The following is a 72,089-nucleotide window of genomic DNA, read 5'->3' on the forward strand; positions in this document are numbered from 1 at the left end:
TAGTAGGCCAAATTGGGGTGAGCAGTATTTGGTTCAAATCGGAAAAATCGATCGAATCGAATTGATTTAAAATTTTGATTTTATTTTTTATACATTTCGGTTCGGTTTGATTTTTAATTTTAAAAATTTCAGTTATTTCGGTTCGATTTGGTTTTGATCAGAAAAAAATTGAAAAAATTAAATCGAACCGATTAGTGATAATAATATGTTTTTTCAATAATATAGAGAAATTAAATCATATTAAGATTAAAATATTTTAATTAAATTTAAAAATATTAAAAATAAAGTGTAAAAAATTAAAAAATTATTAAAAATCGAAACCGATCAAATCGAATCAAATCAAACCGAATCAGACCGGTTCGGTTCAATTCGGTTTCTGACCAAAATCGGTTCGGTTTGGTTTTTATAAACACTAAAATTTCAATTTTCGGTTTATTCGGTTCAATTCGATTTTAAATCAAACCGACCGAATGCTCACCCTGGCCAAACACAAAAATAAACTTTTAAAAGTTAACCAGTAAATCTTTAACAATGCTACTTTCCATATGTATAAAACTTGTACGAAAAAGTTAAAAAAAAAAAAAAAATTTCTAAGAATATATATAATGAGTTTTTATGCATTTGAAATTAAATTTTCTTAATGATTTAATTGTAGATTCCCTTATTCAATTTAGTAAAAAAATTCACTTCTAAAAAAGTAATCCATTTGAATTAAATAAGTATATAAAAGAATATTTTTTTTATTATAAGGTGAAAAATAATTTTTTTCGTAAGGTAAAAAATATTTTTTTTATAATTTTTAAATCTTCATAATTATCCATTATTTGGAGTAATGGAAAGAATTTTAAGGTTTTTCTTTTTTTTTTTCTAGAGGTTTTTAAATTTTAAAAAAATATCTAATTACTTTAAAAATCTCCTCTCAAATAAAGGGTTATTGGAATCCAACCTTCTTATAATAATATTAAAATAATAAATATTTAGTATAATTAAAATAATAAATTTTGTTTAACCTTTGACTCATATTGATTCATTATAAATTAAATAAGACATGCCGTGGAATTTATTATTGTTCTTCCATTAATAAATTTTTGGAAAAATTACTATGAGTTTTTTTTTTATTTTAATTAAACTTTTTAATTTTAATTCTCAAATTTCAAATAATCTTCCATTAATTATTAACTTAATTGGATGATTTAATTAACAAAAACAATTTAAATGCTTTCTTAAATTATGAATATTAGTCAATCCTTACTTCTCAATTTTAATAACTGTTCTTCCATTAATAAATATATTAGTTTTCTAAATCTCTCTGTATTTATTACAAATACTTGTCATCTTGCAAGTTATTACTTCATCTTCCATGTTAAAAAATTTGATTTTTTTTCTGAAAATGAGCTTTTTTTTTATTTCTAAATTTGTGAATTCGAAATAAAATAATAAAAATTATGTAGATTAAAAGTATAAGTAGGAAGAGAGAAAAAAAAAATTAAGGCTTCATCAATTTATTTTATGAAAAATATTTTACAGTTTTCTATATTTTATGGTGTTTAAATAATTTTAAAAAATTAATTAACAAAAAATATTTTTTTATTAAATAATTTTAAATAAAAATAATAACTTTCTCTTTTTAAAGTGAAAATTTTCTTATATTTTAAAAGTTTTATTAATACTTTTATATATATGAATTTGTAAATATATTTTATTTTTAAATTAAAATTAAATAATAAAAGATAAATTATTTTTTTATAAAATATTTTTTACATAAATTATTTTTTTATAAAAATATTTTTTTAAATAAAAATTCTTTTCTATAAATAAACAGAATTATATTATTTAGTCATTATATTGTATTGATGAAATTTGTTAAAATTATTAAAATATTAAAATTACTGAACAAGTTAAAAAAATTAAAAGATTAGTTAAAGTTGATAATAATTAAAAATATTTAATTTACTTTTGTTAATTGATGAGTGTAATTGTTTATTTAAATCAATGGAAATATTGATTGAATTCAAAGATCACTAAAAACCTAATTAAGGGTCAAAGGGTCATAGGCTTTTTGAAATTAATTTCCATTTACAGTCTAAATAGATAATAAGAAAATTATTACCAAATTCTTAAATTTTTAATGAATAAAATTAATTAATTTCCGTTTTAATTAAAATATCTTTATATTTTATAAATAAACTTTAAATTTTTTTATAAAGAGTTTTGTAAGTAATGTTTAGATTATTGAATAAATTTTATATCTATAAAATGTGATTTTAATAGGCAAATATTGTTTAAATTAATACATATATAAGAAATATGTCAAAATTAAATATTATTTATATGAGTAAATCCTAAAAAAAAATTATTTAATATTTAATATGGGCAAATTAATTCAATTTATAAAATTTTATTTATATAAAATTTTTTGAGAATTTTTTTATATAGGTATAAATATAAATTTTTAATGAAATTGGAAGGTTTTGTTGAAAAAATAGAATTAAACCCCTAATTTATTTTAATTATATTTTGAATTGACTTTCTCTACGTCACTCGACTGGAAATTTTGTGGAGCTTAACAGGAAGTCATCCAATCTTATTTATTTTTATATTTATTTTGTGGATGATGAGCTTCCAACCTACCTTCCTCTTTTCCGATCAAACTTCACTTTCTTTTCTTTAAGTAATTTTCCTACCAAAAGTAATATGAAATCTCCACTTATTTTTTGAATGAAAAATTATTCAAGTCTGTTTGGTGAGAGAGACTTTTTCATATTTATAAATAATTTTGATTGAGTTTTGAATTTGTAATTTTATAATTTTAATGATTAAACCTTATTAATAGAAAATATTTAATTCTAACTTTAATTGAGATTAAATTTATAAGTTTTAATGACAGTATTTTAATATAAATGACTTAAAAGAAACTTATAAGTTCTCAATTTTAAAGGCAATTTAATATATTTTTATAAATAGTGTAAATATTTATAAAAATATAATTATAATTCTATAAATATTAGCTTAACTCAGTAGTAAAGTGAACTTCATGTGTTGTTAGTTCGCGATGAGGGCTCACTTTAGTTTTATATAAGTGATGTGGAACTCAGGACCAACATGTGATAAAAAATCTCATCACACAACTTGATAAAAAACAAATCAAAAATATATTCCAGAAGGTTATTCCAGAAGGTTGCTCTACTATACCCTTAACCAACGAATGTGACTAGAAACATAGATAATGAAGTGAAGGTTGCTCTATTACACCCCTAATCAACCAATATAATTAGAAACATAGATAATGAAGCGAAATTTGCTCTACTACACCCTTAACCAAGCAATTTGATTAGAAATATAGATAATCAAGCGATTCCAGCTTTGAGAACACCATAAAAAATTATTGATAAGTTAACTAAGCATAGAGGAGATTAATATTAGAATGCCATAAGGTTAAAGGTTAAATCTTGATAAGTTGCTAAATAATGGAGAAGAACTGAATATTATTCATAATATCATCTTTTATTCATTAGCTAATTGTGGCTACCACCTTAAAGGTGTTTTTATAGCCTCCAAACCCTAATTCTAGTATAGAAGGTATAATTACAATATAGGAATGGTATCTAATCAAATAGTCAAACCTACATTACATTAAATATCATTTTCCTAAATTGTCTTGGAGAAATCTCCTTCCTAAATGAACTACACGAATTTGGCTTCTAATTTAGGCGAAATTAATTTAAAATAAATTTCACAAAATACTAAAATACAAAAAATAATAAAATTGGCCTAAGTGCAATTCGGCTATACATGCATTACGCGATCTGAAATTGTATTGTGCGTCCATATGTGCTGAAGAGTGCTTTGCTTATTTTTTTTATTCTCTCATACTTCCTAAATATAGTTCTTATCTAGTAAGCCTTAAATTAAGCCTTAAATTAAGCCATGGTAAATTGACTTGTTATGATTTGGAGCTTTCCATATTAAATTTTTGAAGAGTGTGAATATTTTAATCCACAACTTATTGTTGAAGAATCGTGCCATTCCTGTACTCGTATCAATAAGGAGAGTAACTCTTTCAATAAGATTCATGTTTTTCTCTCCCAAATAATTTCAGTCTCATATTCTCTGAAATATTTTACATAGTATCAGAGCTAGCGGTTATTGAGCCCTAGAACTTCACCTTTTTCTTTTCGATATTGCAAGATTCATCGATTTGATCAATTCTCATATTAATCCTCGTTAACCACAAGAATGGCAGAATCCTCAGTGTCTCAAATAGAAAGAGATAATTCTCCAAAAAACAACTAGAAACTACCAAAAGCAGATCCACGATGAATGAATATTTCCTTTTGCAGAATTCTGACCATTCAGGTAAGGTGTTGGTAAGTGCTTCTCTAACTAGAACTAATTGCCTCTCTTGAAGTAGGTTGATGAAAATAGCTCTTCGCGCTAAAGACAAATTAGGATTCATAAATGGCAAAATTGATGTGCTAGATATGGATTCTAATGAATATGAGTAATGGCTAAAGGTTGATAGCATGGTTTTCTCATGGCTATTGAATTCTATCTCGAAAGAATTAGTAGATGCATTCTTGTATGCTGCTACTGCTCAAGATTTATGATTCGAACTAGAACAAAGGTTTGGCGAATGTAATGGACTTCTCTTGTTTCAAGACCAAATGATGATAATTAGTTTCCTGCAAAATAAATGTGTCTTGCAAGACCACTTGACTAAGAAGGTAGTAGCCATTGGTAAAGTGCAAGCAAGACTCTAAGAATAGATGCATCCTCCTTTAATGTCAATGAATTGAAGAATAAAGAGTTGCATGGTATAGTTTGTAATGAAAATAATGCAGTAGTAATGTCAAGTGTGAACAATATTAGCCTTTGACATACTAGATTAGGACATGCACCATAAAATGTATTGTCAAAGATTGTAAATACTGAGATTTACAATGATGAAATAAAAGTTTGTGAAGTTTTCCCTTTGGCTAAACAAAAGAGAATGCCATTTCAAAAAAGCACCACAATGACTTCTCATGTCTTTGAACTGATACATATGGATTTGTAGGACCTTATCATGTCATTTCACAGTCTGGTGCAAGGTATTTTCTAACCTTGATAGATGATTTCAGTAAAACGACTTGGACTTATCTTATGGCAGATAAAACCCAAACTTCTTCAATGATTGCTTTATTCTTGAACCTTATATCAAACCACTTCAACAGATTAGTGAAGGTGGTTAGATCGAAAAATGGGTCTGAATTTATAAATTGAGTTTGCCATCAATTATTCATAGCAAAAGGAATCATACACTAAAGATCTTGCCCCTACACACCACAACAAAATGGTGTGGTTGAAAGAAAGCACCAACACCTCTTACAAATAGCCAGAAGTCTTATGTTCCAAGCTAACCTACCAAAAAGATTCTGGGGAGATTCAATCCTTATAGCCACTCACATCATAAACAAACTACCTACACCAAAATTAAACTGGAAATCATCTTTTGAGATCTTTTATGACAGAAAGCCAGACTATACCAATTTTAAGATCTTTGGATGCCTTTACTTTGCCACAAATATAATTTCAAACAAGACTAAGTTCAAATCTAGAGCAATAATGTGTATCTTTCTGAGATATGTACCTGGACAGAAGGCCCAGAAGTTGTATGCACTTGATTCAAAGACATTTTGTATATTTAGAGACGTGGTATTTCATGATGCTATCTTTCCCTTTTAGAAGTTAACACTAGAAACTTTGTTTGAACCTACACCTTTACTAATTCCCATTTACAGTGAGAATGAAGCTCCACCAACACAGCCTCCCAACAACCCATTAAGGTTAAACAACACAAACAACATAGACAATGTCAACTCTGTTGACACACCATCAATAGAATCATGTCCACAACCCTAATACTCAACTCCTGATAATGTACAAAACATCAGAAGGGGCTCAAGACAAATATCCAAACTTGCATGGTTGCAATATTTTGTGGCTTTTGTAAAAGATGATCAAGAATACCAGGCTACTACCCTCACTCAAGGAGACCTCTCAATTATACCAAATCCCTCTATTTTCATCTCTAACTCAAAATTTCATGAAGATTACCTTATTTTTCTAGCCAATGTGTCTGCATCTCATGCATCTACAACTTATCATCAAGCTAAGAAAGACCCATATTAGGTAGTGGCTATGCAAAAGGAACTATTAGCACTAGAAGATAATAATATATGGGAGATCATTTATTTACCTTCAAACAAAAAACTCATTGAATCAAAGTGGGTATATAGGATTAAACACAATCCTGATGTCTCCATCGAGAGATATAAGGCAAGATCGGTAGCCAAGGGCTACAACCAAGTGCTAGGAGTACATTACACATAAAGCTTTAGTCTTGTAGCAAAATTAGTCACTGTAAAGGTATTTTTTTAGTAATTGCAGCATCTAAGGGCTAGCCAATCCATCAATTGGATATCAATAATGCCTATCTCCATGGCTTTATTAATGAAGATTTGTACATGACTCCATCAGATGGATATTCAAAGGATAAACTAGGGCAAGTTTGTAAACTTGTCAAGTCCATTTATAACCTCAAATAAGCAGGGAGACAATAGAAAAGGGAATTCACTGAAAAAATAACGCACTTTGGATTCACGCAATCCAAATCAGATCACTGTTTATTCATAAAATCCACTAACTCTCATTCCAAGTGTTGCTTGTATATGTGGATGATATATTGTTTTCAGGAACAAATGAAGAGCAGATTGAAGAAACAAAGGCTTATTTGCACAAACAGTTCGGAATCAAAGACTTAGGTTATGCCAAGTATTTCTTAGGCATTGAATTGGCCAGGTCTTCCACTGGATTATATTTGCACCAAAGAAAATATGTTCTAGACATTATAGCAGATGTGGGATTACAAGATGCCAAACATACTCCCTTTCCAATGCAAAAGGGTCATCTCTCCAACGACGCAAGTGAACTTATGCCAGAACCTGACAAATATAGAAGACTTGTGGGAAGACTATTTTATCTTAGCCTCATAAGACCCGATATTATCTTTTCAGTTCAACAATTAAGTCAGAATCCCAAAAAATCTCACTGGATAACAGTAGTACATATCCTTAAATATTTAAAGAATTGTCCATCAAAGGGAGTCTTTTTTTTTCCTACAAATTTAGATTTCAAATTGGCTGCCTTCTGTGATGCTGATTAGGCTACTTGCTCAGATACAAGGAGATTGTCAGTGGTTATTGTGTGTTCCTTGGTCAGTCCCTAATCTCTTGGAAGACAAAGAAGCAAAATATTGTAAGTAGGTCATTCGCTGAAGCTGAATATAAGAGTATGGCAGCTGCTGTTTCTAAGTTAAAGTGGATTTCCTACTTACTAGAAGATTTTCAAATAGATCTGTCACTTTCCATTGCCCTTCACTGTGATAACTAGGCTACCATTTATGTAGCAGCAAACCCAGTATTTCACGAATAACCAAACACTTAGAGATTGATTGCTATCTGGTTAGGAATGAAGTTCTGAAAGAATTTATTGCTATTGTTAAAGTAATTCTCAGACACAACTAGCAGATCTTTTCACTAAACCCTTATGCAACAATCTCTTTCATTTCTCTTTTGTCCAAGCTGGGACTTGTGGATCTTCACCAGTCCTCAACTTGAGAGAGGGCTGTAAATAGTGTAAATATTTATAGGGGTACAATTGTAATTCTATAAATATTAGCTTAGCTTAGCAGTAAAGTGAACGTCACGTGTTAGTCAGTTCATGATGAGGGCTCACTCTAGTTTTGCCTATATAAGGGGAGTAACTCTTTCCATAAGATTCACGTTTCTTTTCTCTCAAATCATTTTAATCTTATATTCTCTGAAATCGTTTACAATTTTAATAAAGTTAAATCAAATATTATTTTTTTACTCCAAAAATGTTATTTTATGTTTTTAGTTTTCAAACAAAATAATTTCTTATTCTCTAAAAAATATTTAAAATAAGAAACTAAAGTGGTATTACGGCTACTAAATTTAAGTGAAAAAATTGTTATATTTAAAAGATTATAGCATATAACTTTCAAAAATCATGAGTTAATTGCTATTTTATTCATTAAAATAAAAATTAAATAATGGTGTGATTTTTTATTTTCACTTCATTTTTTGATCAATAGACAGAGTGAAATTTCTCCGGCGAATATGGCAATAAATAGTCTATAATGACATAACTCTAAATAGTCTATAATGACATAACAGAGTTATTAATAGATCAATTCAGAAAATAATTCTCCGAAACATATATATAGTTGTAACTTTCTCACTTATATAAGCAACTAGTTATCTTTTTAGATCATTTCTCTATCTCATTATTAATTTGACCATTAGACTAAGGTGTTATCCATTTGAACTTTTCTTTCTTTGCATATTAAATAATTTACAATACAATATATTTAGAATTACAGACAAAATTAAAATAAATATATATTTAATAATATGTAGTGACTGAGATTAATATTCAAGAGCCTACGGTGTCCTTTTTAATTTTATATAATCATCATAATGCTTTTTTCAATTAAAAAAGTAACAAAATGGAATACAACTAAACCAACAATTGACTGATGAAAAAAAGTTCCTCTTTTCCACTTTTTAGTTTACTTTTTCTTTTTCTTGCCTGAAATCTCAACTTCTTTCCACATGAAAATTATCAAAGTTTGTTTGGTGAGAGATGGACTTGTTCATATTTATTAAAATAAAAAATTAAAAATTTAATTTTATAGTTTTACCAACAAGTTTAATTTTGCTATGTTAAAATTTATGCATAATTCTAAAATTTGCAAGAAATTATTTTTTCTGTTTATTGTGAATTTAAATTAATAGAATAAATAGATTTTGAATACAAAATGATGTTTAAAAAAATTATGAATAAAATATATGTAACTTTAATTAAACTAATGCTAAAACTTTTAACCTATTTCGTTAAAATTATGTTTTGAATTGAGAAATTTTAAGTTTAAACTCATTTAAAATTAAATTAAATATATATGTATACATATATTTTTTACTTTAAAATGTTATTTTAAGTTTTTGAGCTTTCAAAAAAAAAAAATAATTTCTTAATTTCTAAAAATATTAAAAATAAGGAACTAATATGTTATTTTAACTATTAACGGTAGGGATAAAAAGTTATTTTATTAAAAAATGAGAGACAAAAATGCAAACAGATTATAATATATAAATTTTCAATAATCATTAATTAATTACTAGTTAATTGAATTTCACTTAATATATATAATGGACTTTTATTAAAAATTCAAACTTAAGAATTTTTTTTAAAAAAAAAAAAAATCAAACTCAAGATTTTACAACGGGTGATTTTATTTTCATGGTTAGAATAAAATCGTGATATTTCTCATTTCAATTGAAAATAATGATAAACAAATAAAATGGTAAAAGAAAATGAAATATAACTAAACCAATAAGTGAGTGACTTGCAGTTGGAAAATTGTGAGGAAAATGACCAGAAAAGTGTGGAATTTGGATATGTTGATCTAGAAACGGAGGAGCTGTGTCGGCCCTTGGGATCTCCAGGCCCATGGCCCCCAAGTCCATATACCTCTATTACCCTTTTCACATGGTTTTGTTTTTATTTATTTTTAAATATTTTTATTCAAAATGAATATATCTAAAAAATAACATTATTTTATTTAAAATTATAAAATATTTAATTGTATTTTAATATAAGTATTATACTAATATAATATCTTTTCATTTTTACCGCTTATTACATAGAATCTATTTAACATTATCACTGGAATTGCTTATTTATATTAACTAGAAGATATTATCAATTAATTTGAATTTTAATTTAATATTTATGATGTTGTTCATATCATAATTATTCGGATATGTATTTGCAAGATAAAAAAAATATCGAGTGAGTTGCTTTGACAGTCTCTTCGATATTTAAATCAATATATATAATTAGTAAATTATAGAATCTATTAATGGACATAATAGTTTACCTGATTATGGAGGTTGTGAACTCCTTATACAGTGTGTTAAATAAAATTTGGATATGAAATGAAATCCTAAATAAAATAGAATATGGAGTTCTAGAATATAGAATCCTATTAGATAAAGATAATATTATGATAGTGTGATTAGGATTCTACCACTTTATTAGGAGTTATAGAGTATTTAAATAGTTGACATGATTTGAATTATTGAGACCCATATTTAATACGTTTTAATATTGATCTAATTAATAGTCTCCCCTACAGTGGTCAAAACTTTAGGTTCGACACTAAATTATTCCCTTTGACAAACTTATCACATTTCCGAAATTTGGTGACAAATCATTTTGATAATTGCTTTAACTTTTTCCTTGACGAACTTGTCACATTGTGTTTTGACCTGGAGGCCTTAGCTTTTTAGCTACTTGTGTTTGTAGTAATGATGTGTTTATGGATGCATTTTAATCCAGATAAGAGGACTAAAGTTACTAATATATAACTAGAATATAAGTGTTTCAATAGATGAACCGGTATGATTAAATAAATGTTATTTAACTTATATTCCCATCTGCTTTGATGGCTTGATATTGATGAGATCTATTATACGCTGCCATTATGAGAAGCTGCATAGGCATCAGTTGTTGATGAGGGTGTGCAGATTGCTTAAAGGGCAATTGGTTGCTTGAAAGGGCGCTCTTACATCGCCTAGAGGCACTCTTATATCGTCTAAGTAGGCAATTGATTGCTTGAAAAGGCCCTCTTACATCGCCTAGGGACACTCTTATGTCGCCTAAGTGGGTAATTGATTGCTTGAAAGAGCACTTTTACATCGCTAGGGGCGCTCTTATATTGCTTAAGGGCGTCACATAAGTGGACAATTGATTTCCTGAGAGGGCGCTCTTATATCGCCTAAGGGCGCTCTTATGTTATCTAAGTGGACAATTGGTTAGTTGAAAGGGTACTCTTACGTCACCTAGGGGCCTCTTATGTCGCATAAGTGCTGAAAGGGCGCTCTTACATCACTTGGGAGGCGTTCTTACATCACTTGGGAGGTGTTCTTATATCACTTGGGGGCGTTCTTACATCACTTAGGAGCGCTCTTACGTCGCCTAAAGGCAATCTTACATCGCCTAAGTGCTGAAATGGTGCTCTTATATTGCTTGGGGGTGCTCTTAAGTCACTTAAATGAGTAATTGATTATCTGAAAGTCACGCTCTTACGTCACCTAAGGGCTCTCTTACATCACCTAAGTGCTGAAAGGGTGCTCTTACGTCGCCTAAGTAGACAATTAGTTTTCTAAAAGGACACTTTTACGTCATCTAGGGGCACTCTTACGTCGCCTAAGTGGGCAATTGATTGGCCAAAAGGCGTGCTTTTATGTTGCCTAAGAGTGCTATAAGTCGCTTGAATTTGGGGACAAGCCTTTCGATATGTGGAGCGTACTATCACTTTAGAGTTTTGCCTCTTTTGTAGGTGACATAATATGTTGAAACTCATCTACAAAATTAATTTTTGTACAAGATATAAAAATATATAAATTTAATTTGTAAGAGTTGATCCATAATGATATGGAACCCTAAAGTTAATGTATAGTCTAAATAGAAAAAAAAAATATAAAAGCGAAAAGTAATTATTACTTACCGCTGGTTGTTAAGCACATAGTACTACTTGGTTGATGTGTGTAAATATCACCATCTTGCAATAAGATAATTTGTAGTTTTTCTTTCTCTCTCTTTTTTTTTTTTTTTTTTTGTATACAACAAAAAGTTCTTTCTAAGCTATTAATAGAATGGTAGATCTTATAAAATAAACTTAATAAAGGACTAATACTGATAGACCTTCATGCTTAATGAGAGCTTGAGTGATACTTAAAAGTAACAAAATATTTATGCAAGTCATATTTAGTGACGGTGAAATTTCAAGGCTGAGTCAGAGATACTGTCACAAAGTCTGTTGCTACAGTAGTGACCTGCAAATGTTGATTGCAAAAAGTTTGCAATGATGGTAGCAAACATGAGATTAAGTCCGTCGGAAATCTATTGTACAAGCCTTTTGCAATGGAATAAAACCTTTTAGTGATGATAATTGTAACGACCCGAAAACCGGACCGCTACCGGCGCTAGGATCCAGATCGGCTTAAGGCCGCCGGGATCCATAGCAAGCCTAATATTTATAACTTGGTTCAAATGAACCTCTTGCCTCCCAAAACCTCAAATCATGCATATACCTCACTTAAAACATGCATACAAGTTCCTAGGGGCCTCAAAACATCAAATACCCCAACTACAACACTTCAAACATACTCAAACAAGCCACATTGTCTATAACATACCATGAACACAAAAACTCATAAAACCCTATACATGCCATTCTAACCCATGAAAATTCATAAACTTGTTTAAAACATACTTTGAGCTTAAGATCGGCTCTTACCTCTTGAAGATCGAGAGAGAGACGACCTAAACTCGGAGATCCAAGCAAATGAGCTCCTGAGTTCCCAAAGCTCCAAAACTTGTCTTAAATGCTCAAAACTTGCAATGTGAGGTGAAAACTCAAGAAAAATGGAGGAGATTTGGAGAAAGAACACAAGATCTGGGGAGAGGGAGGTCAGAAGCTAGCTGTGGCCGAAAATGGGAGAAAGCTCGCCCATTTCGGCTAAGTGACCCTTTTATAGGTGGCTGGCCAGGCCACGTTCGGGGGCCGAAAGTGCTTCCGCATGCATGCCATGTTCGGCGGCCGAACTTGACTTTCGGCGGCCGAACCTGCACTTCCCTCACTCATGCTTTCGGGGGCCTAACGTGCCTCCAAAACGCATGCATGTTCGGCAGCCGAACCTGGGTTTTCCTCCAAGGACTTTTCATGCAAAAACTCATTAAATTTTTATACTTAAAACATTAAAATTCATGAAAACATTTTATAAAAACATGTTTTTACCCTTCTAGAGGTTTTCGACATCCGAAATTCCACCGGACGGTAGGAATTCCGATACCGGAGTCTAGCCGGGTATTACATTCTCCCCCCTTAAGAACATTCGTCCCCGAATGTTCCTCAACTAGCACATGCATAGCAAACAACATAACATACATACATAAACACATAAAGATCTAACCTTAAAAGAGATGGGGATATTGCTGGAGCATGGACTCCCGTGTCTCCCAAGTACATTCTTCCAAATTGTGGTGGTTCCAAAGGACTTTCACCATCGGGATTTCCTTGTTTCTCAGCTTTCTGATCTGGGTGTCTATGATCCGCACTGGCTGCTCAACATAGGTGAGATCTTCTTGGATCTCTACATCAGGCTCACTAAGAACCTTGCCCGGATCTGACACGAACTTCCTCAACATAGAAACATGGAAAACCGGATGGATTCTTGCCATTGAAGCAGGCAAATCTAGCTTGTACGACACATTCCCAATATTCTGCAAGATTTCAAAGGGTCCGATGTATCGTGGGGCTAGTTTACCCTTCTTCCCAAAGCGAACCACTCCCTTCATTGGAGACACCCTGAGCAATACCAGATCCCCCTCCTAAAACTCTACTTGTCTTCTGCGGATGTCTGCATAACTCTTCTGTCTGCTTGCAGCAGTCTTGATTCTCTCTCTGATTATGGGTACCACCCTGCTGGTGATCTCTACTAGCTCAGGCCCTGCCAAGGCCCTTTCTCCAACTTCCTCCCAGCAAACAGGTGACCTGCACTTCCTCCCGTATAAAGCTTCATATGGAGCCATCCCGATGCTAGCATGATGGCTGTTATTGTAGGCAAACTCCACCAAAGGTAGATGCTGCCTCCAAGAACCGCCAAAGTCCAGCACACACATTCTAAGCATATCCTCGATAGTCTGGATGGTCCTCTCCGACTGTCCGTCCGTCTGTGGATGGAAAGCAGTGCTAAAATCTAATCTGGTACCCATGGCGTTCTGCAGACTCCGCCAAAACCTGGAGGTGAACTGGGGTCCTCTATCAGACACTATCGAAACAGGAACCCCATGCAGCCTGACGATCTCATCTACATACACCTGCGCCAACTTGTCCACAGAGTAGCCACTCCTGACAGGGATGAAGTGTGCAGATTTGGTGAGTCTGTCCACAATCACCCATATGGAGTCCAATCTGTTGGACGTCGCCGGTAACCCCACTACGAAGTCCATAGCTATGTTCTCCCATTTCCATTCTGGAATAGGTAGCGGGTTAAGCATTCCAGCCGGCTTCTGATGTTCCAGCTTCACCCTCTGACACACTTCGTAGGCTAACACGAACTGTGCCACTTCTTTCTTCATAGCTGGCCACCAATAAACCTTCTTTAGATCTTGATACATCTTGGTGGCTCCGGGGTGAATGCTGTATCTTGCATTATGAGCCTCCCTCATAATGTCTCCTTTTAGCCCTATGTCATCTGGTACACACAGTCGACTCCCATAGCGGAGGATCCCCTTACTGTCAAATCTGAACTCACTGTCTTTGCCTGACTGAACAGTCCTGGCAATCTTCACTAACTCTGGATCCTCATGCTATTTCTGAGCCACTCGCTCCAGAAACACAGGTGTCACTCTCATCTGAGCCACTAAAGCACCTGTACCAGACAACCCCAACTGTAGACCTTCATCAATGAGCTTGTAAAACTCCTTCACCACTGGTCTCCTCTCTGCCATGATGTGGGATAGACTGCCTAGTGACTTCCGGCTTAGGGCGTCTGCCACGACATTCGCCTTACCCGGATGATATTGAATCTTGCAATCATAGTCACTCAGCAGCTCTACCCATCTTCTTTGTCTCAAATTCAAATCTCTTTGACTCAGGATGTACTGCAGGCTTTTATGATCTGTGAAGATCTCACATTTTACCCCATAGAGGTAGTGCCTCCACATCTTGAGTGCAAAGATTACTGCTGCTATCTCTAGGTCATGTGTGGGGTAATTCAACTCATGCTTCTTCAGCTGTCTAGAAGCATAATCAATCACCCTCTCATTCTGCATCAGTACACAACCCAGTCCCACACGGGACGCGTCACAAAAGACGGTAAAGTCCTCATCACTAGATGGCAGAGCTAAAACTGGTGCTGAAGTCAACCTCTTCTTAAGCTCTTCGAAACTCTCTTCGCACTGGTCGGTCCACAGAAACTTCTGATTCTTCCTGGTTAGTCTGGTCAGAGGAGCTGCTATTTTTGAGAAGTCCTGAACGAACCTCCTGTAGTAACCTGCTAAACCCAAGAAACTCCTGATCTCAGTCACTGAAGTGGGTCTAGGCCAGTTAGCCACAGTTTTTGTCTTCTTGGGGTCCACCTCAATTCCATTCTCTGACACTACATGCCCCAAGAACGAAATGCTCTTCAGCCAGAACTCACACTTGGAGAACTTGGCATACAAGCCATGTTCCCTCAAGGTCTGCAGAACCAACCTCAGATGATGGGCATGCTCCTCTGCATTCCTGGAATACACTAAGATATCATCTATGAAGACAATAACAAAGTGATCCAGGTATTGGCTAAACACTCTGTTCATGAGGTCTATGAATGCTGCAGGGGCGTTGGTTAACCCGAACGGCATTACAAGGAACTCAAAATGCCCATATCTGGTCTTGAAAGCTGTCTTTGGCACATCTTCTTCTCTGATCCTCAACTGATGGTACCCCGATCTCAGATCTATTTTGGAGAAACAACCCGCTCCTGCTAGCTGGTCGAATAGATCGTCGATCCTAGGCAACGGGTACTTGTTCTTGGTAGTGACTTTGTTCAACTGCCTGTAGTCGATACAAAGTCTAAGGGATCCATCCTTCTTTCTGACAAACAAGACTGGAGCACCCCAGGGTGAGGTACTCGGTCGGATGAAACCCTTGTCTACCAGCTCTTGCAACTGTTCTTTCAATTCTTTCAACTCGGCTGGAGCCATCCTGTAGGGAGGGATAGAGATCGGTCGGGTTCCAGGCATCAATTCTATCTCGAACTCTATCTCCCTAGCAGGTGGTAAACCTGGTAGTTCGTCTGGGAACACATCTAAGAACTCTCTAACCACTGGCACCGAGAAGGGCTCTCTAACCTGACTGCTAAGCTCTCTTACATGAGCCAAATACCCCTGACATCCCTTCCTAAGCAACCTACGAGCCTGAAGAGCTGATATCAGACCTCTAGGTGTACCCCTCCTGTCTCCTCTGAAGACAACCTCTGACCCATCCTGACCTCTGAACCTGACTACTTTGTCCCTGCAGTCCAAGGTAGCACCATGGGTAGATAACCAATCCATCCCTAGAATGACGTCAAAGTCTGTCAAATCTAGAACCACAAGGTCGGCGGAGAGGCATCTTCCCTCAACAAAAACTAGACTGCACTGGCAGACTAACTCTGCCACTGATGGATCACACTTGGGTCCACTGACCCAGAGAGGACACTCTAACTCAGAGATCATCAACCCCAACCTCTGAACGGCTCTCGGAGCAATAAAAGAATGGGATGCACCAGGGTCCATCAAGGCATACACATCTGAACAACCAATGACTAAGTTACCTGCCACCACGGTGTTAGATGCATCTGCCTCCTGCTGAGTCATTGTGAAGATCCGTGCTGGAGCTGATGGACCTTCACCTCTGAAACCCGCTGAAGAAGAGGCTGCCCCTCTCCCTCTGCCTCCGCCACTGGCCTGAGTCATGGCTGGAGCTGCTGGCTGAGCCACACTACCAGAAGCTGTCTGCTGAGACTGTACTCCAAAAGCTGCCCTAGGACACTCTCGAGCCATGTGTCCCTCTTGCCCGCATCTGAAGCAGGCTGCTGTCCCAGCCCGACAAACTCCCCTGTGTAGCCTACCACACTTTGCACAAACTACATTATCAGCACCAGAGCTTGAGTCGCCCCCTAATCCCAGACTGGACTTAACCTTGTTCCAAAACTTATTCTTCTTCTGCTTCTTGGTGGTACTGTTCCACCTCTTGCTGCCTGAAGCTGCTGCACTAAAAGAAGAAGAGCCTGGGGTCTTAGAACCAGAAGGCTGTGCCACTGACTGTTTAACTGTTCCCTGGACGATGGCACTGGCCTCCATTTTCCGGGCCATATCCACTATGGCATGGAAGCTCTCCCTATCTGCTGACTGGATCAAGGAGGAATATCTGGAGTGGAGTTTCATGATATACCTCCTCGACTTCTTCGGATCCGTGTCAAGGTTTTGCCCTGCAAATGGCAACAGCTCCAAGAATTTGTCTGTGAACTCTTCTACACTCATCTCATCGGTCTGCCTCAACTGCTCAAACTCTATCATCTTCAGCTCCCTTGAACTATCTGGGAAGGCCCAACCGGCAAACTCGTTTGCAAACTCTTCCCAAGACATGCTGTCTACTCTGGGGTTCACATAATTCTTAAACCACTCACGGGCCTTCTTGCATTTGAGTGTGAACCCGGCCATCTGAATGGCTCTACTATCATCTGCCCCAATCTCATCAGTGATCACTTTCACCCTCTCAAGGTACACAAACGGGTCATCTCCTTTTTCATACTGAGGAGCACCCAACTTCATGTAGTCGGTCATTTTGACCTTGCTCCCACTGGCTGAGCTAGGTCTAGAAGGTTGAGTAACTGGGGCTGCTGGTTCTGTAGGTGGTGGAGGTGGGGCAACATTTTCTGTGGTAGGGTTTTCTGGATTTGGATAGTAAGGTGGGGGTGGATACATTGGGTACTGTGAGTATGGTGGGTAGTAGGGTGGGTATGGCATCTGTGTGGGATAAGGGCTGAAGCTATGGTAATCCGATGTGCCTCCCATCGAATACCCGGGGTGTTGTGAGAAGTGTGGGTAGTGGGGTGGCTGAACAAATCCCGAGGCCTGAGCGCCTCCTTGGGACTCTCCCATTCCCTCTTCTGACATACTAACTCCCAAACTGCCATCCCTCCTCTGCTCTACATCCATATCCTCCCCCATGTCCTCTGACACTCCTCCCTGAACTGTTCCTCTTACTGATCTGCTTCTACCCAGGTCCAAAGACCTTCTAGGATCTCTTACTGCTCTGTCCCTGTTGGACCTGCTTGACATTGCCCTAGGCAATGTAGGAGGACGGGCGCTCATGCCCTCATCCTCAGGTGGCACTCCAGTCAATCGTGCAGATCGACGAGTTCCTCTCATCCTATTTTTCTGAAAAAACAGCACACATCAAGCAAGCATTAGCATCATATGGTTCATGTGGGCACACATGAACCCTCATCACACACATCACATAGCATTAATGCACATGCATATAATCATGGCATTTCACATCATAAAACAAGACAGGACTCCACATCCCATCCTAGTGGACATGATCTTCCTATTGTGCTTGACCTTCTATGACATCTATGAGCCCGACACTCTAGGTCCGACCATATGAACCTAGGGCTCTGATACCATTCTGTAACGACCCGAAAATCGGACCGCTACCGGCGCTAGGATCCAAATCGGCTTAAGGCCGCCGGGACCCGTAGCAAGCCTGACATAGAACCTGTAAACCTGTTCAATCCCATACATGATCAACAATCATACATAAAAATTAAAACTTTCCTTTCATTCATTCCTCATACACCAAACTCAACCTGTGCATGCACTAACGTAATCATAAACTTGACCCCTCAGTGGGATCTCATCAATGCCCCAATGGGCGACACATCATAAGTTGAGTTGGTTAAACATAAACATCAGTAGACATTAAGATCATGTATCAACAAGGGATTACAATACTCATAGGGTCAAGCACAACTATAACCTCAATATACCTTATTACATAACATACTGTAATCTCTGACATTACATCATAATACAATTGTCATGTCCACATCTAACTATTACATAAACATACTTCAAAACTCTGGCTAACCTTCTGGTCTACCCTGCACCTGCACATCTGGGGTTAGGGGAGATGGGTGAGCTACAAAGCCCAGTGAGCAGAATAGTAAAACAATTTAAAACATATGATAACATGGAATGCATCACAACACAGCTAATCACATCAAGGATGAATTTGTCACCAATAGTCCCCTACATGGACCAACTGCGCCAGGGGCGTAGAATGGGCCTCACTGGTCTTTCTCATGGCATAGGGGGACTAATGGATCATTCAACATCCATCTGCATCATCAAACATGGTATGCAATGCAACATATTCGTGAGTCTAATGCAACACCCTATTATCTCATGGCATTCATGATGCGTGAATCATGCTAAAACTGATTTATTTATTTAAAAGCATAAGAGTTATTCTACTCACCTCTGGCTGAAGCTCTACTGACTCTGAAGTGACTGACTCACTGCTGGGGTCCTCAGTTCCTCGGGTCCGAACCTACACAGGTGGACTCAAATGAGGGACCAAACATACATGAACATAACTCTAAAACATCCCTCAAAAACCCCCTAAAATACCTCAAGACAATCATGCAAAACATGCAAAGGAAGGCTGGACAGGGCAGGTTCGGCGGCACCTTCGGCGGCCGAAAGTCCCTCCAGAGCAGAAAGTCAGGCACTTTTGGCGGCACCTTCGGCGGCTGAAAGTCCCAGACAGAGACGAAAGTCTCTTTTTGGGGGCAAGCTTCGGCAGCCGAATGCTGCCTCCACAAGGGGGTTCGGCGACCGAAAGTTCCTTCGGCTGCCGAACCTGGTTTCTCCCAAATGTGCAGAAACTTGGTTCAAATGAACCTCTTGCCTCCCAAAACCTCAAATCATGCATATACCTCACTTAAAACATGCATACAAGTTCCTAGGGGTCTCAAAACATCAAATACCCCAACTACAACACTTCAAACATACTCAAACAAGCCACATTGTCTATAACATACCATGAACACAAAAACTCATAAAACCCTATACATGCCATTCTAACCCATGAAACTTCATAAACTTGTTTAAAACATACTTTGAGCTTAAGATCAGCTCTTACCTCTTGAAGATCGAGAGAGAGACGACCTAAACTCGGAGATCCAAGCAAATGAGCTCCTGAGTTCCCAAAGCTCCAAAACTTGTCTTAAATGCTCAAAACTTGCAATGTGAGGTGAAAACTCAAGAAAAATGGAGGAGATTTGGAGAAAGAACACAAGATCTGGGGAGAGGGAGGTCGGAAGCTAGCTGTGGCCGAAAATGGGAGAAAGCTCGCCCATTTCGGCTAAGTGACCCTTTTATAGGTGGCTGGCCAGGCCACGTTCGGGGGCCGAAAGTGCTTCCGCATGCATGCCATGTTCGGCGGCCGAACTTGACTTTCGGCGGCCGAACCTGCACTTCCCTCACTCATGCTTTCGGGGGCCTAACGTGCCTCCAAAACGCATGCATGTTCGGCGGCCAAACTTGACTTTCGGCGGCCGAACCTGGGTTTTCCTCCAAGGACTTTTCATGCAAAAACTCATTAAATTTTTATACTTAAAACATTAAAATTCATGAAAACATTTTATAAAAACATGTTTTTACCCTTCTAGAGGTTCCCGACATCCGAAATTCCACCGGACGGTAGGAATTCCGATACCGGAGTCTAGCCGGGTATTACACGGAGCGTCTTCTTGAGACTCTCCCATGCCTTCCTCTGGCGGTCTGATTCCCAAACTGATATCCCTTCTCTGAACATCCAACTCTACTTCCCTTATACTAGCTGACATCCTTCTTGGACCCATTCCTTCTCTGCTTACATCAAAAGACCTTCCAGGGTCCTTTGATGTTCCCCATCTGCTGACTCCCCACGACTGCGCTCTTGGCAGAGCAGGGGGAAAGGTGTCCATACCTTCCCTTTCAAATGGAACTCCAGTCGATTCCACAGATCGACGAGTGCCTCGCATCCTGACTTCTCTGAAGCACAAGACACAAGCATACAAACATTAGCATCATACGGTTCGTGTGGAAACACATGAACCCACATCATACATGCATACATAACATTAATGCACATGCATAAATCATGGCATTTCACATCATCATTCATACAAGACAGGACTCTACATCCTATCCTAGTGGACATGATTTTTCCTATTGTGCTTGCCCTTCTATAACACCTATGAGCCCGACACTCACTCTAGGTCCGACCATATGAACCTAGAGCTCTGATACTACTCTGTAACGACCCAAAAATCAGACCGTTACCGGCGCTAGGATCCAGATCGGCTTAAGGCTGCCGGGACCCGTAGCAAGCCTAACATACATCCTGTACAGCTGGTATAATCCCATACATGATCAAAACATTAACATAAAAACTTAAACATCTGATGTATACACCGAGCTTGACCTGTATGCTACATAACTGAAAACATAAAATAACCCCATACTAGAGGCCTCATCTATTGCTCTAGCTGGGTCAACACAACATACATCAAGCTTGGATCACATCCGATGAACCAAAACCTAACTTGTGCATGCATCAAAAAACATAAGCATAAGACCTCCACTAGAGTCCTCATCAAATACTCTAGCGTGGTAAACATCCCATGCCACAAGTTTGGTTCACACACAACTCAACATTAAACCATAACATACATCATGTACTAAAAAGGGACTAACCAAGCCTTAGGGCCAAGCACAGTACTAATACATAACACAACTCTACTATACTTGCATTACATTACATTTCATTATCTTACAATCCATTATATCAATTTACATTACATGTCCACACTAAAAGTACTAATCTATTACATTAACATAAGCATGACATTTACCCTTGACGACTTCCCGATCGACCTCATACCTGCAAACCTGGGGGTTAGGGGAAAGGGGTGAGCTAAAAAGCCCAGTGAGTAGAAACAATAAAACAGTTCATTAATTTCATGCTTTTATGAAATGCGTCACAGCACAAACAATTTACATCACGGATTGGACATGACCTCCAAAGCTCCCTCTGTCGGTGCCCGGCCCCCAAAGGAGCTCACACAGGACTTTCATTACATAACATGGTGCCCGACCCCCGAAGGAGCTCACACAGGACTTTCTACATAGTGCCCGGCCCTCAAAGGAGCTCCACAGGACTTCTCTTATCATGACAGATCGTGGGCCATTGGAGTCGCCTTAGTCCATCCACATCAACAGTAAATAATGCAATGCGTCATATTCGTGTAACTAGTGCAATCAACCTATTACATATAAACATGATGCATGAACATGCTTTAGGCATTTGATTTCGTAAAATAAAAGATTAAGTTTAGTTCTACTCACCTCTGGCAGACGCTGGACTGAGTCTGCAACAGCTAACACTGATGGCCTCCTCGGTCCCTCGGGTCCAATCCTACACAGGTGGACTCGAATGAGGTGCCAAACACACTCTAAACAACTCATAAACAACTACCCAAAAACCCCCTAAAACAACCTCAAAGCATGCATAGAAAATGCCCATGAAAGGGCTGGACAGGGCACTTTCGGCGGCACTTTCGGCGGCCGAAGGTCCCTTCCAGAGCCGAAAGCCTTGCAGGTTTGGGGGCACTTTCGGCGGTCGAACCCTCTCTCCAGATCCGAAAGTCAGGCACTTTTGGCGGCCGAACATCACCTTCGGCGGTCGAAAGTCTGCTCCAGATCCGAAACACAACTTTCAGGGGCAAGGTTAGGCAGCCAAACCATGCATCCACAGGTAGGTTCGGCGGCCGAAACTACCTTCGGCTGCCGAACCTGAGTTTATCAGAACTCAGCCTCTCGTGCATACCAGCCTCCAAAACCTTACCAAACACCCCAAACAAGCACCCAACCTTTTAAAAACACGCATAAACCCTTAACCATGCACAAAGGAGCTTAAACAAGCTTAAACTCCAACAAAGAACATCATAAAGCATACATAAATAGCTTATGACCCACATAAGCCAAAACCATCAAAACTACTCAAAATCTCACTTGCTCTCTCCCAATCATGCATATACTCCCCCACATGCATAAAGGAGTATAAACTAACATAAACTCCTCAACACAAACATCACATAACATACATCGGGCATAAAACCCATATAAACCTAAACGTGCATATCTACCCATACTCAAACATTAAAACTTTATAAAACTTCATTAAAACACAAGGAAAGCAAGGATCTACACTTAGCTTTTGAAGATCGAGGGGTGGTGCGATCCCTAACTCGGAGGTGTGGAGGATCCAAGCTCCAAAAGCCTCAAAGCTCCCAAAACTCCTATTTAAGCTTCAAAACTTCAAAACAAGGGTAGAACTCATGAAAACTTGAGGGATGGGTAGAGAAAGCATGAAAACGACCAAAGGAGAGTATAAACTCACCCGAGCTCGAGAATGGGGAGAAAACTCGCCCATCTCCGATCTGGGGGCTCTTTATAGATGGCCTGGTCAACCACCTTCGGCAGCCTAACGTGTCCCCTAAACTCATGCATGCTCGGCGGCCGAACTTGAGGTTCGGTGGCCGAACCTTGGTTCGTTCAAACAAAGCTTTCAGAGGCCAAAAGCGCTCCCGAAACCTTCCCATGTTCGGCGGCCGAACTTCACTTTCGGTGGCCGAACCTGGCAAATGCCTCATTGGTCTATTCTTTTCAAAACTCAATTCCTTTTTCATTTAAAACCATAAAAATCATGTGAAAACATTTTAGAAACACATTTTACCCCTCTAGAAGACTCTGGCATCTTCAGAAATTCCAGATTCCAACGGAGATTTCGCCGGAAGGTAGGGATTCCGATGCCGGAATCTAGCCGTGTATTACAATAATTATTTCGTCGCAGACGCTCATATTTTTAAAAAAGTATGTGTGAACTATGAATTTTGTTCTAACAGATTTTGCGATGGAATAAATTCGTTTAGTGATGGAAATATTTCTGTTGGAGAGGTTTAAATTTCTAAAAAAAGTATTGAGGGATATACAAATTTTATTGTAATAAATTTTATGACAGAATAAGATCCTTTAATGATGAAAATATTTCCATCATAGAAGCTCAAATTACTATTTATTTGATCATAATTTCTTTAAATAATAAAAAATATATGAGATACATAATTTTTATGTCAATTCGCACATACGACACCAATAGTATTATTCACATTCCATTTAAAAAAATATTGTTCACATTATAATTCTTCGAGTATAGACCTGTAAGATAAAAGAAAATATCGGATAGGTTGTTTTGGCAACCTCTCCGATACTTACGTCAGTATATATGATAAGTAAATTATAGAATTTATTAATGGAGAGAATAGTGTACCTACTTATGAAGGTTGTGAGTTCAGTGTTAGATATGATTTGGATATGATATGGAATTCTAAATAAAATAGGATATAGAGTTCTAAACAAGATAGTATATGAAATCCTATCATATAAATATAATATTCTGATATTGTGATTAAGATTCTACCATTTTATTAAAAATTATAAGGTATATAAATAGTTAAGGTGATTTGAATTATTGAGATTTATATTTAATATATTTTAATATTGATATACATCAATTTGTATTAAAAAATTATAAAATAATTAAATAAATTTTCAGTAATATTTACATTTTTTAAACCCAAACGGGAATTTTCACTGAAATTTTAGATAATCATAATTGATTTAAAATTTTATTAATATTTAATAAATGATATCATAAAAAAATTAAAATGACAGTTTATTATTATTTTTTACATGGCTTTAAATATTTTGAGCTATAATAATTGATGATGAGATTATTTTGTTTAATTTTAAAAAATAAATTAACATTAATTATATGTCATATAATTAATATGCTTTTTGTGCATTCACACTCGCATACTTTTATTCACAAAGCATTATGCTTATAATTTTAAATTTGACTCTCTCATAATATAATATAGTGTCTGATGTAAAAAAAATTGTATATATCAAAAAGTCTTTCTTACTTATAAATATTATTTAGATTTCAAATATAATTATTTCTTAAAATTTTATAATATCGAAAATCTTTACCGTTGCAGATTTAATATTTAAATTTACTATTAAATCTAATTATTATGATTTTATACATATTTATTATATTATCTTAAAATTTTTATAACAGTTTATAACGTCTCATGTTTCTACTATAGATAGCTTACATTTTTTATTTTCTAATTTATTTCTCGCTCTTATATGCTTTTTATAGTATTAGAAATTAGAAATAAATTATTATTATCTCGATCTTAAAAATTAAATTTTAAAAAAATTTATTTTATCTTGAGATATTACAAAATAAATTTTTAAGAATAATATTTACCGTTTTCCACCTATTTTCCAATAGTATCTAATTCCACCATTTTCTAGAAACTATATTTCTACAGCTAAAAACAAACAGAAAAAATTGTGTTTATGTGTCCACAAGTTTTTCTAAATCAAATTAAATCAGAAAGTTGAATTATCAAAAATAGATCGTAACAATTTAAAACTTTTATTATAATCAATCCATTTTATTTGATATATTATTTTATTAATATTATGGTTATCGAAAATTTTAAATTTTGATAAACTTAAATTAATTTTTGAGATTAATAATTTACTAAATTAAAATATTTTTATTATGTAACTATATTTTTATTTTATTGATTTTATAAATTTAATATTTTATATAATGGGAATTTGAGATAAAGTATTTGATGTTATACAAGTATCACCCAAAGTGAGCTATGAGTTGGCATTATAAAATAAAGTCACGTTGTAAGTATCTCATAAATCTGAAATTCGGTCTCATCCAAGTAAATGAAGACCTGAACACCGTTACACTCGATTCTTCAACAAGACTTGCTCTCCCCTAAAAAGGTTGAGTCTCGGCATAAAATTACCGTTAATAGGCATAAGTCAACATATTTCCATTACGCCTATAATCATGGGATCACCAACCGGTTAGCTGGCAAAATCTCTTGTCAAATAACCAGCCACATCATCACCGGATTTTCAAGAAATACTATAGTAACTCCATCTTCTTACAGTATAAAAGGTAAATGATCACAGAAATAAAGGTGCACAATTCTCTTATATAACTACCTTTAAGTTCTACATTCGTCATATTCTCCAGTTTATTGACTTGAGCATCAGAGTGGATGCCCTAGGCGCCAATTACCTCACGTTCTCTTTCTTGCAGGTTTAGCCAATCACAGCACAGCTCTCTTTTCGGCTGCATCATTTGATTCCATTACCAGAAAATCTATTGAATCCTTTCTGTTTATTTGGATTAAAACTAGCATCTTATTCCTTTTCTCTAAGAAAGCAGTGTCTCTCCTCTCTCTCGAAATGCTTGGGTCATACATGTCATTGCAGGAGAACCTAATAATGGCAAAGGGAAAAATAAATGTGTAGCAGAAGACGTCCTGTCAGTTGAACAAGAGCCATGGGCCAAACAGGAAATAAGGTTCGGACCTGCAGATTAAGTGATAGGATTCTTTCAAAACGACCCCCTGGTCATCAAGATCCTTCTAAACAGGTATGAAGTGAGGCGAGTATTAGTGGATACAGGAAGTTCTGTTAAGCTTCTCATCTTAAATGTTTTTAATAAGTTAGAATTGGATAAAAATAGCCTTGTCAAGGTTTTCTATCCGTTAGTAGAATTAGAAGATAAGACCATAGCAGTAATGGGAACCATCAACCTCCCCGTAGTGCTGGGAGAAGAGAAGCATAAATGGAGTTGTATACGAAGTTCGTAGTGGTAAACATCCCACTTGCATACAATGTGATACTTGGCCGCATTGTTATTAACATGGGTGTTATGTGTCTTATGTTATCAGCTCTAGGAGGGTTAGTCGTGATCCGAGGCAACCCAAAGATGGCCAAAGAATGTTACAGACATCCTATAAAAAGTCTCGAGAAAGCAACAATGCCCATCGATTTGCTAGAAAAATAAGAATCTCACATAAAGTCAGAGCCAACAGACCCAGTAGAGGAGGTCCAGCTAGATAAGGATCAAAAGGTACGGTTAGGTACTACGGTAACTGGAGAAACAAAGAACCATTTAATAGAGTTGCTAAAATGCCAAGTGACCACTTTCGCTTGGTCTCTAAAAGATGTAATAGCGGTGGAAGCTATCTATTGACAAAGTAGTTAAACCAATCCAACAGATGAAAAGAAGGTTCGTGCTGGAGAGGCAGCAAGTGATCAAAGAAGAGGTTAACAAGCTGTTAAGTGTATGATTAATAAAGGAGGTCTAGTATCCCACGTGGCTCGCTAATGTGGTCCTGGTGAAGAAATCCAACAGAAAATGGAGAATGTTCATAGATTTTACTGACTTGAATAAACAATGTCCAAAAGATCATTACCCATTACCATCCATTGACAAGTTAAAATTTTGTGGCTTTTACAATATTCTTGCACAATGATCGCTCAAAATAAGCCATAAGCTGTTACCACAGAACATGACCATGTGATAAGGATATGATAAGTGGGTAACACAGTTCCACTTGAGGAAAGGAAGACCCAGACACCTTAACACTCGATTCCTTATCAAGACTCGTCCTCCCCTAGATAAGTCAAGTCTCAACATACAATTACTATTAGCAGACACAATCCACTAAGCTTCCGTTACGCCTGTAATCACGGGATCTCCGACCAGTCAATTTGGCGAGATCCCTTATCAAGCTGCTGGCCACATTATTATTGGATTATTAGGAAATGCTATATTTATTTTCATATTCTTACAATATACAAGGGGAATGATTATAAGAGCAAAGGTGCGCAATTCTTACCATACTCAAGTTCTAAGCAATTTATTACATTCGCTCTATTTTCTAGTATATTGACTTAGCGTTGGAGTGGCTGCCGTGGGCATCCACCACCTCATTTTCTCTTTCTTGCAGGTCTAGTCAATCACAACATAACTCTATTTTTTCTAGTCAATCACAACATAACTCAATTTTTTCTAGCCAATCACAATACAACTTTATTTTCTGACCGCATTAAAAATATAATTATAACTTATAATAAAAAAGTAATTCTTTTAGGATATATTTTTATTTTCCTTTTATATCAAAGTAATGGAAAATAAAATAAAAATTTTTTCTTTCATTTTCAGTAAGATCCACACGGAGGTTAGTATGTCAGCAGGAGATTAATGCTTAGAGGCGAATCTAGAGATTTAACTTAGGAATCTAATTTTATTTTTTTAGAAAAATTTGTGTTTATATAAATATTAAAAATAAAGTTCTCAGAAATTTCAAAATAATCATAAAAAATTTAAATTCATAAAATTTTACAAATTAAATTAATTTACCTACTTTAAAATTTTTAAATTTAAATAATAACTTATTATCGTATGATTACTATTTGATTTTATATATATTTAAGATTTTTTAAAAAATAAATAATATGAGTCATAATTTATTAAACTCATTGTTCTCTAATTTTTTTATAAAAAAATCTAAATTGCAAGCTATTAAATAGTTTAATTACAACTCATAAAACTTTTTTTTTCTAAAAATTTAAATTTTATTTTTAAAAATTTAAATAATTTAATATATAATTTCAAACCATATAAATAGAGGTAAATTAAAAGACTACCAATTTTAAAAATAAAATATGATTATATACAAATAAATTAAATAATAAATGAATAATTTATTTTATAAATATTTAAAAAAATAATCAAGACATTTGAAGTGGAAAATTTGAAAATTAAAAGTAAATTTTATGGACTAAAAAATAATTAAAAAGTAGATATATAAAAATAATATTTGAGATAATGATTTTATATATGAAATAAGTGTTATCAAGTTTTAAAACTTTTAGAAGATTTATTAATTTATTTTTATATTAAAATCACTTCAGTAAATTTATATTTTATAAAATTAAATTATTTAATAATTTATAAAAAAATTTTAATTTATTTATTTTACTCTTAATTAAACTAATTAGTATATATATTTAAATTTATATGTTAAAATTATATTAATAAATAATGTAAATATTTAAAATATTTAATGATTATTTTGATAAAAAATTAAAAAATTTAATTCCTTAAAATAAAAAATATTTTAATTGCATAATTTTTAAATTGAAATAAATTAATGAATTTTTTAAAAAATTTAAGAATTTAATAATAATTTTATTTATTTATTGAGAATTAAAATGAAAATTACCTAAATAGTCTTAAAAAGTTTTAAAAATTTCAAGGGGCTTGCTCTCCTGTGGCTCCGCCACTGTTAATGATATAAACTCCCCTTTGTTTAAAGCAGTCGCCGACGTATCCCAGGCCCAATCTCAGTCGTACCATCACCGCTGACCGCCGCCCATATCGATTTGGAATTGGATAACCGGTGCTGTTATTTTGTTCACGAATTCGAGAACCAAGAATGTTGCGGGCATCCAAATGGCTTAGGTTTAGTGCTGGGGAGCTAATCTTACGCAATTGCTCTTACAAGAAACCACTCCTCTTAACCACCTGCTTCTGTTCTCCCCCTGCCCATGAATGTCTTCTTCTCCAGAGGAGCATAAGCAGCAGCAGTAGTGGTATCTGTGGTTCCTACTCTACTTACCTTCCATGGAAGAATCCGAGAAGCAGAACAAGCTCTGCTGGAACTCTCAATGTCAAAAATTTCCTCTCCGATTCTGGGTTTTTCTCTGCCCCTTCCAAGCCACCGGTGTGTCTGGCTTTCGTATTGTTCTTTCCGTTTAATTGATTTTGCTTATTTTGTATCTGTTCTCAACGATTTTTTTTTTTTATCAGAGTGCAATGCTAAATGGGCGCGTATTGTTCTCGAGCTCTGCTCCTAGGAAGCCTAATGGTAATCAGGACCATGGAGGTAAATCATCGATTACTACTGCTAAATCAGAGGAGAAACAAGTTGCAGACATGAAAATTCTTCGTACGCTTGTTAGTTACTTGTGGATGAAAGATAACTACGAATTTCGCTTAAGGGTCATCACTGCTTTTGCCTTTCTTGTGGGTGCTAAGGTCTTGAATGTTCAGGTCCCTTTTCTGTTTAAACTTGTTGTTGATTGGTTGACCACTGCTACTGGGAATGCTCCTGCGCTTGCTTCCTTCACTACTGCTAATTCTACTCTTATTGCTCTCTTTGCAACCCCTGCATCTGTTCTCATTGGTTATGGCATTGCCCGCTGTGGGGCGTCTGCTTTCAATGGTATTTTTTTTTTTTTTTCTGAAAATGTAAACTTGCTAATTTTTCAATTTCAATTTTGCAAGTATCACTAATTTTTGTCTTCTTATTTTTCTTGGTGAAATTCTGTTGTGGCAGAACTGAGGACTGCCGTGTTCTCTAAGGTTGCTCTGCGAACAATCCGTCAGGTTTCTAGAAAGGTAAATAATGCCTAGGTTCTAATTCTTCCTTTTTTTTTTCTTGTCGTTTAGATGACATCAAAATGCTTAAGATGTTTGTTCTTTTTCTGATGTGACTTTATATTATAGTTCCTTCCATCCTACATCATATGATTGAGTTTTATACACGCAGGTGTTTCCACATTTGCATGACTTGGACCTCAGATTTCATCTCAGATATTTGCTTCCAAAAACCCATGATGTGCAATGATATACATTGCTTTGATTAAATATAAGGTGCTTTTAGCAACTGATTTATCATGTCTGCTGTGGTCTTTCTTTTTCTAGTCGAGAGACGGGTGCACCAAATAGAATAATTGATCGTGGTAGCCGAGGAATAAATTTTATTCTCTCATCGATGGTTCTCAATGTTGTACCAACTATCTTAGAGGTATGCCTGTCCCTCATATTTTTGAGCAGTGCTTCTCATTTTGCTTTTTGACAGTTACAGTAGGCATTGCAGTGGTCTGGGATTTGGATGAGCAGTGTATCTCTATGCTGGGCCCTTCAATTCCTTGGTCATAACATATCAAAATTACATGTCTCTGTACAGTATGTGTGCAATTTTATTATTTGCAACATTTTTAATAGATTTTTAACATGCATCCTTTCAGATATCTATGGTATCAGGCATTTTGGCATACAAGTTTGGAGCTCCTTTTGCTTGGATTACTTCTCTTTCGGTTGCTGCATATGTTGCTTTCACATTGTTTGTGACTCAGGTAATGTATCTGCTGCCAATTCTTTGTTGCCACATATGTGTAGGTTCATATGAATAATTAGGTACAGGCCATGGTTTTAAACAATGGCTGTTAGGTTATTGTAACGGGTTTTGGGGAGGCCGTTACCCTGTTATACAACAACCCGTACCCTGCTATACAATGGCCCCCTTGATTTGCAGGGGCAACGACTGCCGTGCTTTTTGATATGTTAGAGAACAGGGGTAGTGGAGAAGGAACCCTCAAAAACCTCTGTATAAGTGCTGTTGTATCTGTTATCTAAATCCTTGTAATGTAAAAGCCTGTGCCGTGCATTTTTTAAAAAAAATATTTCTTAGGGGGCAGTTATGATGGATGGATTAGAGTGGGCTTCTGTTATGTTCACGAGTAAGGAATTGTGTCACAGACTCAGAGGGCGGTGAACAACAAAATCTTCTTCCTCAGTTGCCTTTCCTTTGTTTTTTTTGCTGGTCCTCCTAAAAGAACCTATGGCTGCTGTAATTCAGAGCTTGTTGGAGGGAGCTCTTCCACCTCAAGACTCGTTGAGAGAGAAAGAGTCTTAGATCTCAGGATTATTCAGAATATGCTTGCATTATTACTGCAATTATATCTCTTTAAATAGAGAGATTACAAGGACATGATAGTAATTAAAAAACAACAAACTCCTACTAGATAAGATAACATCCTACTAGATAAGATAGCAACAGAATAAGATAAGTTCCTACTAGATAAGATAGCAACAAAATAAAAATATGAAGATATAACTATAGCAGCATAATCTGATAACAAAAGATCCAAACAAGATAAACATCCCTCCTTCTATTATTCTGTTTTGCTGAAACTTCCACGTCACTAAGATGTCTTGCCCATGAATGCATCTATAACACCACTCTCCCCCTTCTGAAAACAGGTTGTCCTCAAGCTAGTAGTCAGGATAGGATTGTTGGAACTGAGAGAGGCTCCCAAGTGGCATCGGCTGCACACAAGCTTGACCATTGCACTAGAACTTCCAAGATCCATGGTTCCTGCAAGCTCGCAATATTTGTTTAGGAAGGAGAATGCTACGTCCCTCAGTCATGGAAGGCAATGGTGGCACCATCGTAGGCAGCTCGCGTTTGAAAGGCTTTAATAAAGAGACATGAAACACGTCGTGAATTTTGCTGGAAGGGGGAAGAATTAATTGATAAGCAACATTGCCAATTTTGCGAAGCACATGGAAAGGGTCATAGTATCATGGCAACAACTTATGACCCTTCTGTTTTAGAATAGAAAGACGGTGCCAAACCCAATCATTTGGTTTGATAGAGACGTCATGATGTCCTTTGTCATAAGTCGCTTCATATGGGATTGAGCTTGCTATACGCGGTGACGAATCTCACCTAAAACCTGATCTCTTTCCATTAGTGCCACATCAATAGCTTCTACCCGTGAAGAGCCTGGTACATAAGACAACAACTGTGGTGGTTCTCTACCATAAATGACCTCGAACGAGGTTGTGTGAAGTGCTTTATAACAAAATTCCGCCCGTGGTAACCAATGGCTTATCCTCCACAAAACATTGAAGATACATTTCAATTGTGTGATTGACCTCCTCTGACTGTCCATCCTTATGATGAATGCTGAAGAAAAAGCCAATTTTGTGCCCATAAGTTTAAACAATTCCATCCAAAAATTATTGGTAAAGAGCACATCCGTATCACCCATAATTGATTTAGGCATTCCATGCAACCGAACTATGTGGGCAAAGAAAATTTGTGCAACAGTGATTGTTGTATAAAGATGTGTAAGGGAATAAAATTTGCATATTTTGAGAAACGGTTTACCACGACCAATAAAATAGCCTTGCCTTTGACTTTAGGGAATCTTTCAATAAAATCCGTCAAAATGTCCGACCAAATTTGAGTCGGAAGCTCTAGAGGCTGCAGTAATCCATTTGGGTGCAAATTGGATGTTTTATTTTTCTAGCAAGAAGAGTTGGAACCAATAAAGTCTTTAATTGCTGATTTCATACCTTTCCAAAAGAAACCCTGGCGAACTCGATGGACGTTTTTTGTACTCTTTCTTGCGTGCCATCATGTATGCTGCTGATAATTGTTGCATCTAATGGCGAAGTGGGTAGAAGATAAATTCTTTTATTGTATAAAATCAAATCATCACATATAGCCCATTTTGCACTCATCTCGCGCAATTGAGACAAGGGTTAAGAAATGGCAATTTCTTAGTGGATGTAATCAAATAGAGGTAGGGTTAATCGAGAAAAGGCGGGTATGTGGCCCTCATTGTCATCCTGCTGAGATAGTGCATCGGCCACACTATTATGCTTTCCCATTTTATAATCTACTTGAAAAGTGAATCCCATCAACTTGCTAAGCCAGTGCTATCGAGGAGAGGTAGAAAGGCGCTGCTCCAAAAGGTACTTGAGGCTATAATGATTTGTACAAATTACAAACGAATTGCCCAAAGTTAAGGGCGCTAATGTTGAATAGCTTTTGCAAACCCACTGAGCTCCCTCATAGGCTGCTAGTTTGTGATGTACTAAAGAAAGCAATTAGATGCCCTTATTGATGTAGGACGGTGCTTGTGCCTTCTCCCGAGACATCATACTCGATCTCAAATTCTTCATTGAAATTGGGCAAGCGGAGAACTAGAGCTTGAACAAGAGCCTACTTCCTGAAACTGTTCTTTTTCAATAATTGAGTGAGAGGAGCTGCTATTGGATCGTAATTTCTTATGAACTTCCTGTAATATCCGATCAAGCTAATTTGATAGATTGTAAAGGCCAATTTGTAATAGCATTAATTTTTGTTGCATCAATTGACATACCTGCCTCATCAATGAGATGCCCCATTATGCAACTTGTTGGACACCAAAAGAACACTTCAACTTCTTAAAAAAAAATGGTGAGAACACAACAATTCAAAGGCAAATCAAATGTGAGACAAATGTGAGACAAATGTTCATCCCAAGTCTTATTCTAATCAGTATATCATAAAAAAAAAAAACTAAAATAAATTTCTGCAAATAAGGTTGAAATACCTTGTTCATCAAGACTTGAAATGTTGAAGGGGCATTGGTGAGGTCAAAAGGCATGACTAGGAAATCAAAATAGTCATGATGTGTGCGGATGTTGTTCTCTCCATATCCTCTTCCGCCATCCGGACTTGATGATATTCGGATCGTAAACCAACTTTATAAAGTGAAATCTTTGATGAAAAGAAGAAAAATGATAGCAGAAGATTTGAGATAAAATACTTGATTATTTCCCTCAACCCAATTAGGGTATATATACTACTTACAAGAGTACATATAATAAATTAATTTCTTAATTATAGTCTAATCATATTTCAATCATATCACACAATCATATCCCTAATTATCACTACAACTCTAAGCTATTTACAGAAATAATCTCAACACTCCCCCTCAAGCTAGAGCGTACATATCATATGCTCCAAGCTTGTTATAAATATACTCGATTCGTAGTCCTCCAAACCATGGCTTTTCAGCTACAGAACACTGCCCACTAACTAGGGTAGATGCTGCAACAGAGGGGCCTAATTACCACGTTAAATGTACCCCCTATAGCTGAAGGGTTCAACGCCACCGAATCCCAATCCACCTTCAACTACCAAATCTCCCAAAGCAGGCGGAGAATGGGAGAAAGAAGCGGAGGGCTTGCAAGGGAAGATGAGCTCGCAGTCAGAGCTAGGGGCAAAAAGGTGAGAGAGCTCATTGAGAATGATGAGGCAGAGAGCTACTCTGCCGGGCCAACAGGGAGAACGGAGAGCGAAGAGTGGGAAGGGGGATACCGCCTGGAGAAAAAGCCAAGGCAGGAAGAGATAGATGTAGACTGGAAGTTACGAAGAATGAAGGAGCAGCTCCTAGCTGAGCTGGGGGTAAAAGATAACAGTCAGACCCTCTTACCTACATTATCACCATTTTCAGGGTGGATCCAGCAGTAGACTATCCTGAAGAAGTTTATCATGTCACCAATAGCGGCTTACGACGGAGCAGGAAACCTCAGAGAACACATCCTGAACTATAAAACGTTTATGGAGTTCTAGACTCTCTCGGACACTCTGATGTGTAAAGTCTTCCCCACGACCCTCACAGGACCAGCTAGGGCATGGTTCAATAGCCTGGAGGCAGGGAGCATTAAGAGCTTTGGGGACCTAGCCAATGTATTCATCAGCCGGTTCATCGTAGGGATCCAAGCTAAGAGGAAGAACAACTACCTAGAGACGGTCCGACAGAGGAATGAATCTCTAAGGGAGTACATGGCCCGTTTCAACTTGGAGGCCTTGCAGATCCCTGAGCTGGATGAGGCCCGGGCAGTGGAGGCCATGCAGAAGGGAACTACATCCCCTGAGTTTTTTGGGTCTCTATGCAGAAAGCCACCCACCACCTTGGCGGAGCTAATGAAGAAAACAGAGAAGTACATAAGGCAAGATGATGCCTTGAGCACCAGCAAGTTCGCTAAGGAGGTGGGAGATAGGGGAAAGGCTGTAGAAGAGAGAAGGCCTGAGAGGCAAGAAAGGAAGCAGAATCGGGGGCCTAAGATGCATAGGCAGCCCTGGGATAGGAGAGAACAGAGGGCATATCAGCCCCGGATCCCTGAAGCAATCACTCATCTGAATGCATCCAGAGCCAAAGTGCTCATGGAGGTATAGGATAAGGGCTTCATCCAATGGCCTAAACCCATGAAAGCTAATGCCAGCCGGAGGGATCCAGATAAGTACTGCCAATACCACCGGACTCACGGCCATGATACCAACAGCTGCTACCAGTTAATTAACAAGATACCCTGGGATAGGAGAGAACAGAGGGCATATCAGCCCCGGATCCCTGAAGCAATCACTCATCTGAATGCATCCAGAGCCGAAGTGCTCATGGAGGTATAGGATAAGGGCTTCATCCAATGGCCTAAACCCATGAAAGCTAATGCCAGCCGGAGGGATCCAGATAAGTACTGCCAATACCACCGGACTCACGGCCATGATACCAACAGCTGCTACCAGTTAATTAACAAGATACATAGGCTGATCAAGAGGGGGCATCTCTGAAATTTCGTGAAAAAGCCAGAGGGAGAGAGGCCCCAACAAAACGCAGTGGTGGAGAGGCCCTGTAGGCAAGGAGCAGGCCCTGTGAATGACGGCTCCAGTGGAACCATCAATATGATCGTGGGAGGAACTACAGGTCGAATGAGCAGGAGAAGGAAGAAGAGAAGCCAAGAGTAGAGAGGGGTGCAACAACGAAGTATTGTAAATAGTAGAACACTCCCCAATGACCATCTTCTTCTCCCCTAAAGACGCTCACGGGATTCAGATGCCCCATGACGACGCTCTAGTATTGGCCGTCATTCACAACTTCAGGGTCCGCAAGATCCTGGTAGACGACGGGAGTAAGTTGAACCTGCTGCCCTATAGGGACTTTCAACAAATGAGAATACCAGAGGAACAACTAGTAAGGGATTAGGCCCCGATTAAGGGGATAGGGGGAACTCCGGTGGTAGTGGAAGGAAAGGTGAAGGTGGCCCTGACATTGGGAGAACCACCTCTGTCTCACACTCATTACGCGATTTTTCTGGTAGTGAAGCTCTCCCTAAGCTACAACGCAATTCTGGGAAGGTCGGTGCTATATGATTTTGAAGTAGTAACTAGCATCAGGTTCCTGACCATGAAGTTTCCAAACGTGCAGGGGTAGTGGTCCGGGGACGACAGGAGAAAGCTCGGGCGGTGTATCTAGCCACGGTGGCATAACCAAAACCAACAGTTGAGGAGGTGAACCCAGAGGTTATGGAAGTCCGGGATGAAAAGGAGGCCAAAACAGAGCCCGTTGATGAGTTGGAGACATTTCCACTATCAGAAGAAGAAGCCGACAAAGTCTTCAGCCTTAATGCGAGCTTGGATGAAAGCTAGAAAGCGGCAACAATGGCCTTTATCGGAGAACATGCTTCAGGATTCGCCTGGAAGCCTTCTGACGTGCCGGGGATAGACCCCGAAGTGATGATCCACAAGCTCAACGTCCTCCCTGGAGCGAAACCAATGAAGCAGAAGAAGAGAGTGTTCGGGAAGGAGAAACAACATGCTACTCGAGAAGAGGTTCAGAAGTTTGAAGAGGCATGGTTCATTAGGGAAGTTATGTACCCACAGTGGTTAGCTAACCTGTGCTAGTCAAAAAAGACAATGGCAAATACAAAATGCGTATAGACTTTACCAACCTGAACCAAACCTATCCCAAAGATTGTTATCCCTTTCCCGACATTAATAAAATGGTTGATTCCACGGCCGGTTATGATTACTTATCGTCCCTTGATGCAATTTCTGATTATCATCAAATTCCAATGGACAAGTCGGATGAAAAGAAGACCTCGTTCATAACTGAAGACCTCGTTCATAACTGAAGACATGACCTATTGCTACAAGGCCATGCCCTTCAGGCTGAAAAATGCAGGGGCGACATATCAAAGACTAATGAGTAAAATCTTCAAGGGCCAGATAGGGAGAAATATAGAAGTGTAAGTAGATGCCATGGTGGTGAAAAGCTAAACCTTCCAGCAACACGTGGCCGACCTAAAAGAAGTATTCGGGGTGCTAGAGTAGTACAGAATGAGGCTGAACCCGGCAAAGTGCGCTTCCTTCATTAGAGGTGGAAAATTTATGGGCTACATGGTTAGTGAAAAGGGCATTGAGCTAAACCCATAAAAGGTGAAAGCTATACTGAAGATGTCAGAGCCGAACTGTGTGAGAGATGTGCAGAAGCTCACAGGGAGGGTAGTAGCGCTCAACAGATTTATATCAAGATTTGCAGAATGATGCTTGCCATTCTTCAATAAGCTGAGGAAAGTCCTAAATTTTGAATGGACAGAGGATTGCCAACAGGCCTTCAAAAGCCTCAAGCAATGCCTCAGCTCACCACATGTGCTCAGCAGCCCACTAGCCGGGAAAGAACTCTTGACATACCTAGCGGCCTCAGAACAAGTCATAAGTGTTGTACTAATGAGAGAAGAAGGGGGAGAGCAGAAGCCAATCTTTTATGTCAGCAAGGTACTCAAAGATGCTGAGGTCAGGTACATGAACATAGAGAAGCTGACATTTGCTTTATTATTGGCAGTGAGGAAGTTCATAGTATATCTTGAAAGCCACCAAGGGGTCGTGATGACAGATCAGCTCCTGCGAAAAATCCTTCACAGACCTGAAACTTCGGGATGCATGCTGGCCTGGTCCGTCGAAATCAGTCCATACTGCCTTGAATACCGACCTCGAATAGCCATTAAAGCCCAGACCCTCACTGACTTTATAGCTGAATGCTCCTTCAATACAGAACAAGCAGAACCGAATAAAGAATTGTCGAGCTTAGCTGAAGGAAGGGATGGAGATCAGCCACTACGGGAGTTCAGTTGGAATCTGTTTGTAGATGGGGTGCCCAGCGCTAGGGCAGTGGAGCCAGAATACTTTTGAAAGGCGCAGAGGGATTCAAGGTCTGCTACCCCCTGCGCCTGGAGTTTACAGCCTCTAATAACATGGCAGAATATGAAACCCTATAAACAGGATGCTAATAGTGTTGGAAGTAGGGGCAATCGACCTCAAAATAAGCAGCGACTCTCAGCTAGTGATCAATCAAATAACGGGGGCATACCAAGCGAGGGACCCCATCATGCAGAAGAACCTAGCCAAGGTGCAAGCCGTAGAAGCCGAGCTCGGCGAGCAGGGAATTACCGTACAATATCAGAGGATACCTAGGGAGGAAAACGAAGAAGTAGATATGCTTAGCCGGTTATCCAAGGAAGAGCTAGAACAGCTACTAGATGAGGTGTATATATAGCACATCGACATCCCCATCTTTAAAAAACCCACCATTGTGATACAGATTGAAAAAGGGCAGAATTGGATGATCCCATACCTGGAGTATTTGGAGACCGAGAAGCTATTCGAGGATAAAGCGGAAGCAAGAAAAATTACAACCTGAGCTGCCAATTATCAGGTAGTAAGAGGAACCTTATATCGAAGAGGAAAGTCCAGCCTGTGGCTCAGATGTGTGGGTCCTGAAGAAGCGACCAGGGTGATTGAGGAGATACACTAGGAAATCTGCGGAGCACATGAAGGAGCAAGTACGTTGGCAAATAAAGCCCTTGGCCTTTCTTACAGTGGGGCATAGACATCTTGAGCCCTTTCACTGAAACCATCGGACAAAAGAGGTTCGTGATAGTAGCAGTGAAGTACTTCTCCAAATGGCCCGAGGCTGAGGTTGTGCCCACCATTACAGCATGCAAGGTGATAGACTTCGTCTGGGGCAACATCATCTATAGATTTAGGATACCGAGAATACTCATATTATAAAATGGCAAACAGTTCTACTGCAAGTCCTTCAAGGATTTCACAAGAAACATAGGCATCTGACACAAGTTCTCCTCAGTAGCCCATCCTCAAACAAATGGCCAGACAAAAGTCACAAACCGTGCCGTCCTTCAGGGACTAAAAAAGCAGCTGAATGGAGCAAAGAAGAACTGGGCGGCCGAACTCAACAACATCCTATGGGCATTTAGGACTACCCATCGGACGCCGACGAAGGAAAGACCTTTCACATTGGCATTCGGCATTGAGGTAGTAGTCCCCATTGAACTGCAAATCCCTTTGTGTCTAATTCAACAGTGAAGACACCAACAGGGAGAAGTTAAGAAGCAATTTGGATGCCCTAGAGGAAATCAGAGAGGAGGTTCAAGTATGCACCGATGCTTATCAACAAAAGGCAGCCCGCTACTACAACCAAAAGGTTAGGGAAATGAGCCTAAAAGTAGGAGATCTGGCCCTGAGGAGACTAGAGGTGACGGAGAAGAGAGCAGCAGTGGGAAAGTTGGCACCAACCTGGGAAGGCCCCTTCAGGATAACCAAAATTGTCAAGTCTGGGGTATACCGAATTGAAGATCTACAAGGCTAGAGCCTCACGCATGGAATATCCAGCACCTGAAAATGTACTTTCCCTAAAAAAATGTACAATGTAAAACTCTGTATTTCAAAAATATGAATGAATGAAAAATGCTGCTTTTATTTCTATATATATCCCAAGTATTCTCAAAACAGACATGAGAAGCTCTTAGTGAGGTGGGTGACTGGCCTCGGAAAATGATCGCTAGCACCATAAAACCGAGCTGAGTGGGAAAGAAGCCCTCATTAAGGTGGGTGACTGGCCTCAGAAAATGTCTGCCAACACCACAAAACTAAGTTGAGAGGGAAAGAAGCCCTCAGTGAGGTGGGTGACTAGTCTCGGAAAATGACCGTCAGTACCACAAAATCGAGCTGAGAGGGATAAAAGCCCTAAGTGAGGTGGGTGACTAACCTCGGAAAATGACCGTCAGCACCACAAAACCAAGCTGAGAGGGAAAGAAGCCCTCAGTGAGGTGGGTGACTGGCCTTGGAAAATGGCCCCCAGCACCACAAAATTGAGCTGAGAGGATGAAGGTTGACAAAGGAAAAATAAGGGTTGTGTGTCCCCCCAAAATGAAAGGCTGAGGCTAAACAAACAAACGAGCAGACAGGAACATAGCCCGCATAAGGCTCAGCACATAACCGAGAAATTAACGATAACCTCATAAAAGGGCTCGGGGCACCCAAATGCAGGAAACAAAATTCCGAACTCCCGAGCTCGTAGCACAAACAGATTCACAAGTTATAGGCACGCGAAAAAGCCTAAGCAAAAATAAAGAGCCGAGCTCCCAGTTCGGATGAACTCGTGACATATAAACGCTTAGCAGAATAAGCTAAGTGTAGAAAAAATAACAGAGGGTCGAGCTCCTAGTTCGGACGAACTCGCAACATATAAACGCTCAGCAGAATAAATTAAGTACAAAATATACTAAAAAGTCGAGCTCCCTATTCGGGGGGGCCCACCGCTCTGAATGCGCAAAAGCAACCGAAACATGAAAAACTGTCGAACTCGCAGCTCGTCTAGGCTCACAGCATAATAAACCCAAAAACGACAAAGAGTATCCGACTTCGTAAGTATTTATGATAAGAGCAGCCAAAATGCGCAAAAATAGCTGAGCTCGTAGATCGGACGAATCCTTGGCAGCCCGGACAAGCCTATAGCTCATGACGCTTAATTTATAATTTATGTTAATTATTACATTAAGTAAAAGAAGAACCCAAGGATAATGCGCTCGAGCTTGCAGCTCGGATAAACCTAGGAGATCACCACACACGAAAAAACTTATATGTGAAGATGATCATTCCTCCAAGCGCAAGCGAGTTCACCAGATAAACACACAAAAAATAAACTAAGTATTACATATCCGAGCTCATGGCACTGAGAAGGTCGCGAGTAAATGACTTAAGTACCCTCGTGAGAATGGGAAAAACTTATGAGTTAAGTACTCAGCATAATTCCGAGCTCTCAGCCCAAATCTATCCATTTGACAAAATCACGAAGAGGATAGTTTAGTCTGTTAATTAAGTAAGTTAAGTAAGTTGGGATTTGCTAAGTAAGCATACAGCATAAGGCTTTTCATGTTAACGTAAGTTAGAAGAAGTTCACAAGTTAGACGATAAGGATGAGTTAAGTCCCAAAGGACTGAGTAGCTCGGCAAGGAAAAGAAAGCAACATGTTTAGAAAATAATCTAAGTATAAACAAAGCATACGTTGAGGTGAAATATCCTTATTATTATTGCATATTCGCAGATCGTCACAGATCCAAACTTTAAGTCAAAGATAAGAAATAAAAGTGCAATAAATAAATAAATGCAAAGGCAAAATATACAAAGAGAAATATCTTTATTTATTTATTTATCTATTTATTTACAGATACAGAAGAAGAGCCCAAACTGATAAGATCGTTCAAGGGCTTATATACAATGTTTTCTCCCTGAGATCCAGCTGACGGGGGAGGTGATCAAGCATAATTTAGCCACATTTTTATTATCATTATTACTGTTTAAATATGCATTTTTCTAGTTTAATTTATGTTTTTATGATATTTTTGTAGAAAAGGAAGAAAATAGAAATTTGGAGAAAATTTGCTGAAAAAAAGCTGAAAAATCGATTTGGCCGAAGTGATTTGGCCAAATCACTTACAGAAAGCTGAAGTAGGAAACTGGAATTGACTTGCAGAAATGATTTGGGCAAGCGATTTGCCCAAATCAACTGACCCAATCGATTGTCTCCAGCAAATTACAGCAGCGCGGGAAAAGAAGGAAATTCAAAATTCAAAATTCAAAAAGTATTAGAGTCATATCCTACTTTAAACACCACAAGACCAATCCTATGACAACTCCAAGAGCCACACCAAAGAAAGTCCTTCACCAAAGGAGTTTTATTCATGATAAAATACAAAGGCAAAGGAGGGATTAAAAGACCATCAAGAGACCGAATCAAAATATGATTCTAATTCCAAGAAGGATTAAGATTTCTCACCTATAAAAAGGGACAGCAACCAACTAGCAAAGGATCATCACAATCACTCCAGATTTTCGGAAGCAACTTCTCTCTACTCTTCTTCTTTATTTTTGTATTCTTTGTCCACCATGAGTGGCTAAACACTTTTGTCTCTAGTTGAAGTTGGAGAAATTTTAGTTTGTGATAAATTAGGAGATTTAAAACTCCATTGTTAAACTTCTATTTTTTAATATTTATGCAACTTGTTCTTCATGCTATTATTGTCTTGCTATTAGAATCAATTAAGGCCTATTGCTTTTAATTGCATGAGTTATATTGTTAGTTTGAATAATTTGGGTCCGTAATTGCTTGGATTATTTGAACACAAGTACAATTTGTTGCATGATCTAAACTTGACCATGTGGTTGGTAATGTTAGAATTAGGTTTCTCTAAGTCTTAATGCAGTTAACAGTTGAAAAGTAAAAAATCCCAAGGACGTTCCTTGGCAACTTGTTAACTAGTGTTTGATTAGCGAACGTTTCCTAATCGAACTAAAACTGAGGAGGAATTTGGTTGTGAGAAGCGTCTTTCACAACCTAAACTAATTTATTGAAATAAATAGGAGTATCAAAGAATCAATGATCGATTCTAAAACTGAAATAGATTCTATGCTTCAACTAGAGTTCTTCTACCATTGATTTACTCATCTTTTTAATTATTGCTTTCTTTTACTTAGTTTTAATTTTAGCTCACTATCCTAAAAAATAAACCCCCTTTTTTTATTTTATTTTTATTATTAATTTACCTAAGTCATTGTTAGGAGAAGTCTTTAGTGTCAAATCCCTGTGGTTCGACCCTATTGCCACTATCTACAGTTTTTAATTGTTGATTGCTAATAGATTTATTTTTTGATGGCTTCGACAACCGCTATAAAAAATTGGCGTTGTTGCTGGGGATTTGATTTAAACTAACGTATTTTTCTTTTATGACCAGGGCTAGCTGTAAAGAAACTCTTCTTTACGATCCGGATATTGAACGCACTGCCAAGAGCTTGAGAAAGCAATCAAACTTGAGGAACCAAATCTCAAGACCATCTTCATCAGCGACAGCAACGAATCTGGTATCTAACATTCAGTCTGCCGTCGAGCCATCTGATAAAACTACTACTGCCCCTACTGCAGAATTTATTGAACCTACTGCTACACCTACTACCGCACGTACTACTGCTGCACTTGAACTAGAAATAGAGATACAGACAGTTGCACCTGAAAATCAAACAATGGTTGAACCACCTGCTGCATATGAAGAAGTTGAAGCTGAAAATGCGCCCATCCGTGCCCCACAGCCGGAAGAGAGGACACTCTGCGAGCTAGCTGTACCAACAGGAGATCAGACACCCTTATGCATTGCCTATCCCCCATTGATAACACCCTTTGAATTAAAGACATGCCTGATCCATCTCCTTCCCAAATTTAGAGGCCTAGAAAATGAGGATACCCACAAGCACTTAAAAGAATTCCACATCGTATGCTTAACCATGAGACCTCAAGGTACTTCTGAAGAACATGTTAAACTTAGAGCCTTTCCTTTTTCCCTTGATGACTATGCCAAGGATTGGCTATTCTACCTACCACTCGGATCTATCACATCATGGGCTGGTATGGTGAGAGCATTCTTGAGTAAATTCTTCCCAACTTCAAAAGCCATTGGCATCTGTTGAGAAATAAGTGGTATAAGGCAAAAGCATTCTGAAGGCTTGTATGAGTACTGGGAGAGGTTCAAAAGGTTATGCACAAGCTGCCCTCAACATGATATTTCTGACAAGTCACTCATTGAATACTTCTATGGAGGTTTGCTACCTTCGGAAAGAAAATTTATTGACGCAGCATGTGGAGAATCAATTGAAGACAAGTCACCTCAAGCCATAAGGGATTTAATTTTCACCATGGTAGCAGCTTCACAGCAGTTTGGGGACCAAGAACAGCCAACAAGAAGGGTTAACGAGGTGAGTACATCCTCCTTAGCATCCCAAATCTCTGATCTCACCAATGCTGTCCGTAGCCTTGTTGTGGGGCAAGCCCAACAAGCTCGGCAAATTCAGCAACCAAAGCCATGTGGGATATGTGCAAACATAAACCACCCAACTGACCTATGTAGGGTGAGCAGTATTCGGTTCAAACCGAAAAAACCGACTGAACCGAACCGATTTGAAAATTTAGTTCGGTTTTTTATACATTTCGGTTCGGTTTTTAATTTCAGAAATTTTGGTTATTTCGGTTCGGTTCGGTTTTGATCAGAAAAAAACCGAAAAAATCGAACCGAACCGATTAGTGATAATAATATATTTTTTTAATAATATAGAGAAATTAAATCATATTAAGATTAAAATATTTTAATTAAATTTTAAAATATTAAAAATAAAGTGTAAAAAATACAAAAATTATTAAAAATCAAAACCGATCAAACCGAACCGAATCGAACCGAATCAGACCGGTTCAATTCGATTCGGTTTCTGACCAAAATTGGTTCGGTTCGGTTTTTATAAACACTAAAATTTCAATTTTCGGTTTATTCGGTTCGGTTCGATTTTGAATTGAACCAACCGAATGCTCACCCCTAAACCTATGTCCTTCCCTTCAAGAAGAGGACCAGCAAGTCAATGTAGTTGGGGGATTTAATGGGCAAAGAAGGTATGATCCCTATTCTAACACCTACAACCCAGATTGGAGGGACCACCCAAATTTCAGTTATGCAAGGGCTAATCAATATCCAAGCTATCAGCAAAGAAATCCAGCCTAAGCTGCACCCCAGAAATCCAATACACCCCTTGAAGAGATTGTGAAGTCTTTAGCAAATACGGTGCAAAATCTTGAGCAACAAGTGGGTCAAATAGCCACATCCGTGAGTAAGCTTGAATCACAAGGAAAGCTACATTCCCAAACTGAGATAAATCCAAGGCAAAACGCTAGTGCCATCACATTAAGGAGTGGAAAAGAGCTTCAAGACAGCAGGACTGAGCAACGATCTGCCCAAATGCAGAAACCGGGTGCTGAGGAGAAACTGCCAGAAAATGATCCAGGGCGTCGATTTGCCCAAATCGCAGACCCAATCGATGGACAGACAGTACTGCCCAGCAGAAGCTATTTGCCCAAATCTCCAGAAAAGGCAGAAGTCGATTTTCCCAAATCAACAATCCAGGCAGAATCCAACTCCAAACAGACCAAGGCAGATCAGTAATCAGAAGAAAAATTTAAGGTACCTCCCCCCTTCCCAAGAAGATTTGCAAGATCCCAAAAAGAAAAAGAGGAAAGAGAAATACTTGAGACACTCCGCAAGGTGGAAATCAACATACCTCTACTGGATGCCGTGAAACAAATACCAAGTTATGCCAAATTTCTCAAAGAGCTATGAACCAACCGAAGGAAACTTGCTGAACATGAAAAAGTAAGTGTGGGGGATTGTGTCTCAACTGTCATACAAAGAAAACTTCCAGCCAAATGCAAGAATAGAGGAATGTTTGTCGTTTCATGCAAAATAGGCAACATAGGGATAAAGAAAGCCATGTGGGACCTTGGGACATCAATTAATGTTATGCCCATTTCCATCTTTAACTTATTGAATGCAGGTACACTCAAAGGCACCAGCATAGTGATCCAATTGGCCGACCGATCTGTTGTTTATCCCAAAGGAGTTCTAGAAGATGTGTTAGTGCAAGTGGACCAACTAGTCGGAACCCAGTAGATTTTTACGTAATTGACATGGAGGAAGACAAAAGCAACACAACCTTGGACATCCTACTTCCAGTTGATTATTGAGATCGAGAGGCTAATAAAGAGGGGACACCTCAAGAACTTTATGAAGAAACCGGAGGGACAAAGGCCTCAGCCGAACCCAGCAACGCAAACACTCAGGAGAATGGGAGCGGGGCCAGTAAATGATAGGTCCAGTGGGACCATCAACATGATCGTTGGAGGAAAAGAAGGTTGAATAAGCCGGTGAAGCAGAAGAGGTACTTCCCTTAGAATATTTGTAAAAAGAAATTCTTGTACTATGAAAATACGAATGAATGGAATAACACCACCTTATGACAATGCAATGATTATCTCTATTACTGTGAGTATTAACTCTCTCAGAAAAAGAAAAGAACAGATATCAGAAGACCTCCTTGAGATATAGAGACCTCCTGGAGGTAGAAGACCAGGATCCCCAAGATCTCCTGGCATCAGAAGACCTCCTTGAGACATAGAGACCTCCTGGAGGTAGAAGACCAGGATCCCCAAGATCTCCTGGCATCAGAAGACCTCCTTGAGACATAGGGACCTCCTGGAGGTAGAAGACCGGGATCCCCAAGATCTCCCGGATTCAAGACCAGGATCCCCAAGATCTCCTGGCATCAGAAGACCTCCTTGAGACATAGAGACCTCCTGGAGGTAAAAGACCAGGATCCTCAAGATCTTCTGGCATCAGAAGACCTCCTTGAGACATAGAGACCTCCTGGAGGTAGAAGACCGGGATCCCCAAGATCTCCCGGATTCAAGACCAGGATCCCCAAGATCTCCTGGCATCAGAAGACCTCCTTGAGACATAGAGACCTCCTGGAGGTAGAAGACCGGGATCCCCAAGATCTCTCAGATTCAAGACCAGGATCCCCAAGATCTCCTGGCATCAGAAGACCTCACTGAGACATAGAGACCTCAGGAGGTACAAGACCGGGATCCCCGAGATATCCCGGCACCAACACCAAACTGAGACATAGAGACCTCAATGAGGTGGAAGACCAGGATCCCCAAGATCTCCTGGCATCAGAAGACCTCACTGAGACATAGAGACCTCAGGAGGTACAAGACCGGGATCCCCGAGATCTCCCGGCACCAACACCAAACTGAGACATAGAGACCTCAGAGAGGTGGAAGACCAGGATCCCCAAGATCTCCTGGCATAACAAGATCGGGATCCCCAAGATCTCCCGGTACAAACACCGAACTGAGACATAGAGACCTCAGGGAGTTGGAAGTCCAGGATCCCCAAGATCTCCTGGCACCACAAACACTGAAGACCTCAGGGAGGCGGAAGACTGAGATCACCCAGATCTCCCGGAGCAAAACTAAACCCGACCTCCCAGAGGAGCTCAGATCCTAAGAGAAAGGGACTTAGATCTCATATGACAACCGAAGGAGGCAAAGCGCCATACCGATCTCAAGAATATACTAAAGCAGATATAAAAAGTCTAAATCCGAACTCGGATTGCAGGCTAGTAAGATACCGACCCCAAAGATTGATGAATGACACTAAACCAGCTCGGCTAACCTAGAGGAAGATCTAAGCAACAAAACACCCAGCCGGGGAATACCTAAAAACTGAATCATCAGATGAAGAACGACAAGAGGTCAAAAGTGCCGACCTGAAAAAACGAACTCAGAGAACCAAGCAAAGAGGAAGAACCGAGCTCAAAATGCTCAAAGAACAAAATGAAGATAACAAACCTCTTATGAGCTGAAAGGAAGTTCAACGGCATGAGCAGATAAGAAACAGAACTGAAAACAAGAAGATCAACCCTGCTCGTTGTTTTAAAGAGGTACATAATCCCTTTTACTTCAGTCATATAAAGGCTACACGGCTGAACTAGTACATATAAAATAATGGAAAGAAAGTTGAAGATATTAAGTCAGCTGTTAAAAACCGAGCTCATAATAAAGACCTAATGAGGTTGAAATCTATAAAAAAGTACAGCTTGAAGATCTTAGCCTTAAAGCAAATCCAGCTCGGAGAAAATTTACAGATAAGAACGCCCTTGTGAAATTAGAAAAAATTATAAGTCAGAGACTAAGTCTCTTGCTAAGTTTTCAGCCCTGATTAACTGAGGGGCAAGAAATGAAAGGCGATGTAGCCAATTCCTTACAAGATTTATTAGACACCGCCTAAGTGTTTTATTCTCAAATCTTTAAAATTAAACAAGTTAGATTGTTTAGACAGAATAAGTAGCCCGAGGAGGAGGGAAGAACAAGTAGAGGTAAGAATAGCTCAAGTATGAATAAAGCCAGAGAAATAAATAACAATCAAAATAATTCAAAATACCAACACAACTCGAAAATTATATTTCATTAAAAAGAAAAGTAATTACAACCTACTTTACAGTCTACTCTACTGAAGGAAAAACAGTCCTTAAAGGACTTACATGTTTAGGGGCATTATCATCTACATTATCTCCTGTACTATCTATATTTACATTGTTTGCATTGCTGTCCGTGGGAGGCCCAGCATCCTCCTGCTCAGACCCCCCGGTGCCCACAAAAGGCACGATCTACTGCCCTTGAGGCCTAGCATCGTCGTTCCCCAGCTCGGGTTCTGCCTCAGAAGGCCCAGTTGCCGTGCGAGAAGCTCTTTTGGGTAGAGGTCTGTCTTCTTCCCCATAAAGTACCTCCTCTCCATCACAGTCCTCTTCAGCACCTCGGAGTTTGGCCAAAGGAGTGGAGGGATTGTATCTAGCTATCCTCATACCTCTATTATACCCAGAGACGAACATGCGGTAGCCCTTATTCCATATGGCAGTTTTCATTTCATCAGAGCCTCGAAACTCCGCAAGTCGCTTCTCACAGGCCTCAGCTATCTTGGCTTTAAATTCAGAAGAACTCTTGTAATCCTGGAGGCGAGCTTCACAGGCCTGCTCGATCTCTTTTTTCAGCTCGGAAGACTCTTTATACTCCATCAGACGCCTCTCACACTCTAGCTGGACCCTGTCTTCAGCGAGTCTGACGTCCTCGAGCAGGGCTGAGCATCTATGCTCCAAAGTCTTGACCTCATGGCAGAGCTTTTGATTATGAAGTTTAGACTCCTCTGCCGCTGAGGCCAGATCTCTAATGCGATCAGAACTCTTACTCAGCTCCTGCTCGAGAACTTCAACCCAAGCTAGTGCCCCCTCCTTCTGGACCTCCACCTTGTTAAGACAAGCCTGGGCTCCTTCGAAATCAGCCTTCAAGGCCTCATACTGACGTTGGGCCTCGTCCCTCTAGATTATAGCCTCGTCCCTTTCACGAAGGGCATCTACCGTGGAGGACAGCTGCTTTAGGACTTCTTCACAGCGGACTTCAGCAGCAGCTGCCCTCTTGTCAGATTCTTTAAAAACCCTCCGGGCGTGAGACAACTCTGCCTCTAGGGACCTAGAATGCTCTCGAGCTGCCGCAAGGTTGCTCATGGCATCACTAGTCGCAGACAGATTCTCCTCCATACGCGCCTCCTCGATCCGACGATCAACAGATTCTCGGAGAGAGAGGTCACGAGCGTCCACCTCCATGAAGAGGCCCATCACCTGGTACAAAAAGAGAAAACTGTCAGAACAAAGAAACAAAGAAAATTGGAATACAAGCAGAAATCGGAACGAACAACTCACCATCAAGAGCATCTCCCTGATTCTATCTCCGAGCTCCCCTCGAGGTAAAGACCGGAAGGCTGCCTGCTCTCGTGTGAAGTCAGCCAAATGGTCGGTCAAAGCAAGCAGACGGGAGTTCGAAGCCTCCGTGATTCCCCCAAACATCCGCTCCCGCAAGATCTCCGCTACAACGCTCGCCGGAGTTTGATGAGTGATGTTCTCCGCGTTCAAAATGTCGTTGTCAGGAGCAGACAACAGGGGTATCACAGGGACATCCTTCTTCTTTTCAAAAGAAGGGAGAGCTGGAGCTAATCCCTGGGAAGCTTCCTTTTTCTTTCCAATAGGAGGGAGAGCTAGAGCTGATCCCTTGGAGGCCCTGGATTTCTTCCGAGCAGGAGCTGGGACGGGCATTTCAGGGGGGGCAGGACGCTTGTCCCCGGCCTTCTCTGTGACACCTCCATCATTAGCAGGGCCGGGTCCAACCTCATTAGGAGTAGGGGCATCTCCGGTAGGGGCCCCCTGGACATCTTCATCTACGAGAATAACCTCCCTTCTTTTCCCTGGAGCTTCCTCTCCAGTAATGGGGCCTCAAGCCTCACCTTGGAGACCTCCTCCTCAGCAACAACGGAGACTTCAGGCCCCACATCAGAAGGGTCCACAGGAGGAAGGACAGGATCCATCCTCGCTAGCCCGGCGTTCTCAGCCACTTCAGAAATAACTCTTGGAGCCTCTCCCGTCCTCTCAGTAGAGGCACATCGAGGCCGGGAGGCTTGAGAGGACTGGCGAGCCGAGCTCGATCTGCTGCGGCTGGAGGGTCGAGACGACTTGCTACGTCCGGAGCTCGGCCTGGGAGCCTGAGAAGAGACCGGAGGAGGAGGAGGTCGGGTAACCGATCTGGAAGAAATAACCTCAGCCACCCTTTAAGTAGCCTCCCTCACGGACTGCCCAGCTAGGAGGGCATCCAGAGCAGCGCCCATGCTCTCCCGGGACAATATGAGATTCTTGGGAGGCTTGATCTGATCCATCTTCACCTCGGAAGTTGCAAAATTAAAAATCAGAACAAGTCAGTACAGTTCTCAGCAAAGATCACGTAAGCAAAAGCTAAGGCAGGCGGATAGAATAAGATACCCGCGTCCTTAATATCCCTAAGGTTGGACACGTACAAGCACTTTTTGACGTCATACTTCCTATACACAGAAGTCAGTTGAAGGAATCCGACCTGCTCGGTAAGGCTCAACTGGGGCAGGTCGTTGCAACCCAGAGAGACATCCTCCCAGGCGAGATCGAGCTCCCAAGCCAACCCCATATTCTTCTTCAACTCCACCACCAGAAACCCCTCTACCCAACCCTTGATGGAGTCTTTATAACCCGTGAAAATGGACAACCCTCTGCGAGGGGCAAAGTAATAAAATTTCTGGCTCGCTTTGACTAGCCTGAAGAAGCTGACGAACAGGTGAGCCGTGGGTGTAAACCCCTAGCTCAGACACACAGATTCAAAGCAAGACATGAAAAGAACAGAGTTAGGGGTTAGCATTCGAGGGGTGATCTCGAAATACTGGAAGACCTCTTTGAAGAAAGGAGAAAAGGGGAAGGACAGACCATACTCCCTCTGTTTGATGAAGAAGACTAGACTGACGTCCCTTTGAGGGTCGATTAGGCCAGGGGGAGAAGGATAAGGAAGAACGATCCTCTCATTCCAGTAAGGAACCCGGATGTGATAAAGAGGGGTATCCAGGTATTCCCTAGAAATGAAACTCCTAATGTTCGACGGGGTGATGCTAGACTCCTGGTTGATGACATCGGGGAGACTAGAACTATCCATGGTAAAAGAAGAGGCGTACCTGAAAAACGAATAGGGCAAATGAGCAGAGGAAAACAAAGAGAGCAGTAGAACAGAGAAGAGCCAACGTTCTGGGGAGACTGACGGGAAGTGAAATTTGAAACAATAAAGAGACGAAAAGATGTTTTGAATAGTTTTGTCCTTGGGCGGCGCGGTCATGATGACTCTCGGTATTTACCCCCTCTTCAGTCGGGCAATAACTGACGAGGAGGTAAATGGGCAATTGATGACCGCTGGATTTCGTCACCCCGGTTTGGGGCCGGACCCATGACAATAACCCATTATCTGGAGGCCTTCAAGTCTCCCACATGAACCAGGTCCGGTCCGCTCAGCTTTAAGACCGAGCTCCAGTTATCTTCCTCAACCAGGCCGACCCAGTCCACACGGCCCATCAAACAGATCCTACCTAGGCTCAACTTTAATCCAATCTTCGGGTCCAGCTCAGAATCAAGAAGGGGACCGATCCATCCGCCTTGTGGGTCCATCCACATGCGCGCCTGGAGGGAATCAGAGGCTGGTACACATGGGGCAGGAATCTGATATCCTCGTACGATTATATCAATATGGCAGAGACAGGTGGCCCAATAGAAGTCGGGCCGTTATACGTCACTGACAGACAATGGAAACAGATAAAAGGAAGAAACATTCTCTTCTTGAGGGCCTTTTTTTAGCCAAGCTTACAGAACGCTTTGTAAACCTTATTTTCTGGATCTCAGATCATCAGTATTTAATATATTTAAATTTAATGTTATAATTATATTTAAATATTTATTCATTAATACATTTTAAAATATTCAGATTTTTTTATATTTCAAGTTAAATTATTTTATTCTGCTTAAAGATATACTAATGATTTAGCTAAAAAATATAACTTTTATTGGAATTAATTAATACTTATTTTAAAAAATTTAAATTATTTAACTTATTCATGAACTCTGTTATACGCATAACAAAGTACAAAAAAATCTACTTTATATATAGTTTTACAGATATAGGAATATTTGATATTGGAATTTTTTTTTTTCATAATATTAAACTTCAATAGTATCAATATTAAAAAAATTGTGGTATGAATTTGAAAAATTATTGTTCTCCATGAGATTTTTTGAAAATTATTTTTTTTATCTGTGAATATAAATATTTTCAATTGTTATTGTTGTAAAAACTTAAAATTAATAATTTATGTATTGATATATTATTTTTAAATATCAATTACAATCAAGCAATTGTTGAAAATTTCTGATAGATATAAAACGTAATATTTTATAATATAATATTTATATATGTAATAACAATCTATTAATAATTTTAAAATATCTATTATGAATAAATATTAGTAACAATAATTATAAACAATTAAAACTAATAAAGTAGTTATAAAGGTAATATTCGCTTCATTATGTAATTTTTGTTCATCTTATTTTTTTACACATATTAAGAAGCATAATTTTTTTATTAATTTTTTAATTATATTTATTTTAAAAATATTAAATTTTATTAAATATTAAAAAAAATATTGAAAGGCTTATTAAAAATAATATTAAATTAAATAGAATTATAATAATTAATTTATATATTATTATAATTAAAAAAATATGAACAATATTTTTAAGACGATTAAAAATATTAATAAAAAGGGAAATTTACTTTTTAGTCCCTGAGGTTTAACGTAATTAACACTTCTGTCCCTCTATTTTGGCGACCCAACACTTAAGTCCCTCACTTTCTTTTCTGTCCAACTTCGTAGTCCTTCCGTCCAAAATAGCCGTTTGGGACACGTGAATTGACAAAATTAACCTTCTTCTTCTTCTTCTTCCTCCTTTTTCTGCAACTTCTTCTTCTTCTTCTTTCTTCTTCTTCTTCTTCTTTCTTCTTCCTTCTTCTTCTTCTTCTTTCTTCTTCCTTCTTCTTCTTCTTCTTTCTTCTTCTTCTTCTTCTTCTTCTTCTTCTTCCTACTCTTTCTACAGCAGCTTCTTCTTCTTCTTCTTCTTCTTCTTCCTACTCTTTCTGCAGCAGCTTCTTCTTCTTCTTTCTTCTTCTTCTTCTTCTTCTTCTTCTTCTTCTTCTTCTTCTTCTTCTTCTGCAACTGGAGAGAGAAAGCATGAAAGAGAAAAAAAAAAAAAAGGAATTTCACATTAAGAGAAGGGTATTTCTGGAAAAAATTATCACCTCTCACTTTTGACTCTTTGACCAAACGATTTAAATGGACGGAAGGACTACGAATTTGGACGGAAGAGAAAGCGAGGGACTTAAGTGTTGGGTCGCCAAAATAGAGGGACAGAAGTGTTAATTACGTTAAACCTCAGGGACTAAAAAGTAAATTTCCCTAATAAAAATTATAAAACACATGGAATAATAAATATAATTTAATTTAATTAAAAAAGTCTCCACATGTCATTTTTAATTCTTAGAATATGTCACGTGACATACCACATGTTAATCTCAGAAAAATAGCCTTATTTATATATATATATATATATATATTAAATAATGGACAGTAAATTAAAGTATTATTTGAACTAAGAGCAACTTCCCAATATCTTGACTGAATCATATCGTCATAGAAATGGTTTAGAGAGATTATGTTATTGCAAAATGATAATTAATAAAGTAATTTATTTATAACGACAAACTTTTTTACTTAATTGTTCTGTAAGGAAAAGCAAATGCTAAACAACACACCTGAAGAAATCGTTAATTTTGCTCCAGAATGCAGATGTGTTGATGCATCAGATGCCACAGAGGAATTTGTTGAAGAAGTTGAGGCAATGGAACTGGCTTGTGAACAACAAGCTCTCTACACACTTGCTTCATTGTTGGTCTAGATTTTGGGTTGGATCTCAGGCATGCCAATGCTAATTTGACCACAAGAATCACACTTTGAGCAACCACATGGTTGTTGAGAGCAAGGAGACGAGAATCTAATACATCTTTCAACATTATGTTTGAATCTGATGGCAATGAAGGTAACAAAGAAAGAAGTTCTCCAGGATGCTCTCCCATAATTATTTCCAACGCCACCACTCCAAAGCTATACACATCACATTTCTCATTCACCATCATACTATATGCAAGCTCTACATTAAAAGGATCATTGTTAGAGAAAATGATATTTTCCTTCTCTCCTTTGATTTGGGTTTCAATTTAAATGAAAAGAAAGAAAAAGACAAGTGTTATACCTGGAGCAATATAACCGCGAGTGCCTGCGAGTACAGTTTGATTGGATGAATCAAGATAAAGAAATCTTGCTGTTCCAAAATCAGATATAATAGCCTCCCAATCAGAGTTCAATAAAATGTTGTTGCTTGAAATGTCTCGATGAACAATTGGTAGACTACAATCATGATGCAAGTATGATAAAGCATGTGCAATTCCTTTCACAATGTTCACCCTTTTTCTCCAACCTAATTTCGCTGCTTCATCTTCATTTCTTAGGACATAGAATAAACTTCCCTTTTCCATGCACTCATAAATTAAGAACATTGCTCTTTGATGTAAGCAATAACCGTAAAGCTTGACAATGTTCTTATGACGAACTTCTGTTAACAGTTTCACCTCATTCTTGAAACATTTGTCAAAACTTGGCTCCTCTGCTTCCATTTTGTGGAGTTTCTTCAATGCAATTACTCTACCACTTGGAAGTTGTGCCTTATAAACACTACCATAGCCACCTGTTCCAATGCAGTATTTGATGTCAAAATCCTCAGTAGCTTCAATGACATCTTCAAAGGCAATCCTTCCCTCATAGTTCCATACAGAGAATATGTCTCCATTTCTTGATTCTTTTGGCTTAGGTTGTGAATTCTTGATTTTGAGCCAACGATAGAGGAGTAACGATGCACTAATCAAGCAGGCAAGAAATAAGGTAATGTTAACATAGATCTTTGCATACTGCTTCCACATTTTTGGCTTTGCTGTAGGTGAAGCGCAAACATTTATTTCATCTGCGTCTAAGCCCTTGTTGCCAATAAAACTATCAAGGGGCAGGCTTCTCAAATTGCATGGAATTCGACCGGTGAAATTGTTAAACGAAAAATTGATGTCATAGAGGAGGAAGCTATAAGGTATATCAGGAATGGTGCCAGTAAGGTTATTATAGCTTAGATCCAAATACGCTAAGTTCTGCAATTGCACTGTTTGAGGAGGTAACTCTCCACCGATAGAGTTATGACTGAGATTAAAAGTTTCTAAGTTGGTAAGGTTACCAATACTGAAAGGGATGGGTCCTTCCAATTTGTTTTGGAAAAGGTCTAAATATACAAGTCTAGAGAGACTCCCAATTTCAGACGGTATTTGACCAGAAAGTTGGTTGAAGGAAAGATCAACGGATTGTAGTTGGGTTAAATTACCAAATGTTGGAGGTATCTCTCCACTGATGGAGTTATGACTGAGATTTAAACTGTATAATTTGGTAAGATCGCCAATTCTTGGAGGTATCTCTCCATTTATTAAGTTATGACTTAATTTTAAATTGTACAACCCAGTAATATTACCAACATAGGGAGGAATGGGTCCTTCCCATTGGTTTTGGGAAAAGTCTAAATATTCAAGTGTGGAGAGACTCCCAATTTCAATCGGTATTTGACCAGAAAGTTTGTTGAAGGATTAGAGATTTCAAATTGGATAGATGACCCATTGTAGAGGGATGGGACTAGTGATTAAATTGTTACTCATGTTTAGATATTGAAGGCTACTCATGTTTCCAATTTCAGGGAGGATGGCGCCATAAATATAATTGGCGGATAGGTCAAGTACCCTTAGACTTGTAAGAGATCCAAGTTGAGGTGGGATTTTGTGAAGAATCTCATGGTCTTTGAGATCAAGAAGAGTAAGGTTTGGGAAGCAAGAAAAGTTCAATTTCGGAAACTTAAGTGATATTCTCATGTGAGGGTGGATAAATTTCAGTGACACTTCCATCAATATTGCAGGTAATACCAGGCCAATCGCAATAACTTCTAGAATTTATAATAATTTCACAAGATCTATTAGACCACTTACGATATAAAGAGGAGACATTGGTGCAGGATGTCCACCACTCACTATCAAGTAGAGCCTTGGCTTCCAGTTGTAGAGGTGAGGGTTGGGACTCCACCTCTGCAAGGATTGTGGAGCCATTACAGGCCATATAGAAGAAAATTATGGTAGCCCATATTGTTAAGTTGGTGGAAGAGACAATAATGTAGAAAGCCATTTTGGAAAAGTGCAAGATGAGAATGCGTGGGCTCGGCCATAGATAGGATGATGTATACTTTTACTTAATTTACAAGTAGTTTTCTAAAATTGCAAAGGACTAAATCACTGGCTTTTTAAAATAGAAGACTACTGTTTAAGTTTAAATTATAGTTTAATAAGAAATATTATTTAATTTGACAATTATATTTCAACTAAAATTTTAGAGATAAGATTGAAACTTGGAAAGTGCAGTTGACTGACTTTAGATATTGCCTTGTCTTATACGTGCTTCAAATAAGAAAATATATTTATAATATTTTCTATCTGAAAGATCATAATCATCTAAGCCCAATAAATACGTTGGGACTTGGCTAGCATATTACCTGGTCTTCCAAAATAGAGTTTTATTCATTTCAATTAGCTCTATTCCTTTATTTGTAATAAAAAAAATTATAATAATTAAATTCCATTAATTTATTTTTAAAATTTTTATTTTGAAAAAAATGAAAATTTATGTAAAATTTATTTAAATTCTTTTATAAAATTAAATGGCTACAATTATAGAAGTTGTTTGTAAAATTAAATAGGCATAAAATAATTTGTAAATGGACTTATAACTCTTATGTAAAAGTAAATTAACATATGAATTTATAAACGGAAATTTAATCGCCGGAACGGAAATTTAATCGCCGTAACATAAAAGGATACAAATACATTCACAAATAGATGCGTAAACCGTTTGTAAAATTAAATAGAGACTATATTTGTAAACCGAATTATAATCCATTTATAAAATTAAAAAAACACATACAGATTTACAAACGAATATATAATCTATTTATAAAATTAAATGATCTATTTATAAAATTAAATGGCTATTAACAAATTTACAAATAGATATATAAGCCTTTTGTAAAATTAATTGAATAAAAATATATTCACAATAAAATATAAAATATTAAAAAATATTTTTATTATGTCCGTTTGTAAAACCGTAACATTTATAAAAGCAATATATCCACAAGTGCCAGCAATTATAGTTTGATGGGATGAATCAAGATAAAGAAATCTTGCTGTTCCAAAATCAGATACAATAGCCTCCCAATCTGAGTTTAATAAAATGTTGTTGCTTGAAATGTCTCGATGAACAATTGGTGGACTACAATCATGAAGCATGTATGATAAAGCATGTGCAATTCCTTTTACAATGTTCACCTTTCCTCCAACCTAATTTCACTGCTTCATCTTCATTTCTTAGGACACAAAATAAACTTCCCTTTTCCATGTACTCATAAATCAAGAACATTGCTTTTTTATGTAAGCAGTAGCCGTAAAGCTTCACAATATTCTTATGATGGATTTCTGTTAACAGTTTCACCTCATTCTTGAAACATTTGTCAAAACTTGGCTCCTCTGCTTCCCTTTTGTGGAGTTTCTTCAATGCAATTACTCTACCACTTGGAAGTTATGCCTTATAAACACTACCATAGCCACCAGTTCCAACGCAGTATCTAATGTCAAAATCCTCTGTTGCTTCAATGACATTTTCAAAGACAACCCTTCCATCATAGTTCCACACTGAGAATATGTCTTATGCCAACAATAGAGAAGTAATGATCCAGGAGTCAAGAATACAAGAAACAAGGTAATGAGAAATATCTTCAAAAGTGTGTCCACTTTTTCGCTTTTCTATGGGTGATAGGAAGCCACCATCATTTATTTCTTCTATGTGTAAACCCTTGTTGCCAACAAAACTATGAGAGGAGAACCTTCTCAAATTGCATGGAATTCGACCAGTGAGATTGTTAAACGAAAAAATTAATGTCATAGATGGAAAAGCTATCAGGAATATCAAGAACGGTGCCAGTAAGATTATTAGAGCTTAGATCTAAATACATTAAGTTCTGTAAGTGCACCATTTGAGGAGGTAACTGTAACGACCCAGAAACCGAATCGCTACCAACGCTAGGGTTCAGATCGACTTAAGGTCGCCGAAGCTCGTAGCAAGCCTACTATACATCCTGTTGATAAGCGGTTGTCGAAACCGTAAAAAATAAACCTATTAGACAATCAACAATAAACTTGTAGATAGTGGCAATAGGGTCGAACCACAGGGAATTGACACCAAATATTTTCCTAATAATGACTAGGTAAATAGCAAGTAAATAAAAGAGGGGGGTTTTGATTTGATGATTAAAATTAAATAGCAAAAGAAAGCAATAATTTAAAGTTTGAGTAAATCAATAAGAGAAAAGCTTCTAGTTGAAGTATGGATCTATTTCAGATTGTTTATAATTGATCATTGATTCTTTAACACTCCTATTTATTTCAATAAATTAGTTTAGGATGTGGAAGACGCTTCTCACAATCCAAATTCCTCCTTAGTTCTAGTTTGATTAGGAAACGTTCGCTAATCAAACACTAGTTAACAAGTTGTCAAGGAACGTCCTTGGGGCCTTTGGCATCGAACAACTGTTAACTGCATTAAGACTTAGAGAAACCTAATTCTAACCTTGCCAACCGCGTGGCCAAGTTTAGATCATGCAACTTGATTAAATTTGTGTTCAAATAATATAAGCAATTACGGACTTAAATCATTCAAGCAATTTGTTACTTAAGCAATTTAAAAGCAATGGGCCCTTATTGATTCTAAAAGCAAAGCAACAATTATGGAAAGATCAAATTGCATAAATATTGAAAATAAATAGAAGTTTAACAATGGATATTTAAATCTCCCAATTCATCACAAAATCTGAAATTCACCAACTTCAACTAGAAAAGAAGAAAATTAGCCACTCATGGTGGACTAAATACACAAAAGATGAAAAGAAAGGAAAGACAGAAGCTGCAGAGTTTCTGGCGAGGAGAAGATGCTGAGTAGCTTATCAGAAGATGCCCCTTGCTGGTTTGGAGGTTGCTCTTTTATAGCTGAAGAATTCCACCCTTCTAGGGTTTTGAAATCCCTTTTTAATTTGGCTTGTGATTCCTCTTTTGATGTTGAATTTAATTGCAACTGGAATTCCTTAGGTGAGAAGCTCTTTCGTGGCTCTTGGAATTATGTTGGTAGTGATTGAGTTGGATTTGGACTTCTGAAAATTCAAAATTTGATTCCCTGCTGTTTTCCCGCCTCTACTGTCAATTTCTGTTGTCAAGGTGATTTGGGCAGTTTCTGCGAGTGATTTGGGCAAATCACTTGCCCAATCTGCCCCAATCGTTCTTCGGGATTCAGTCCAGTTTCTGTCTCTGTCTGTGCGAGTGATTTGACCAGTTTCTACGAGTGATTTGGGCAAATCACTGACCCAATCACTTTTCTGTCATTTTCTGCACTTTTTCTCCATTTTTCCAATTTCTTCATTTTTTGTAAAAACAAGGTAAAAATCATAAATTAAGCTAAATAATGTGTAAATAAACAGTAATAAATATAATAAAAATGTGGCTAAATTATGTTTGATCACCTGTGTACCTGATAAAATCTCATACATGATCACACAAGTCAACATAAACATAAACATTCCATGAACCATGGCTCGACCTATGCATGTATCAAAACTGAAAACATAAAACCCATACTAGAGCCCTCATCAAATGCTCTAGTATGGTAAACATCACATGCCTCAAGCTTGGTACAAACATAACTCATAATTGAAACTTTTACATAAGGATCATGTTAATAAAGATTACAAAGGACAATTCTAATCCATTAAAATTTACATGTCCACACTATATTATTACAAAAGCTATACCAGCAACTATGCCGACTTCCCCGAGCTATCTTTAACCCTACAAACCTGGGGTTAGGGGAAAGGGATAAGTTACAAGAGCCTAGTGAGCAAAACATAAAAACAGTTTAATAAACATATGCTCGTATGAAATGCGTCACAACACAAACAAATCACATCAAGATGGACTTGTCACCAGTAACCCTCTACAAGTTCCAATAGTGTTCGGCACTCGACGGAGCTCCTCAAGACTTCCTCTTAAATATAACATAGCATATCCATAATGCCAGGGGCGTAGAATGGGTCTCGACTTGGACTTTCTCTTACATATTGCCAGGGGCGTAGAATAGGTCTCGACCTGGACTTTCATATCATACCATATCATAACATACTCGAGGGCTAGTGGGTCTTCTAATATCCATCCACATCAACAGTAAATTATGCAATGCATCATATTCGTGAATTCTAATGCAAAACAATCTAATACATATACATGGCATTCGTGATGCATGAACATGCTTAAAAAGTTTGATTACTTTAAAACAATAGATTAGTTTAGTTCTACTCACCTCTAGCTAACGCTCGCCTAACACTGACGCAGTTAATTTACTGCAGGCCTCTACGGTCTCCCAAGTCCGATCCTACATAGATGGACTCAAATGAGGGACCAAACATAACTATTAGAAGACTCTAAACAACTCCCCAAAATTGCCTAAAACATAACAAAGTATGCATACAAAATAAGCAGAAGAAGGCTGGGCAAGGGACTTTCGGCAATAGGTTCGACGACCGAAGGTCCCTCACAGATCCGATAGTCAGGGACTTTCGAGGGCAGGTTAGGTGGCCAAAAGGCTGCCTTCACAAGCAGGTTTGGTGGCCGAACCTGGGTTCTCCAGCAAGGCAGAACCCGATTCTGCCCTATACACACAGCCACCCAACACTCCGATCTTCACACCCAACGACTCAGAAACATTCATACTCACTCAATCATGCATAAGGGACATAAAACTAGTCTAAGCCCCATCAAGTAACAATAAAAACAATGCAAGAGAAAACATTTAATATCAACCTAACTCAAACCCTAAAACTTTAGATTTAATCATTTCCCCTTTAACCATTCTTAAAACTTATTTAAAACATAAGAAAAGCAACTATCTAAACTTACCTCTTGGAGATCTAAAGGTAGCAGTAACCCAACTTGGAGATGAGAGAGAATCGATCTCCGGAGGTCTCCAAGATTTAAAAACTTAGATTCAACTCAAATCTTCAAAAACAAGAAAAAAACTCATGAATTTCTTGAGAAAAATGAAGGAAAAACAACAAGAGTATCAAAGGGAGGGCAAGGACTCACCTCTGCTCGAAAATAGAGAGAAAGCTCTCTCATTTTCAGGCTGAAGGCCTCTTATAGGTCGGCGGCTGGATAAACCACCTTCGGCGGCCGAAAGGGAAGGTCCCGCGGCAGCATGAAGGAACCACCTTTGACGGCCGAACCTGGGGTTTGCTCAAAAAATTTTCCTTTAGAACTCTTTTCTTTCTTTTAACACAAAACCAAAAATCATTTTAAGAAAACTTTGTTTTACTCTTCTAAGAAATTCCAGTCTTGAGATTCCAGATTTCAACGGGGATTCCGTCGAAAGATTGGAATTTCGATGCTAAAGTTTAGTTGGGTATTACAATAACTCTCCATTGATGGAGTTATGACTGAGAATTAACCCTTGTTGCCAACAAAACTATGAGGAGAGAACCTTCTCAAATTGCATGGAATTCGACCAGTGAGATTGTTAAACGAAAAAATTGATGTCATAGATGGAAAAGCTATCAAGAATATCAGGAATGATGCCAGTAAGATTATTAGAGCTTAGATCTAAATACATTAAGTTCTGCAAGTGCACCATTTGAGGAGGTAACTCTCCATTGATGGAGTTATGACTGAGAATTAAACTGTACAAGTTGGTAAGATCACCAGTACTGAGAGGAACGGGTCCTTCCAATTTATTCTGGAAAATGTCTAATTCTTCAGGAAAATGTCTAATTCTTCAATCATGAAGAGCCCTCCAATTTCAATTGGTATTATGCCCGACACTTTATTATTAGCAAGGTATAAGAATTGCAATGCATGCAAGTTGCCCAGTTCTCTTGGTATTGGACCCTCTAAGAGATTTGATCTAAGGTCAAGATATGTTTTAAATTGTCAATTGTCCCAGGGATGAGGGAATTGAACCTATGAGATTATTAACGCCAAGATCCAACCTGAGTAACTTTTTCAGATCTCCTAAGTTGGAAGGAATGCAACCATTGATGTGGTCATGGGCAAGGATCATTTTTTCCATATTAGTTGAATTGGATAAAGACAAAGGTGTTGGGCCTGAGAGGTTATTGTCTCGAAGATCTAATGTAATCAAATGTTCCAAATTTCCTAATCCCAAAGGAATGGAATCATTGATTTAATTGTGTAAAAGAATCAAACTCTGCACATTGGTCAAATGACTTAAAGATGAAGGAATTGGGCTACTGAGAATGTTATAAGACAAATCAAGAATAACCAAAATTTTGAGCTTCCCTAACTCTTGTGGAATTGACCCATTGACTTCATTCCAATTAAGGATTAGAGATTTCAAATTGGATAGATGACCCATTATAGAAGGCATGGGACCAGTGATATAATTGTGACTTATGTCTAAATATTTAAGGGTACTCATGTTCCCAATTTCAGGGGGGATGGCACCATAAAGCCTGTTATTACTAAGGTTAAGCTTGACCAAATGGGTAATTGGCGGACAGGTCAAGTACCCATAGACTTGTAAGAGCTCCAAGTTGAGGAGGGATTTTGTCAAAAATCTCATGGTATCTAAGATCAAGAAGAGTAAGGTTTGGGAAGAAAGAAAAGTTCAATTTCAGAAACTTATGTGATATGTTCAAATATGAGGGTGGATAAATTTCAGTGACACTTCCAGGCCAATTGCAATATCTTCTAGAATTTCTGATAATATCACAAGATACATTAGATCACTTACAATATAAAAACGAGATATTGGCGCTGGATATCCACCACTCACTATCAAGTAGAGCCTTGGCTTCCAATTGTAGAGACGAGGGTTGAGACGTCAACTCTGCAAGGATTGTAGAGCTATTAAAACGATAGTAGCCCAAATTGTTGGAAGAGGCAATATTGTAGCCATTTTGAGAGAAGTGGAAGCTGAGAAAGCTAGGCCCTTGGGCAAATATAGGATGTCTGCGTCTCTTAGTTAATGTTCTCTGCTACATTTTTATCAATTAAGACCATTAAACATACAAGTTCAGTGAATACAGAAAAGGAAAAGAAAATGATAAAAGTATTTTTTTTTTATCTGAAAAATGATAAAGTAGTTTAGTGGATATTTTTCTAATCCCATTATATAACGGAGCTAATTTTGAATGAACGACAATCATAGTAAACAAGTCTAGTATATAACAGAGACAATCATCGTAAACAAGTCTAGTATATAACGGAGCCAATTTTGAATAATCGACAACTGTGAATGAACCACACCCGTGTTACGACAACCGTATTGTCAAATAAATCTTGCATATTTTATATAACGAAGCCAATTTTAAATGAACGACAAACCGTAAATAAATCTTGCATATTTTATTGTAATAGTTCACCATGTTCACCCCAATCGACAAGTTTTGCATACTTTTATATTTCATATCTCATTTTTTTTGTAGCAGAGAAAAGGTAAACTTTAATTTAATCTCCATATGAAAATTACGGATTGTATTTTAAAACTCCATTATTAGTTATTTTAATTAAAAAAAATGATTATTTAAAAAACAAAATTTTAAACAAACTCATGACAACTGGCACCCGGCTGAGGCAGAGCACTGGTAGAAGAGTCAGGTCCAAAATCCATCAGAATATAAGCTGACCCATCAGCACACCTCAACCCCCGCGGTTGAAGCAGGCCGGGCTGACCGAGAGCTCGAACTCGTTAGAGAAGAATCCAGCTTATCTGACGTAGAGTAGAAAAGCAAGTCCAGCTATGTCACGACCCATCAATACAAGTGCCGGAAGGGAATTAAATGGCCGCCTAACGATGGTCGACAAGAGGATATGCCCGTACGTACGGCTTTGTGTGGAAGCAAACAAGTAGCACTGTAGCAGAGTGGCGATTATGCGTCACTACAGAATAAGAATAAAAATAAAAAAATAAAAGAGGGGAGCGTGACCCATTCAAACTAAATTTACTCATACATACTTAAACTCTACCTCTTTTTGAATCTCAAATCATCACAAACCATATCGTAAAATATGATGCAAAATCAAATTATTTAGAAGGCAAAAGAATCATAACTAAACCAAAAGGTAAACAAGACACTCTCTGTCCTATAGAAGTTTCTAAGGGCTATTCATCTGAAGGTAACACTTTTTTACACAAACTTTCACATATGGTAATTTTTTATCATCAAGCCACCATTTCATCTAGCCATTATTACCATGAGGGCGCTTCAATTTCAGAAGATGAGATAGACCTGCAATTACATGTAGCCGACTGCTTGGAACACCTGTCTTTGCCAATGCCCTCCCCTTTTTGTCCAACAGTACAAAGCAAGGAACATATTTTATGTCATAGTGGAGTAGCTGCAGAAATTGATATCAGCAGTCAGCCAGGGCTTCATAAAGAAACAACATTTAGCCTCCGTTTATTTCACGGAAAAATATTTAGTCAATGAAGAATATTTTCTTGGTCAAAGAAAAAATTAAGCCAGTTTAAGGAAAACGACTTTCTGTTTTCAAAAGAGAACGTCATTTTCCATATTTTGAGAATCTTATTAAGATCTCCATATATAAATTTATTAATATATTTTACTTTTTAAATTAAAATTAAACAATGGAAATTAGTTGTTTCGTTGAAAAATATTTTCCAAAATACAAGTTATTTTGCACAAACAAATAGAGCCTTACTTCATGTCCAGTATGCTAACCATAAACAGTATGCTCACCAAAGTGAGTGTTCTAATAGGTAGTAATTGTAATTATTAGTTGCAGCTTCTTGCATTCCTGGTCTACTGTATAACTCAGTTTAACAGTGCAATAATCACCTCCCATTTTTCATTTAATATGATGAGTGTTAGTAATTAAGGCAGTCTTGAGGTTTCCATTGCTCATCCAACCTCTAGAATGGATCCTAACAAAATGGATTTAAAGAAAAAGAAAATGCATCCATACTACAATATCTTGGATGAATCCAGACCTTTGTGACATAACCACCATCATTCCGCAATAACCATCATAACAAACCCAATGTAAAAATAATGTGATAGTATTTCCACAAGTTACTGATGAAAGAAGTAGCTTGCAAAATGTCATATTGCATTAAGGAAATTATTATTGCACAATAGTGCCTAATTATTCTTTGACTCCGGTACGTAATCATTTACATCTAATTAGTAACATGCCAAGACCTCAGATAAAACAAGAAATAAAATTGAAAAATATGTACCAGAATGTTAACGTTCATGATCATTGCAATTAAATGGAGAAAACAAGATTAATTGAACCAATCAAGACTCTTTAGTTTCACCCCTAAATCTTTCAACCTCAATGAACAAATATAAAGGTAAGTAGAATACCTCAGGCAGCCATTTCTCATTCTCTGCATCTGCCATGACAATGTTGAGCCAACTTGAATTCCTACCCTCAACCTCCAGGACAAATTTTAGCAAGGAGTTACACAACCTACACTTGGGTGAGTAGAACTCAAGCACAGTAGCCTCTTTCCCCCTTGCTAGTGCTAAGGCAAATGCTCTTTGCTCTGCCTCTCCTTGCTCTTCGAGAGTCAAGTGCTTCTTTAGGGATTTCAAACCGTTCTTTTGGCTGGTTCCAGTATCCAATTTGATTGGACTAAAGGTATGAATCCAAGAATTTGAAGATTTAGCAATAGAGAAAAATGAATTGAAAGCAATGGATCCAAGGGTATGAAAAGATTTGAATAGCCAGGGAACCTCAAAGGTGCATGTATTAGGATTTTTAGGATGTTGTTCAACATCCCATGGCCATTTCAGGCAAAACGAAGAATGTTTGGGAGCAGGACCCATCTTCATCTGTAATTTTCATCCAAAAGCACAAAAAATTAGCTAATAACAGAATAAAGTGTGATCTATTTCAGATATATCAAGCTTCCTAAAAATTGAACCATTTCCCACAAAATTTAGTGCCTACATCCAAAAAACAAAGAGGACTTTCAAATTCATAGATTTCTGGTCTCAAACTTCATTAAGTCAAATAAGTGATTGATAAACCTTGCGAACAGAAACAAATACCTATCAACAGGGAAATATATAGAAACATTTATATGCTTAGAAGCCCAGAGCAAAGGAAACATATGCACAAGTATTTATATGCCTGCAATGGAAGAAATATATACACAAACACTTAATATTCCTAGAAACTACAAAGCAAGCAATTAAACATGCAAAATGAGGCAAGTTTATAATTTACTTTCAAATACCAAAAACCCCATATAAACCCTAAATAAAATATAGATGTTGAATCTTCGAATTTATTTAAAACGAATAATATTAGACTATTATGGGATTTCGTGGATGTGTAATTATACTTTTAAGCCCAGATCAACACGCTTCGCTTCCTGCATTATACTCATCAGAGTACAAGCCTTCAAATCATTATTTGCAACAAAATTGGACTCTGAATTGCAATTGAGGAGTAAAATTGGAATCAGTAATGAATTCACGGTGTTGCAAAACCATAAGCAATGAGGAAATCATACCCTCAGCAGCCAGTTGAGATTCTGAATCGCAATTTATAAGCAAACTGGACCTTTAAGCTTTTGAAATCAGAATCAAGGCTGACCGATTGAGAGTGGGCTTGAGTTACGATTTCTCGAGGGCGAAATGAAATCGACACTAAGAGTAGAAATTTGTATCACTTGACTTGCTGTGGAATGGAGACAAGCTTGAGGAATGAGGCCTTGAATGGCTATAGCCTCTCCAACTGAACTGAAAACTGAGAGCGAAGAAGGGAACTGGCCGAAGGACGACTCCCGAATCTCCCGATGGGATCCACTCTTTTCTTTACTAACATCGGTAAATTTGTAAATTGAAATCTTTAAAAAAAAAAAAAAAAAAAAAAAAAAAAAAAAAAAAAAAAAAAAAAAAAACACACACACATACACACTTTATTTAAACTTCTTTTTATTTTGAAATTATTACAATATATATATTTTTCCCATAGATAAAATAGGCCAGGATAAAACCAAAGCAGAATTCGCAGGCAGCCCATTTTACTAGACCCAAAAGACAAAAAACCAAAACTAATTCAGAAGAACAGAAAGAAAAAAAAAAAAGGAATAGGCAGAGAAACCCAATATAGGAACCCGACTTACTAGAAAGAGAAGAAACATGTTATGAATAGATAGAATCTTCTAATTGAGAGAGAGAAAGTTTAGGCAGAAGGAAGAACAAAACAAGCAGCCCACAAGTTACTGAAACATGTTTGGTTTCTTCTTTTCGTACCCAAAAGCAGTTTGATGTAACCATTTGGTTGATGCTGATTTCATACTCTCATATCTTTATCTACAATTATAAATTAAATAAATGACAATCAATCATATAACAAATAATTTGAAATAATTCTCAATTATATAATTATTTTAATTGAATAATAAATTAAATAAATATGGATAAATTATATAATAAATAATTTAAAATAATTCTTAATCATATAATTACTTAAATCGTTCATATTTTAATTCTATAATTATTTTGACTATGTAAATAGTTTTATTTTCTCTTAATATTATTTATTTTTATTTACTTTTCGACCTCCTATAAATTTAAATAAAATTATTAAATCAGTTGAAAAAAATTATATTTTTAGGGCACAAAATGCCAAATAATAGTATGGCTGAAAAATTAAATTTATAACTATAATGGTAAGACACACCATCCGTACCAATAGAATATTTCACTGTATTTTCAAAATTACTGTAATTGTAGCAATTAAATGTACCATGTCACACCCTTAAATTAACTCATAATTTTCACTAAACTCACTAAAATTTGATATTAATCATTATTTTAATATTTAATTATAAAAATAATTATTTAATATGATGCAATCTTAAAATATATTTCATCTATAAGACTTTATCATTTTATAATTATGATATGAAATATCATGTAAATTTGTTACTTTAGCTCAACCATATAAATTGCAAAATTCACGATTTAGTTCCCAATTTAATTTAACTAATTTATCTTTTCATCTAATCCAATTTTCCAATTTATCACATTTACACTAAATCGCTCCTTTCTTTTTCTTTTAATTTCTTTTCCTATCTTTATCTTTATAATTGAATTATTAGCTCCTATAAAATTTTAGTCATGTTCATTCAAGCTCTTGCAAAATTACTTTAAAATACCTGATATTTTTTCTTTAGTTTATATAATTTCCAATAATTTACACTTTCGTCTTCATTTATCATACTATCAATTTAAGTTACATACACTTAATTCCATTTTAGTCCTTAATAAATTTTCAATTAAATTCAAAATTTTCTATTAGTCCAAACAATATTCCTTTAGTTCTAATTTAACCCGAATTACATCATTTAACATATAAGAAGTGATTTTCTTTATTTAGTCCAAACTTAATTTTACCAAACTAATCTTCCTCTTTCCAATTTTTCTTTTAGTCCATTAAATTTTTATTATCACTAAATCTTAGCTAAATTACAATCCTATCCAATAAAGTAATAAAGTTTCACTTTGGTCCAAGACTTTAGTTTTGATCAAATTACATATCAATATCAAAATTTTCTTTCTACCAATTCTAGCATTATTCAAGCTTATAACATTCCATATAACTCAAATAATACTCATTTAATTCAATTTCACCCAGAAAAAGATTTTCAAATTGCACATAATTGAAAAATTCTTAAATTTATTAAGGTAAAGTTGATCACAAACCTTAAGCTTCCAAAAATCTCCTCAAACTTTAATTCTCTACTCTTCCTTTCCTTTCCTTTTAGAATTTCCACTCTTCCCTTCAACTTCTTCTTCATGAAATATAAGCAAATAAATCATATTAATTTTCTCCTTCTTTGGAAATATTCATATAAAAATAATAAGAAATATTCCTACATTAAAAACCCCTGACATATCTTTGGAATCTCTATATTTGGCTACTATTCACACAATTTTCTTCCTTAATTTCCTCCTTCTTTCTCTTCTTTTCTTGGATTTAGAGCTAGCAAAAGGATTTGAGACGGAAGGAGAGTTGTGTTGGGTGAAGATTTGGTATAGGAAATGATTGAGCAAATTGAGAGTTTTTTTTTTTCCTCAAAGCTTCGGCCACCATGGAGAGAAAAGAAGACGATGGTTTTTTCTCTATTATTCTAGAATTATTTACTAATTTGGATGGCTAAGATTTAGCCATGTGCAATTTAATATAAGGGTCCATATTAAATCTTACCAAAAATATCTTATTTTGTGCATTTTATCCCAAATTTCTCCTAATTGGACATTAGCTCTCAATTCTTCCATATTTAGACATTTGTCCCCACTTCTTTAATCACTTGATTAAGTTCACCCATGTCAATTTTGACCAAAGTCAAACTATGGTATATTCACTTTAATTTTAATCTTTTTCAATAATACAAAATAAGTTCATAGGTTGATTTTTCATTTGAATTTTTTACTATCCTAATAGACTTATCTTAATTTTAAATTAATTATTTGAACGTAATTAAAATAGTATTATTTATTGATGGAAAAAATAATATCAAACACCTTTCAATGGTACTATTCACTCATGAGAATTGCACTATTTATGATCGAAATTTTCAAGGCGTTACAAGAAACATAAACTAAGGTCTATTTTTAATTTTGAGAATAGTTGTTTGATTTTTGTTATTTAGTTCTTAAAAACTGTTTTCTAAAAACTGCTCTTATGAAAATAAGTTTATAAATTTTTATATAAATATAAGTAATAAAATATTTTTTTAAATATAATATTTAATAATAAAATAAGGATACAAATAATTTTATAAATGTTTGTACATAAAAATAAATAGTAAATTATTTTTATAAATTATATGATATTATAATAAAAAAAATTACTATTTGATTCATGTGGTATAAGCAAACTTATTAGTTAGTCCATCAATTTTGAAAAACACATCAAAATGTCCTTTAGAAAAGTTTACTAGTTAGTCTTTCTATTAATTTTGACCATTAAGTGTTGCAAAAATCAAAATTACTATTTAATATTTGTAGTATAGGAAAACTCACTAATTAGTCCATTAATTTTGAAAAATATATCAAAACATTCATGAGATTTAAAAAATCTATTAATTAATCCTTCTATCAACTTTAACCATTAAGTGTTGTAAAAAAATTTAAAATGCCCTGAATACAAATGGACTAATTAGTAAATATTTTTACAAAACTGAATAACCAACTAATGAATTTTCTCATACCATAGGAACCAAATAGTAAACCATTTAATGGTTAAAACTAATGAAATGACTAATTAGTATATTTTTTAATAACTTGAGGACGTATTATGTAATTTTGAAAATTAAGAGATCAACTAATGTGTTTTTCCATATTACAGGAACTAAATAGTAATTTTTTCTTGTAAAAAAGTCTAAAATACCTTTAATACAAAGTGACTAATTAGTAGATGTATTTATAAAACTAAGAGACCGACTAATGAGTTTTTGATACCACATGAATTAAATAATAAAATATTTAATAACTAAAACTAATGGAAAAGCTAACTAGTATATTTTTAAAAAATTTTAGACATTTTAATATATTTTTTAATATCGAGAAATTAATTAATGAGTTTTTTCATATTAGAAGGATTAAATAGTAAAATTTTTTTATAATAATAAAATAAAAACTATGTTTTATAAATTAATTGAATGGATATGTATTAAAAAAAAGAAATAGATTTGATTAATAGAGATAAAATCTTAAAATTATTAATAATAATCTGGTAAAAGTTGCAAAAAAAAAAAATAATGGTTTGATAAAATCTGTAACAATAAATTAATATTTATAATTTTTGGTTTTTAGTTTTTTAATTTCAAAACTATTTTTTAATAAGTAGTAAAAATAAAAATGCAATACTAATAAGCCAAAAAATTACTTATTTTTTTATCAAATAAAAAATAAAAAACAACGACAAAAACAATCACACTCTAAAATAAAACAATGACGAAAAAGGATTCTTTCAATTTTCTATTATTTTTCATTAGGAAAAAGTTAGATATTTCAAATTATGACATGAATTACATCTCTATGAATATAATTTCTAATATTAGAATTGTAAATCAAAAAATATTCATACAATAAAATATGGGGTTAGGTTAAATTAAATTAAATTCTTTCTGATACTTCTTCATAAATTAACCAATAGAAGTTAAATTTTTAGATCACTATGTACGTGTTCAATCAATTACTAGCCTATCTGAAAATTGAAAACACCGCAAACATAAAGGAATCCAACACGATACAGGTTTCAACTAAAAGAAAACCATAAAGAGCTTGGTTAGTCAAAGAGCTTTAAAATAATGAAGACATAGAAATGAAAGGGAGTTGGATCTAGAGCCAAAAAAGGATAATCGGATGGTGCAACATAGCTCCTTTGACACTCGACCTTTTAAAGACTTATGCTTCAAAAGAGGGTATCCATAATGTCTCTAAGAGTTACCACATCTAAAAAATGTTAGAACCCATCGTTAT

The 72,089-nt window shown here is 37.0% G+C and overlaps 3 protein-coding genes and 1 pseudogene across 11 annotated transcripts; 1 reads left to right on the forward strand and 3 right to left on the reverse strand.

Moving 5' to 3' along the window:
* Positions 1-29,031: 29,031 nt before the first annotated feature.
* LOC110624454 (ABC transporter B family member 25, mitochondrial) lies at positions 29,032-54,276 on the forward strand. Of its 8 annotated transcripts, XR_006352322.1 has the most exons (8): positions 29,033-29,456; positions 29,543-29,957; positions 30,072-30,133; positions 30,285-30,388; positions 30,597-30,669; positions 30,766-30,873; positions 41,668-41,751; positions 41,849-42,487. XR_006352322.1 is itself a non-coding variant. In XM_021769607.2 (4 exons), the coding sequence occupies exons 1-4, from the start codon at positions 29,169-29,171 to the stop codon at positions 31,997-31,999; spliced, it is 984 nt and encodes a 327-aa protein (XP_021625299.1). In that variant the 5' UTR covers positions 29,032-29,168; the 3' UTR covers positions 32,000-32,004. The 8 variants fall into 8 exon arrangements, 1 of the variants encoding a protein (XP_021625299.1); XR_006352323.1 differs by lacking the exons at positions 41,668-41,751; positions 41,849-42,487 and adding an exon at positions 54,154-54,276; XR_006352318.1 differs by lacking the exon at positions 30,597-30,669 and having other exon boundaries at positions 30,285-30,542.
* Positions 53,990-56,043, reverse strand: LOC110624676 (MDIS1-interacting receptor like kinase 2). The gene is made up of 2 exons (XM_021769908.2): positions 54,624-56,043; positions 53,990-54,521 (listed from the first exon to the last, which is right to left on the reverse strand). The coding sequence occupies exons 1-2, from the start codon at positions 55,345-55,347 to the stop codon at positions 54,139-54,141; spliced, it is 1,107 nt and encodes a 368-aa protein (XP_021625600.1). The 5' UTR covers positions 55,348-56,043; the 3' UTR covers positions 53,990-54,138.
* A 363-nt stretch (positions 56,044-56,406) lies between these two features.
* Positions 56,407-58,444, reverse strand: LOC110624218 (annotated as a pseudogene).
* A 6,171-nt stretch (positions 58,445-64,615) lies between these two features.
* Positions 64,616-67,438, reverse strand: LOC110624102. 2 transcript variants are annotated; one of them, XM_021769188.2, is made up of 3 exons: positions 67,106-67,438; positions 65,949-66,419; positions 64,616-64,956 (listed from the first exon to the last, which is right to left on the reverse strand). In XM_021769188.2, the coding sequence occupies exons 2-3, from the start codon at positions 66,417-66,419 to the stop codon at positions 64,798-64,800; spliced, it is 630 nt and encodes a 209-aa protein (XP_021624880.1). In that variant the 5' UTR covers positions 67,106-67,438; the 3' UTR covers positions 64,616-64,797. The 2 variants fall into 2 exon arrangements, with proteins under 2 accessions (XP_021624880.1, XP_043816530.1); XM_043960595.1 differs by lacking the exon at positions 67,106-67,438 and adding an exon at positions 66,935-67,077.
* Positions 67,439-72,089: the final 4,651 nt, after the last annotated feature.

The sequence above is a fragment of the Manihot esculenta genome, chromosome 10, assembly GCF_001659605.2.
Source record: "Manihot esculenta cultivar AM560-2 chromosome 10, M.esculenta_v8, whole genome shotgun sequence".
NCBI lineage: Eukaryota > Viridiplantae > Streptophyta > Magnoliopsida > Malpighiales > Euphorbiaceae > Manihot > Manihot esculenta.

Bases quoted from the DNA above. Each gene is read 5' to 3' on its own strand.
- LOC110624102 (XM_043960595.1), bottom strand. From the start codon at position 66,979: ATGAGTATAATGCAGGAAGCGAAGCGTGTTGATCTGGGCTTAAAA. The intron at 66,420-66,934 runs GTATAATTACAC...TGAAAATTACAG, and splicing joins GTGTTGATCTGGGCTTAAAA to ATGAAGATGGGTCCTGCTCC. The intron at 64,957-65,948 runs GTATTCTACTTA...CAATTTCTGCAG, and splicing joins ATGAGAAATGGCTGCCTGAG to CTACTCCACTATGACATAAA.
- LOC110624676 (XM_021769908.2), bottom strand. From the start codon at position 55,347: ATGTGGAAGCAGTATGCAAAGATCTATGTTAACATTACCTTATTTCTT. The intron at 54,522-54,623 runs GTATAACACTTG...CTTTTAATGTAG, and splicing joins TCGCGGTTATATTGCTCCAG to AGCTTGCATATAGTATGATG.
- LOC110624454 (XM_021769607.2), top strand. From the start codon at position 29,169: ATGTTGCGGGCATCCAAATGGCTTAGGTTTAGTGCTGGGGAGCTAATC. The intron at 29,958-30,071 runs GTATTTTTTTTT...CTGTTGTGGCAG, and splicing joins TGGGGCGTCTGCTTTCAATG to AACTGAGGACTGCCGTGTTC. The intron at 30,134-31,780 runs GTAAATAATGCC...TTCTGAAAACAG, and splicing joins TCCGTCAGGTTTCTAGAAAG to GTTGTCCTCAAGCTAGTAGT.